This window comes from Lacerta agilis, chromosome 2 (assembly GCF_009819535.1).
Source record: "Lacerta agilis isolate rLacAgi1 chromosome 2, rLacAgi1.pri, whole genome shotgun sequence".
In the NCBI taxonomy this organism is placed as follows: domain Eukaryota; kingdom Metazoa; phylum Chordata; class Lepidosauria; order Squamata; family Lacertidae; genus Lacerta; species Lacerta agilis.
The window spans coordinates 120037408-120109126 of NC_046313.1; the positions used below are offsets into that span (position 1 = coordinate 120037408).

At 46.5% G+C, this 71719-nt stretch overlaps 2 protein-coding genes across 2 annotated transcripts; both read right to left on the bottom strand.

The window, feature by feature from the left end:
• Positions 1-8708: 8708 nt before the first annotated feature.
• On the bottom strand, positions 8709-47741 carry LOC117042608 (zinc finger protein 208-like). The gene is made up of 3 exons (XM_033142146.1): positions 47161-47741; positions 33222-34535; positions 8709-10567 (listed from the first exon to the last, which is right to left on the bottom strand). Exons 1-3 carry the CDS (start codon positions 47739-47741, stop codon positions 9274-9276), a joined length of 3189 nt encoding a protein of 1062 aa, XP_032998037.1. The 3' UTR covers positions 8709-9273.
• Positions 17322-17907, bottom strand: LOC117042281 (activated RNA polymerase II transcriptional coactivator p15-like). The gene has a single exon (XM_033141815.1). The coding sequence runs from the start codon at positions 17898-17900 to the stop codon at positions 17526-17528; it is 375 nt and encodes a 124-aa protein (XP_032997706.1). The 5' UTR covers positions 17901-17907; the 3' UTR covers positions 17322-17525.
• Positions 47742-71719: the final 23978 nt, after the last annotated feature.

Sequence of the window (71719 nt, forward strand, 5' to 3'; positions counted from 1 at the left end):
CCACCCACAGGAGGAAGAGCGTCACCGGATGCTCTGTGTACTGTTGTACTTTGTAATGTGATACTTTCTTTTTCTGTTGTCCGGAGAACGGAGAGAAGGGAGAAGCCACCAACATGGCTTGCGTCTCTCCAGGAATGTAGATTTATGCCTTGTAAAATAAAGCTTCTAGATTAGAAAGAAGCCGGACTCTGTTGTCTGTAATATGCTGGCATACACAACCCCGCTGCGTGAGAGAAGATAAGAGAAGATAACTCTGCTGAATAGCACAGGAGACGGCAGCAAGGAGAACGTACAGGAGAGGTACGTGCGCTGAAGGAAGCGTGCCGGGCTCCAAGGTGTACTAAGGTTGGTTTGAAGTGTTTCCAACAATCAAAACACTTCAGGTTATGGATCCAAGCTTTTCCCGATTCTGGACTGATTCTGGAGCAGTTCCAAGGATCCAGAACGTGTGTGCCAAGCTGAGAAGTGTCTCCCTGGCTTGGACTGTGATGGAGCATCCAGGGAAGTTTGCTTTGCCAGCAGGAGCATTCAGCAGTCTGCTGAATGGCTCAGGAGCCTAAAACCTGCTGCTAGAGGTTGGAAGGCAGCAGGGAAGCCCAGATTGAGGTGTGCCCAAGCAGTGTACCCTCTCTGGTGAAACCCCCATCTGTGGAGCCGGGTGAGAAGCTACAGATTCGTAAGTACGCTACCCCTGGGCAAGATGGAGGGAGTCATAGCATTCCCAGCAAGGAGGAGGGAAGCTTTTGTTTGCAAGCACCCCCAGCCTCACAGTTTCAATGCAGAGGGCTGTTCCCTGAGAGCGTTGATGTTCTGGCCAACGCCTGTGAGGAGGAAGGTCTGGCCAGTGCTTGTGAAGCCTGAAAGAAGACCCTAGCCCAGTTTCCTGGGGCTGAGGGACTGGCTGAAGTGGCTTTGGAAAGCTCGCCCCCAGCTCGGCTTATGGCTGTTGAGAAGCAACAGTGCCATGGAAAGCAGGAGGGGGGCCAGATCGCCGTGGGCTTTGCTCCCAGAAAGGGAGGGGCTGTTTCCAAGTCTGAAGCCAGTGTAAAGGCATTGACTGTGGATCTGTGTTTTGGCACGTAGCCTGCACCTGGTCTTTTGTTGACGTGCATGGCTGAAGATAAGGGCAAGGCCATTTCTCACAGCCATCAGGTCACGTGCCCAGCTGAGTGAGAAGGACGGAGCCGAGATAAGCCCTACTGTTGTGATGCAGTCACCGAGGCAACGCTGAGAGAGGCCAACCCTGGTGGGCTGCGTGTGATGGTTGCCGTCGTCATCATCGTTCCTCCTGGTGGACTTGTGAGGAACTGCAGCTCTTTTTCTACAGAGCAGTTTGAAGTACTGACTGTTGGAGGCAAGAAAAGGCTTGACTTTTTGCTAACAGTCAAGGGACAGATCCAAAGGACAGAACTGGCGTTTTCTGTGGCTGTTGACATAACTCTGTATTGGTTGTTTATGTCAAACCTTCTGTCCAATGTTTTTGCTGTTTGCCTTGTGCTTATCACCTGTTCTGATTGCAGGGGCCAGAAGATGCTTCTACGCGTGAAAGGCAGCCAGGACGGGCTGTTTGCTGTTAAGAAGTCTCAATCCAGAACAGGGGGAGGTGGCACTGATGGAATGCTTGCTCAGTGCACCAATGTGCCCGTGCACCACTTATGTTTGTGTCAGTGGTACCAAAGGCTGGCAAGTCGCCACTGGGACAGTGTGCTGAAGCAGCCTGAGTTCTCTGAAGGGTGCAAGTTAAGGGCATGTAACAGCTTTCTTGATTGCAGGGTTTGCAAGGTCGAGGAGTCGACATCCTGCTACCCCACATCTGAAAGGGAAACCACGCGTCCCTTTTCCCTGGTTCATGTGGCTGTTTCTGAAGGGATGCCAGAAGCTAACCTGGGGGGAGCGTGTTGTTCTGAGTGTTTGGCTGATGTTTTCTCTCACCACATGTGGTCTGCGTTGCTCAAGGAGGCAACTGAGGCAGCACCACTGGTTGCAGTGGAACAGCAGGTTTCTACTGGAGTAGGCTGTTCCCAGGTCCTCAGTGAGAGGGGGAGTAAGCACAGTGTGACTAACCTGCTTTCTTCACAGGTATGTGGTCTTGCAGAGAGGCAGCAAAGGATGCTGCATGCTGCCACTGAAGACATGCTCTTGGATGCAGAGCTTCCACAAGGGTTCTGGGTGGAACTGGGTGGTACCAAGGTTCCGAAAGTGTTTTTCTGTGGGTATGAACCCAGCTTGCGTAGCTGGAGGTTAGTTAACCCAGATAGTGACCAGACCCAGGTTCTAGTCAGCAGGAGTGCTGAATTCTTTGAGCAGAATGGATTGGAACACATCCCTAGAAGCCCTGATGTTCTGGATGGTCCTGTCAGTGATGGACAGGCAGATACGCCACCTGCTGGTGGCGGTGATGGTCCAGGTGGATCAGCCCCAAGAGGGGGTATTGCTGTGGTTTTGGCAACTGCTGGTGGCTCGGGCCGAGTTCCCGGTCATCACCAGGGTGCAGCGCAGCTAGTGGTGACTCCAAGGCAGCAGCCTGGGAGTGCACCCGCATCTCCTATGTCACGGACTAGGAGGCAGGCCACGCATGGTGACTCTTTGTGTGGCAACTCTTCTCCAGGAGAGCCTGACGCAGGTCTCGTCCTGGTGCAAGAGGGGGGTTCTTTGGCAGTGAAGCAGGAGCCCAAAGGCGCGCCAATGTCATCCTTAAGTGGTTCAGTTAGGATGCACAGGCGCAGCAAGTCTGTAGGTGAGATGCCTGACGTCAAGGACGTGCAGGTGGAATCCAGTGCAACTGGAACAGAGGGAGAATCTGAAGTGGTATCACAGCAGTCTGCACGATCCACTGAAGGGATTCTGCCCGAAAGGTTCACGGCCACTAGCGTGAGTGCTTGTTTGGTTCAGTGTGAACCGGAAAGCCTTGTGAAGGTTCAATGGGTATCTCAAGGTGAGGCCCAGAAATGGCAGGATGCCATGGTAGAGCAGGTAAGCTCAATGAGGTCTTTGGGTGTGTGCACAACCGCGACGCTGTCAGAAGGTCGTTGGGCGTGCAGACTCAAGACGGCAGCAACTGGCGAGTTGCAGTGCGAGGCTAGGTCAGTAGCCAGAGGTTTCACTCAGGAGGAGGGGGTCCATTGTTACGAGGTACTGGACGCGCTCTCTCTCATAAGCGAAACCACGCGCATGCTGTTAGCGGTCGCAACTCAAAGCAGCTTTGAGGCAAGCCACTTTGGTTTGGATGCCTGTTTGGATTCCGACCTGGATGAGGAGAGGTACGAGGTACCTCCGCCAGGGTTCGAGGACAACAGACCAAATCAAGTGTGGAGTTTGCACGAGGCAATCACTGGCTTGAAGGAGTCAGCCAGAGATTGGTCCTCAGGCGTGCAAGAAGCTTTGAGAAAGCTAGGTGTCAGCCAGAGTTGTGCTGATAGCTGCCTGTTTCTGGCAGGAGTAAGTCCAGAGCAGGAGCTAGTTCTGCAGTCCGGTGCGGACATGCTTTACCTGGCGGAGTCCAGGGGACAGGTGCAACGGTTCGCAGAGGAGCTTGGTCAGTCTTTCCAGCTCAGGAACCTAAGCCCTGTTGGTGTTTACCTAGGTGTGCAGGTAGACAGAGCCGAAGACGGTAGTGTCTTGCTCAATCAGACTGGCAAGGTAGTGCAGTTGTTGAAGAAGTTCAGAGTGTCTGAAAGTGCTAATGTCAGAACACCCATGGAGACGTGTCTAGGTGAGGACAGTCAGACCGGGGAACGCTCTGAGTTCGAGAGCCCCGAGGTGTTTAGGTCAGCTCCTGGGAGGCTGTTGTTTCCTTCACGGTTGAGCAAAACTGACATAGCAGTTGCTGTGAATCTGTTCAGCAAGGTGGCTGCAAATCCCAGCGTGCATGCCTGGAATGGCATGGTGAGAGTGCTCCAGAGTTTGCAGGAGACTAAGGAGTTTTGCCTGCAGTTGTCAGCTACCGGTGAGCCCCAGCTCACGCGCTGGTGCGACGGCGGTTGGGCAAATTCCAAGGACAGGAAATCTGTGTCTGAAATGGTTGTACAGTGTGGAGGAGCTTTAGGCGGGCTGAAGTCCCGGTGCCAGAGCCTCATTGCTCGTTCTCGTGCAGAAGCCAGGTACAGTGCGTTGTCAGTGCTTTGCAGGGAACTGGAGTTCTATAGGTGTTTGGTCCAGGAGATCTGCGTTCAGAGTTGCCTGCCCGTGATGGTTTGGGAGGACAACCAACTCTGTTTTGTTGGTGGCAGAGTCTGGACAAGTCAAGGCCAGACCCAAACACCTAGACGTTCTCTTTCGAGACGTGTGCGTTCAGACCGGCTTGGAGAAGCTGAAGTACTGTCCTGGTCAGGTGAACCAGAGGGTTGGGTTCACGAAGCCCCTGAGCTTCCAACGTCATGGGGAGTTCTGTGAGGGTTTTGTGTGAGGTAAGCTGCAAGCTTACAACGCCCCTGTGTGCGGGACAAGAGGGGGTGTAGAGGTTTGGAGCTTTTAGAGTTAACAAGCTCAACCAGATTGTCCCACCCACAGGAGGAAGAGCGTCACCGGATGCTCTGTGTACTGTTGTACTTTGTAATGTGATACTTTCTTTTTCTGTTGTCCGGAGAACGGAGAGAAGGGAGAAGCCACCAACATGGCTTGCGTCTCTCCAGGAATGTAGATTTATGCCTTGTAAAATAAAGCTTCTAGATTAGAAAGAAGCCGGACTCTGTTGTCTGTAATATGCTGGCATACACAACCCCGCTGCGTGAGAGAAGATAAGAGAAGATAACTCTGCTGAATAGCACAGGAGACGGCAGCAAGGAGAACGTACAGGAGAGGTACGTGCGCTGAAGGAAGCGTGCCGGGCTCCAAGGTGTACTAAGGTTGGTTTGAAGTGTTTCCAACAATCAAAACACTTCAGTACTAAGGCCTTATACCGAGCTGAATTTACACACAGGGGACCATCGGCTGTGGTGAGGACTGCAGGGCCTGCTCCCTCAAAGGCTTTTCCCAGCTGGCCTAGGGGGCGGGGCCCAGACCCTCACACTCTCAGCCATAAAAAGGACCCTCTAGTGCCTAGAGAGTGGGTCTGGAAAATGTCCTAAGCTGTTGGTGGCATTTCAATTCTTTTCTCCTCTTTTCCTTTTTGCTTGTTGGGTTTGGATATTTCGTTGGGGATTAATTTTAGTATAACTGTTCTGTTTTTGGTTTTGGTTTTACTGGTTGTTGTATAGTTTGTGTTTTGTTTTAAGGGGTGGGATCAGGACTGCCTGGGAGTGGGCCCCAGCCAACAGAATGGCTGGGGCAAGTTCCACGGGGGGGGGGGGGATGCACTGGGACACCCAATCTCAGTGATCACGGGCAGGAGGAGGAGTCACGCTAAGACCAGACCACGTCAATACCGAGGAGGCAGGCTTAGTCGTTGTTTGAGGACTATCCCAGCCTCCGGGTCTGGCCCTGACCGGACAGATACTGGAATCAACAAGGGATACCCACAAGTGTTGCTGTGTAATTCCTGGTCAATGATGAACAAAACCACTGCTATCCACGACCTGATTGTGGATGGAGGATTTGACCTGGCATGTGTGACAGAGACTTGGTTGGATGAAGCAGATGGGCCTGTCCTTACCGCTGCTTGTCCACCAGGTTTCTCTTATGCACAGCAACCCAGGCCATCTGGGCAGGGAGGCGGGATTGGCGTGATTTTTAGGAAGTCATTAGTTGGGTGTCCAGGCGTCCTATTGGGAAGACCAAGTTTTCTGAGTGATATTCTGGAAGTTGGATAATAGGGGCAGTACAGGATTCCTTTTGGTGTACCGACCTCCCCGCTGCACCAAGGATTCCCTGGCTGAGCTGCTTCAGGCCGTGGCAGATGTTCTCCTGGAGACACCTAGCTTGGTTGTCTTAGGGGACTTTAACATCCATGCTGACATGACCTTAAAAGGGGCCGCTCGGGACTTTGTGGAAAACATGGCCTCCATGGGGCTGTCCCTGAATAAGTTCAGCCCAAATCATAGCCACAGACATGCTTTAGACCTGGTGTTTACCTCTATGGATGTTGGTGATCTGACACTGAGTAAAAGCGAAACAAAAGAAGTGCCATGGTCAGATCACATCCTGGTGCAACTGGACTTCTCCGCAACCCTTCCCCTCTGCTGAGAGGTAGGACCAATTCGGATGGTCCGCCCCCGCTACTTAATGGATCCAATTGGCTTACAGAGAGTGGTAGGGGATGTTTTATCTCATGTTGATGGCCTTTCAGCTGGTTCCCTGGTGGCCCGCTGGAATGTGGAGTTAACCAGGGCTATTGACTCTCTGGCTCCGAATTGCCCTCTCCAACTGCATGGAGCCCAGACAGCCCAATGGCTTCCCCCGGAGCTGAGGGCAATGAAACAGTCGCTGAGACAGCTAGAGCGCCGGTGGCGGAAAACTTGTTCTGAATCAGACCGGACATGGGCTAGAGCTCAACTTCGAGCCTACCAAGTGGCGATGGCGATGGCAAAGAGGACCTTCTTCACCGTTTCTATTGCATCTGCAGAAAACAGCAGCAGGAGACTCTTACAGGTGGTTCACAATCTGTCAGAACCACCATCATCATCGGGGCCTGATAGGGACCCCAAGATCTCCTGCAATGCTTTTGCAAAGTTTTTTGCAGATAAAATCGCTCAGATTCAGAAAGAGGTAGACTCCACAGGGTCAATTCCAATCTGTTACCTCCGAGGATGTGGACAGGCTGCTTGGATGAGTGAAACCAACCACCTGGGCTGGGCGATGGGCAAGAGGCAGTCATTAAACTGCTTCTTAAAAAAAACATCTTTAGAACCGGCCAATATGGAAAACTATCGCCCAGTCTCAAATCTACCATTCTTGGGCAAGGTGATTGAGCGGATGGTTGCTGAACTACTCCAAGCTCTCCTGGAGGATGCAGACCATTTGGATCCCTTCCAATTGCAATTCAGGCCTCATCATGGGACTGAAACTGCCTTGGTCGCGCTGGTCGGTAATCTCTGGCGGGCTAGGGACAAAGGTGAGAGCTGTTTCCATAACATTCTTCTGAACCGTCTAGATGAGTTGGGAGCTGGGGGCACTGTTATACAGTGGTTGCACTCCTTCCTCCTGGGCCGTGTTAAGAAAGTGGAGATCATCAGGGGGTTTGGGCTAGGTGTTCATCAGTATGTGGATGATACCCAGCTCTACCTCTCTTTTAAATCAGAACCAGTGAAGGCAGTGAAGGTCCTGTGTGAGTGCCTGGAGGCGATTGGAGGATGGCTGGTAGCAAAGAGATTGAGGCTGAATCCTGACAAGACAGTACTGTTTTTGGGAGACAGGGGGCGGGGTGGGTGTGGGGGACTCCCTGGTCCTGAGTGGGGTAACTGTGCCCCTGAAGGACCAGGTGTGCAGCCTGGGAGTCATTTTTTTAAAAATAAGAATTTATTGGATTTTAATAATAAACATACACAAATACAAATACAAACACTACAAAAACTACAAAACAAAATAAACACAAACAAAACACTTATTTATCCATCCTTATCCTCTTTATAATCCTAAGTTTGGGACTTCCTCGCGTCCTCACTTCTGCGTTCATTTCTAATCTTCTTTAGTAACTTTGTAACATTGTAGAATCTACTTTCTTACACCTAAACTTAATCTTACAATTATAATCAACATATCTTGAATCTTATTCTTATCAAACAAAACATCGAATTCCACATCTCAACTTCTTTTATCCTCTCTTAACTAAACTTAGTTATACTGTAGCCTATATTTCTTCTGATTCCAATTTCAAATATTACATATTAAAATATTATCAAATATTAAAGTATTATCAAATATTAAAAAAACCACATCTTATCATTTACCTAAATGTTTCTTCCTATCTCATACACCGTTTTCCCTCTGGTTTCGGAGTTCCGTGGTCAGCCTTTATAATATCCCCTTTAAGTATTCCTACTTTACCCCACCCCCTCCTGTCCATCACAACCCTTCCCATTACCTTTCCCATCCCCCACAAGTCCCCCCCCCAAAAAATCCACCGTTTCCAGCTTCTTCATCTGTTATTTCCTTCATGTTCTGTTTTAAGCTTGGAGGCAGTTGGAGGATGGATGGTGGTTAATGGATTGCGGTTGAATCCTGACAAGACAGAAGTACTATTCTTGGGGGACAGGGTGCGAGCGGGTGTGGGGGATCCCCTGGTCCTGAATGGGGTAACTGAGCCCCTGAAGGACCAGGTGCGCAGCCTGGGAGTCATTTTGGACTCACAGCTGTCCATGGAGGTGCAGATTAACTCTGTGTCCAGGGTGGCTGTTTACCAGCTCCACCTGGTACGCAGGCTGAGACCCTACCTGCCCGCAGACTGTCTTGCCAGAGTGCATGCTCTAGTTTTCTCCCGCTTGGACTACTGCAATGTGCGCTATGTGGGGCTACCTTTGAAGGTAACCCGGAAACTGCAATTAATCCAGAATGTGGCAGCTAGACTGGTGACTGGGAGTGGCCACTGGGACCACATAACACCGGTCTTGAAAGACCTACATTGGCTCCCAGTACGTTACCGAGCACAAATCAAAGTGTTGGTGTTGACCTTTAAAGCCCTAAATGGCTTCGGTCCAGTATACCTGAAGGAGCGTCTCCACCCCCATCGTTCAGCCCGGACACTGAGATCCAATGCCAAGGGCCTTCTGGTGGTTCCCTCACTGCAAGAAGCTATGTTACAGGGAACCAGGCAGAGGGCTTTCTCGGTAGTGGCGCCCGCCCTGTGGAACGCCCTCCCATCATAGTTCGAGATAAACAACTACCTGACATTAGGAAAACTACCTGTTGACTTGGATAGTAAGTCTGTTGCTGCAAAGGGTGAGAGACTCACCAGGTATGCTCAGGAGTTTGCTAACAGGAGTTTCGCTGTCCATCCTCATTCAGAAGCAGCACTCCAGACTCACACACTCCCCCTATCTAACAGTACACTAAATATTATATTATACTTGCTATTGTGAAATGTTACCTTCATTACTTTAAATACATGTCTAGACAATGTTACCTACAAACAACCAAAGCTCACATACACAGCATGTATTGAAGATCGATTTCCCGTTTATGATGCGAGAGAAACTGTCAACTCGGAGAGGTTCTACACTCGAAAAAGCATTCCATAATAACCAAAGCAGATTCCACATTCCTTCTATTTAAAAAGTTTCTCTTCTTTCAGTTAATTGAAAGCCTGTAGATTTTCCACTCTTACATATCTTACCCATCAAAGTCTTTTGACGGTTTGTAAGATTTCCCCTACAACTGAATATCTATTCACTTCCCAAGCACTTATATGGTTTCTCCCGTGCATGTTTGTTGATGATTTGTAAGAACTCCACTTGCACTGAAACTACTTCCACACTCCATACATTTAAATGGTTTCTCCCCTGTGTGAGTCCGTTGATGAATTCTAAGGTGTCCACTTTGACTGTAGCTCTTTCCACACTCCATACATTTAAATGGCTTCTCCCCTGTGTGAGTCTGTTGATGAATTCTAAGGGTTCCACTGTTAGTGAAGCCCTTTCCACACTCCATGCATTTAAATGGCTTCTCCCCTGTGTGAGTCCGTTGATGAATTCTAAGGGTTCCACTGTTAGTGAAGCCCTTTCCACACTCCATGCATTTAAATGGCTTCTCCCCTGTGTGAGTCCGTTGATGAATTCTAAGGGTTCCACTGTTAGTGAAGCCCTTTCCACACTCCATGCATTTAAATGGTTTCTCCCCTGTGTGAGTCCGTTGATGAATTCTAAGGGTTCCACTGTTAGTGAAGCCCTTTCCACACTCCATGCATTTAAATGGCTTCTCCCCTGTGTGAGTCCTTTGATGAATTCTAAGGTTTCCACTGTTAGTGAAGCCCTTTCCACACTCCATGCATTTAAATGGTTTCTCCCCTGTGTGAGTCCGTTGATGAATTCTAAGGTTTCCACTGTTAGTGAAGCCCTTTCCACACTCCATGCATTTAAATGGCTTCTCCCCTGTGTGAGTCCGTTGATGAATTCTAAGGTTTCCACTGTTAGTGAAGCCCTTTCCACACTCCATGCATTTAAATGGTTTCTCCCCTGTGTGAGTCCGTTGATGAATTCTAAGGTTTCCACTGTTAGTGAAGCCCTTTCCACACTCCATGCATTTAAATGGCTTCTCCCCTGTGTGAGTCCGTTGATGAATTCTAAGTTTTCCACTTGCACTGAAACTACTTCCACACTCCATACATTTAAATGGTTTCTCCCCCTTGTGAATCCGTTGATGAATTCTAAGGTGTACACTTTGACTGTAGCTCTTTACACACTCCATACATTTAAATGGCTTCTCCCCTGTGTGAGTCTGTTGATGAATTCTAAGTGTTCCACTATGAGTGAAGCCCTTTCCACACTCCATGCATTTAAATGGTTTCTCCCCTGTGTGAGTCCGTTGATGAATTCTAAGGTGTCCGCTTTGACTGTAGCTCTTTCCACACTCCATACATTTAAATGGCTTCTCCCCTGTGTGAGTCCGTTGATGAATTCTAAGATTTCCACTCTCAGTAAATCTCTTTCCACACTCCATGCATTTAAATGGTTTCTCCCCTGTGTGAGTCCGTTGATGAATTCTAAGGTGTCCACTTTGACAGTAGCTCTTTCCACACTCCATACATTTAAAAGGTTTCTCCCCCATGTGAGTCTGTTGATGAATTCTAAGATTTCCACTCTCAGTAAATCTCTTTCCACACTCCATGCATTTAAATGGTTTCTCTCCTGTGTGTGACTGATGTTGTTTTAGTGTTCCACTAGTAGTGAAGCTCTTTCCACACTCCATACATCTAAATGGTTTTTTCATGGCTTCTTCGTTATTCCCATTGAAACGGCCCCCCAGAATTCTGACTGCCTTCTCCATTGTCTGCTTTGGAGGGCGAAGGGGGGAGGAAATCCTATTTGCTTTCTAGGAAGAGAACAAAGGAATATTACAAACATTAATCAGCACCTGTTCTTATTTTAACGTCTCATACATTCTCTCCTATCCTCCATATGTTCCAAATTTTGGGGAAAGGCAAATGAAATAATGTTAAATAATTGTAATGCATCATCAGCCTTTCATAACCCTTAAAGGGAGCTGCTCTGTGTTTATGAACCTGCCCACTATTCATCAGGGTCCTAAGTTAAATGAATACAATTTTGTTGATTGCCAGTAACATTTGATAGCACTTATAGAAGCAAGAAAAGTCTTGGAAGCTACAGTGGTACCTCTGCTTACAAACTAAATTCGTTCCAGAGGTCTGTCCTTAACCTGAAACCATTCTTAATCTGAGGTACCACTTTAGATAATGGAGCCTCCCACCGCCACACAATTTCTGATCTCATCTTGACGTAAAGTTCTTAAACCAAGGTACTACTTCCGGGTTAGCAGAGTTTGTAACCGGAAGTGTTTGTAACCCGAGGTGTTTGTAACCCAAGGTACCACTGTATTGAATATCCTAAGCCTACTAGCTCAAGTAAAGAGGATTTAGCCAAGATTAGAGCATGGAAGCTGAAGAATAGTAAAGCCAGAATCATTATTTTATATGGGCTCCATGATTGACTTGAAGAGATGATGTGTCTCAAATCTTAAAAGATTTAGAGCACCTATATGGAGACATGATCCCAATACGAATCCAAGGCAGACCTTTTAACATCACAGTAATCCAAGTTTATACATCAACTACCAGTGCTGAAGAAACTGAAATTGACCAATTCTATGAAGACTTACAACACTTTCTAGAAATGACACCAAAGAAGGATGTTCTTCTCATTATAGGGGATTGGAATGCTAAAGTAGGGAGTCAAGTGATAAAAGGAACAACTGGCAAGTTTGGCCTTGGAGTTTAAAACGAGGCAGGGCAAAGGCTAATAGAGTTCTGTGAAGAGAACAAGCTGGTCATCACAAACACTCTTTTCCAACAACACAAGAGATGACTCTACACATGGACATTACCAGATGGGCGGCATCAAAATCAGATTGATTATATTCTCTGCAGCCAAAGATGGAGAAGCTCTATACAGTCAGCAAAAACAAGACCTGGAGCTGACTGTGGCTCAGACCATCAGCTTCTTATAGTAAAATTCCAGCTTAAACTGAAGAAAGTAGGAAAAACCACTGGGCCAGTAAGATACAATCTAAATAAAATCCCTTGTGGAAGTGAGGAACAGGTTTAAGGATTTAGATTTGGTGGATAGAGTGCCTGAAGAACTATGGACGGAGGCTTGTAACGTTAAACAGGATGCAGCAACAAAAACCATCCCAATGAAAAGGAAATGCAAGAAAGCAAAGTGGCTGTCCAATGAGGCCTTACAAATAGCGGGGGGAGAGAAGGCAAGCAAAATGCAAGGGAGATAGTGAAAGATACAGGAAATTGAATGCAGATTTCCAAAAAAAAAAAAAGCAAGGAGGGACAAGAGGGCCTTCTTAAACGAGTGATGCAAAGAAATAGAGGGAAACAACAGAATGGAAAAACCAGAGATCTGTTCAAGAAAATTGGAGATATGAAACCAACATTTTGTCCAAAGATTACCATAATAAAGGACAAAAGTGGGAAGAACCTAACAGAAACAGAAGACATCAAAAAGGGGTGGCAAGAATACACAGAGGAATTATACCAGAAATATATGTAGGTCTTGTACACCCTAGGTAGTGTGTTTGCTGACCTTGAGCCAGACATCCTGGAGAGTGAAGTCAAATGGGCCTTAGAAAGCACTGCTAATAACAAGGCCGGTTGAAGTGATGATATTCCAGCTGAATTATTTAAAATTTTAAAGGATGATGCTGTTAAGGTGCTACACTCAATATGCCAGCAACTTTGGAAAACTCAGCAATGGCCAGAGGACTGGAGAAGATCAGTCTACATCCTGTTTAGGGCTTTAAAGGTCAGCACCAACACTTTGAATTGTGCTCAAGACCGGTGTTATGTGGTCTCGGAGGCCACTCCCAGTCACCAGTGTAGCTACCGCATTCTGCATTAGTTGTAATTTCCGGGTCACCTTCAAAGGTAGCCCCACATAGAGTGCACTGCAGTAATCCAAGCGAGAGATAACTAGAGCATGCACCACTCTGGCGAGACAGTCCGCTGGCAGGTAGAGTCTCAGCCAGCGTACCAGATGGAGCTGGTAGACAGCTGCCCTGGACACAGAATTAACCTGCGCCTCCATGGCCAGCTGTGAGTCCAGAATGACTCCCAGGCTGCGCACCTGGTCCTTCAGGGGCACAGTTACCCCATTCAGTACCAGGGAGACCTCCACACCTGCCCGCCTCCTGTCCCCCAAAAACAATACTTCTGTCTTGTCAGGACCTGAAGGAGCATCTCCACCCCCACCGTTCAGCTCAGACACTGAGGTCCAGCACCAATGGCCTTCTGGCGGTTCCCTCACTGCGAGAAGCAAAGCTACAGGGAACCAGGCAGAGGGCCTTCTCGGTAGTGGCGCCTGCCCTGTGGAACGCCCTCCCATCAGGGGTCAGAGATATAACCAACTACCTTTCATTTAGAAAATACCTGAAGGCAGCCCTGTTTAGGGAAGTTTTTAATCTGTTACTTTGTATTGTATTTTAATATTTGTTGGAAGCCGCCCAGAGTGGCCAGGGAGACCCAGCCAGATGATCGGGGTACAAATAATAAATTATTATTATTATTATTATTATTATTATTCAACCTCAATCTGTTAGCCGCCATCCATCCTCCAACCGCCTCCAGACACTCACACAGGACCTTCACAGCCTTCACTAGTTCTGATTTAAAAGAGAGGTAGAGCTGGGTATCATCCGCTTACTGATGAACACCCAGCCAAAACCCCCTGATGATCTCTCCCAGCGGCTGCATATAGATGTTGAAAAGCATGGGGGAGAGGACAGAACCCTGAGGCACCCCACAAGTGAGAGCCCAGGGGTCTGAACACTCATCCCCCACCACCACTTTCTGAAGAGGGGCAGAAGAGGAAGAGAAGAAAATGGGTCAGTCATTTCTTCTAAATCAAGAAAAAAGATTTATGACCTTATCCACAATGTGCAAATGCAAGATGCACACCCAGTTGCAACGCCCATGGCTATTGACTTCTTGAAGAATCAGCAGGATTTGAAACCATTGCCTGACAACATAGAATACAGGTCAGCAATTGGTAGACTTTTGTATATTGTTACCACTTGTAGACCTGACTTAGCTAATGCTGTAGGACTTAGCTAATTAGTAGGAATAATAATAATAATAATAATAATAATAATAATAATAATAATAATAATAATAATAATAATTTATTTGTACCCCGCGCATCTGACTGGGTCCCCCCAGCCACTCTGGGCAGCCTCCAACAGATATTAAAATACATTTAAAATATCACAGGTTAAAAATTTCCCTAAACAGGGCTGCCCCCTCTGAATAGGACTGGTACGGTATTTGAAGGGCACAATGAATTGTAGATTGAGGTTGCCAGCTGTTAGTAATCCTGAAAGGTTTGGGTATACTGATGCAGATTGGGCCGGATGTACCACTGACTACAAATCCACAGGGGGACATGTATTTATGTTTGGGGAGGGATTCAATAAATAAATAACAAGAACAATTGTAATAATAAATACACAGGCTGGGGGGGGGGGAAACCCCACCCATCTCCATAGCAATCTTCCCAATCCCTTAAATCCCACAGACATGAGATCTGATATAGTGGCAATAAAGGAAACCAGGTGGAACGGAGAGAAGGAGTTGGGCGCAGGTATCTCTGGGCAGGAACCCTTTCGATGCTTCTCCACAGAAACACAGGCATGTGGGAGAGACTGTAGCTGCCAAGACAGAAGCCTGAAAGGGCGGAAGTAATAAAGTGGGCTCCCTCCCTTTCCTCTTTCCCCCCAATGCTTGGACTCCCTATAACAGCCCCCAGCATCTGATGCAGCAGCTGATCTGGGACTTCTGGCAGGGCAAGGACTGAGATCCAGATAATGGGTGGATCGGGCCTCCTGTTCAAGGGTCTCTCCCTGGTCGACTTGAAGTCAAGGCAGGCAGCCCCCAAGTCTCTCCCTCTTTCTCCAAGATGGCTTCAATCCCTCCCCCAGGGATGCTTCCCTCCCTCCTTCCCTCCCTGCGCCCCCCACCTTCCTCTGCTCTCCACCCCCGAGTTTCCCCTTTGCCCCCCTGGCCGGCTCACCCTTCCTGCCAAATCTCTCCCAAAGGATCCCCCCCTCTCCCTCCTGAAGAGCAGGGAGGGGGGAGAGGAGGGAGACTGGGGGGGGTCTCTATCCAGCCCCTCTCGCCCCCTTTAACCCTTCCATGGACTCCCTCTCTCTACACAAAAGGGACCCAGGAGCGCCCCAGGAATTCCTGCCAGGGGGAACCCGGGACTGGGAACTGGGGCTTGGGTTCAAGTCTCAGCCCTTCCACAGAAAGAAGGGGAGGGGGGAGCACTCCACTACTTCCTCTCACCCTCCCCAAATCCTGCCCTCCCTTCCCAGCTTCCCTGCAAATTCAGGGGGAGGAAAAGCGCATCCTTTTTAACCTCCCCAAAACCCCAAATCTCCCCCTATATATATATATATCTCTCTCTCACCTTTTCCCCTCCTCCTCCTCTGCAGTCCTGCTCCTCTTCCGGAAATGTGGATGGAGGCCCCTCCCCCTCCAACCCCCCTTCCGGCCTCTCTAGGAAGCGGAGCTCACTGACCCAGGGGGAGGAATGAGTGACGCCTCCCTCCTCCTCCCGAACCAGCTCCGTTATCCTGTTTCTTTCCCGAGAAGGTCCCGGGTTCGATCCCCGGAGGCGGCAGGGATCAGTAAGGAAATGGCTCCCACGGGGGGAGACTTGGGACTTGAGAGGGGGCAGCCCCGATCCCTGAAGCGTGAGCCCCATCTCTGGCATCCTGACACCTGAGCGCCAGACAGGTAGCAATAGCAAACCCAGATCAAGGCAAAAGGGTGTGATGAACTTGGCTGGGAAAGAGAGAGGGACATGTCAATATCTCTTTTGCATACTTGATGGGGGTGAGCTGGGGGTCAAGGGAAGGGGGGGGGCAAGCCCTGATGCTCAGGTTGCTGCACCCAGACCCTCCCAATGGGTGATGTTTGCATGACGTAATTTTAGGGGTGCTGTGGGTATCTTTGTGAAAGTCTTCAGTTGGTCTTCTGTTTCAGTGTATCTGAAGAAGAGTGCATGCACACAAAAGCTTATACCAAGAACAAACTTAGTTGGTCTCTAAGGTGCTACTGGACAATTTTTTAATGTGTGTGTATGTATGTGTGTATATATATATATATATATATGTTGTTGTTCAGTCGTTCAGTCGTGTCCGACTCTTCGTGACCCCATGGACCAGAGCACGCCAGGCACCCCTATCATTCACTGCCTCCCGCAGTTTGGCCAAACTCATGCCAGTCACTTCGAGAACACTGTCCAACCATCTCATCCTCTGTCGTCCCCTTCTCCTTGTGCCCTCCATCTTTCCCAACATCAGGGTCTTTTCTAGGGAGTCTTCTCTTCTCAATATATATATGCGTCAGACCAACACAGCTACCTACCTGGATTTGTAAGACTGATTAGAGAGGGAGCCATCCTGCAGGGTCTCCACCCTCATTTTCGGAAGAGAAGAGGAGGAAGAGGAGTCACCTAATTGGGAGGTTTGGGGAGGGAGAGAGGAGGGTGCTTCTCCTCCCCTCGCAAAACAGGGCAGATGGGGTGAGGGGGGCTGGGGAGTGAGAGGAAGGTAGAGAAGGGATCCCCGTTCCTTCTGCAGATCAGAAGAGTGGGAGAAGGGCTGATGGGGGGGGGACTCCTCCCAATGTTTGCCTTGCAAGATCCTCTTTGAAGCTCAGAGATGGAGGCAGCCTTCAGGGAGGGGGGAGCCAAAGACATTTGCTGCCTGAGAGGAACCAAAGAAGAGGGCTCCCCCCCCCCAAAGCAGCCTTACTGGGACACTGAGCAGTCACCTGGGGACAACTATCTTCTCCCCTCCAAAAAGGAAAGGTGTGATCTTAGACGTAGCTTCTCCAACATTGTTTTATGGATTGGGGCACATACAGCAGCAGGCTGGACTCTGTGACTTTTGTGTTATGGGGGGAAATGGGGTTTGGTTTTGACAGCTCCCCAATTCCATCCAGTTAGAAGAACAATTCCCTGGAGTCTAGCCCTGCGAATGCTGGATGGATCAGAAAACGCGAGACCGCAGCCAAGCAATGAGGAAGCAAGTCAGTGGCCAGAAGGCCTGATCATTTATTTGTTGCAACAAACCTCTTAATCTCTAAGCAGAGCAAAAAGGAAAATGCTCAGAACAAAGATTACATGAGTGTTTTTTTTTAAAAAAAATAATTTTTATTACTTTTTTTAAACTGAATGTATTTTATTTTACACCATGATGTGAGAACATAACACCTGTTTAATAATAGTATACACATTTGTAACTTCACCCAGAATACTTTTAATGCACATTACAAAAAGCGCTCATCTTACAAATGGTTTTGCAATCCAAATATCCAATAGCTTGGAAAACAAATAGTTTAGAAAATGAATGCCAATGTAAAAAGTCCACTTAAACCTATAACAGTAGAGTTTCTTCATGGCTCATCTTTACAGTTTTCTTACTGCTTCATCAGTAACAGTAATCTGTTCCTTCAACTGGCTCCCCTGTTCTGGATTTAGAGAGATACCTTTTCTGCCTGGTTTCACTTCACCTTCTTGATCCATCCAGTATTCTCTAGTATCAATTAGGACTATACCTTTAGAATCACCAACACTTACATATCTCATTTTACCAATCTGAAACGTATTCTCATCTCTGTTGCTACTTTGAACTGCTTGTTTTTTCCTTTTCACCTTTTTGTCAACCTCACTGTCAGAATCACTGGCGGATGAGCTTGGAGACACAAGTTCTTTTGATTTCGGCATTGTTCCACTCAAGATTGTTAAGGAGCTACCCCCACACATCCAAGAACAGATCCTCATGAACACACCAGCAGAACCTCGACCAGGAACTTTCTATCTTCTACCTAAAATACACAAACCAGGAAATCCAGGACTCCCCATCATCTCAGGTATCGGCACCATTACAGTGGGGGTTTCCGGTTATATGGACTGTGTTCTGAAACCATATGCCATCAGTGCTCCCAGCTACGTACGTGGCAACACAGATTTTCTGAGAAAAATACAATCTTCCTAACAATACTATTCTAGTCACTATGGATGTGGAATCTCTGTATACCAACATCCCACACAACAATGGTTTACAAGCTATAAGGAACACCATTTTGGATAAAACCACAGCGGACTTTGCTACCAAACTCTGTCATTTTGTCCTTACTCACAACAACTTCAAACACCACCTTATACCGTAAACCAACTGACCGACAAACCTATCTACATGCTTCTAGCTACCATCCCAAACATACCAAACAATCCATTGCATATAGCCAGGCCCTACATTACAGCCGCATCTGTTCCAACTCCACAGAGACTCTCACCTAAGAGATCTACAGCAAACCTTTTTAGAACTAAAATATCCACCTGATGAAGTTAAACAACAGATCAACAGAGCCAGACTGATACACAGAGATAACTTGCTGCTAGCAGACCCAAAAAAGAAAACAACAGAACACCACTAGTAATCACATACAGCTCCCAAGTTAAAACAGTACAACACATCATCAGAGATCTACAACCTCTCCTAGACAATGACAGTTCTCTTTCTCAAGCTCTGGAAGACCCTTCATCGCCTACAGACAGCCACCCAACTTCAAACAACTCCTCACCCACAATAATACAACAACAGGACTCAACATGGACACTGGTACCAGAGCCTGCAATAAACCCAGATGCCAACTTTGTTGCCACATAAACCCGGACAACACCATTACTGGCCCTAACATCATCAAACATACCATCTCAGGACTATTTAATTGCTCATCTTCCAACATTGTGTATGCAATCAAATGCCAACAGTGCCCTTCAGCTCTCTATATTGGACAAACAGGCCAAACCCTAGGGCAAAGGATAAATGGACATAAATCTGATATCGGGAATCACAAGACAGAGAAACCAGTAGGAGAACACTTCAATCTCCCAGGACATTCTATAAAAGATCTCAAAGTAGCTGTCTTAATACAAAGAAATTTCAGAAATAGACTGGAAAGAGAAGTGGCTGAATTGCAACTAATCACCAAACTTAAAACCATGGAGAAACCTGGTCTGAACAAAGACATTGGATTCTTATCTCATTATACATGACAAAGCTATCTTTAGCCATCTCACCCCTTGCCTTTCCCTGAAAGACTAATTGCAGCCGTCAAGAGTCCCCAACAGGTTTTCCACACCTATCAGCAGATCACCCATTCCCACCATCCTTCTGAGTAATACCCCTCCCCACTCCCTCACTATATTTAAGGGTCTGGTGACTTCCGTTTCAGTGTATCTGAAGAAGTGTGCATGCACACGAAAGCTCATACCAAGAACAAATTCAGTTGGTCTCTAAGGTGCTACTGGAAGGATTTTTTTTAATTTTTTATTTTCTTTTGACTATGGCAGACCAACACGGCTACCTCTCTGTAACCATTACAATAAAATCCTCATTATTGTATTCTAATAATTTCTTTTGTAATTTTTTGAAAAATACAGTTTGATTCCCATTTGGTGCATATACCCCAATTAATAATAAATTCCTTTTATCTTTATTCAGTTCTATTCCTAATATTCTTCCTTCCTCAACTTTAAATAATAATTTAGCTTCTAATTTGGGATTTATATAAATGACTATTCCCCTTCTTTGACTTTGAGGTGTAACGGAAATTACCGGGTCGAGAAGGCTCAGCTCCCGGTCCTACGGAGGAAGCCCGTGGTTCGCTGCGGAGGCAATGGAGACCAGCCGGAGATTGGAGCAAAAGCAAAGGAGTTTATTGCGCAACAAGGTTCAGGAGGATCCGAACCCCGAACAAAGGGTGTCCTGGACTTTTAAAAGTTCCCGCGATAGCCCAGAATACATAGCGAAATACATCACAGAAACGTCAGAGATGGGAGGGGAGAGAGGAGGTTACAGTAAAATTTACATAGGGGAAAAACAAGTTTTGCATATCAGGAAGGATGGCAGGAACCGGTGAATGGATCCAGGGTGGGTGCAATACACATTGAAGGTTTCTTCTGCGTCGGGACAATAGAAAGCTCCTAGGAGGATGTCTGCTGCCATGGTAGCTGATGGATGGGTGCTTGACTGGATTATCGGGAGGGGGGATCTCCTCCTGCGGACGTGACTCGCTGCTTAGGGGATTATGAAAGCCACTGAGTGGAGAGTCCAAAAATTATGCAGTATCGAAATAATATACTTCCGATGATCGGAGGATGGCGGGGACCGAGGGGTTAGGAAGGTTATTTTACAAGGAGCAAATAGACACCCGAACCAGGCAAATCGGACACTGCGTTCAGGAGTTGTGGATTTTTACAATAATAAATATTTCGAGCTGTCAAAATTGGGCCACCCAGCGTCTAAATTGTCCATTTGATACATTGTTGCAAGTTATAATTAATAGTTTCCTCAACTGGTTACATTTTGGTTTCGATTCCATTGTTCTCCCAGCAGGGAGCCTGTCAAAACCCACTTAGTGTTCAGTCAAGCGTGAAGGTGATGATTGAATCATAGTAGCTGACCTGAACGTTCCATTTTGCAGGCTGAGCTGAATGCATGCTCCTGATTGGTGGGTTTCCCGTTCATTGAGAAAATGGAGACCAGCGGAGCGCTGTTTGACAGAAGCGCTTATCCAGGGGCTTTTTCGGAACGCAGATTGGGATTTTGGGGAACCCTTCATCACGAGGGTTTTATGTGGTGCTTGTGTGACATGTAAAGTGTAGGGAGATGGACATAAAAAGGGGAAAGAATGCCCGCTCATCGTCGGGCTTTTAGCGAGTTCACGAGTCCCGCACTCGCTACCGGGGAGGCATAGCAGTGGGGGAAGGTGATGGCGGGTAAATTTCCCTATCAGTCCCGCACTTGGAGATAAGATTTGTAATCTGGTTCGCAGAACCACAAATCCTTTTCTCCACACCTACACCTCCGTGACTTGGTACTCACCTTCCCCCAGGTGTCTTAACTGGACGTATTCAGGGAAGGTGGGTTGGCCATGATAGTAAGCCCGGAGGGGAAACATGGAGGAGGAAGGTGGATTTAAGGGACAGCGGGTCAAAGAACAGCATGGAGTCCAGCAACGAGAGATACAACAAAGCACTAACATGCACAACACTATTACTATGATGACCAGAAAAATACCCTTTAAAAGTTGTTTTGCCCACCCCAGGTTGGGCAACCAGCTCCAAAGATCAAAGTCTGATATTCCTTCATGTTGAATATCGTGCAAAGTGGAGGTCAGGCGGTGGATGTTGTTCAAATGTCCTGTAATGTTCAGGGTTTGATCTGTCACATATGTGCAACACTCGGAGCCAATCAGAGCACAAGTCCCGCCCTCCGCTGATAATAAAAAGTCCGTAGCAATTCGGTTTTGAATTCCAAGTTGTCTCACCTGTGAGAGTTCGGTGGTCAGCGAATCCGTGATTTGCTCAGCCTCCCGCATGAATTTGAGGAGGACATCGGTGAGCCTCAGGATATCAACGTGGTTTGAACCGGCGCCGTATGCTGGGAATAGGGCTCTTCCCCAGGTCTCTCCATTTGCAGCCACATCAGACAGGTCGGAGAGGGCCTGCTCCTCCCGCTTGTTTCGCAGTCTCCCAGTAGGTAGGTCTTGGGTGACGCGTACCCCTGGGACTATGTACCCTAGGTAGCAGGAGCCAGACATGTGGGGGCTTACCCATCGGTAGGCACGGTGGGCACAGATCCACCACAGTCCGGCTAGGTCAGTCCCGAGTCTGCCAGAGGCGAAGCTGTGGAGGAAGGCGATGTTGGGGCGCGAGGTCTGGTCCACTGGATTGGCACCTACTGCCAGCGCCCAGGCTGATGGAAGGTCAGTGGCCAAATGTGATTTTGATTGGGTACTAACAGTCACTTGTCCATTCTCGTGGATTTCCAGAGAGGTGTCGCAGGAACTAGTCCCCACTGAGGCACCATCTCCAGAGAAAACACGGCAGAGGGGTCCGTGGGTAGGACCAGTGAGATACAGATACTGGTGGGTGAGGTTTAAGGCAGTGAGGTTCCACGAAGCCACGTTTCCTAGGCGGAGCTGTTCCAGAGTGACTGCAAAAGGAACCAGGGGAAGTCCTTGTCGGAGGTGGCTTGGGGCATGGGCACAAATCCAACAGTTCGGGTATTCTGTCTCCTTGGCCACCTTGCCAAGGAGTTGGATGAAGGAGTTTTGATCCCATGATGAGAGGAAGTCTGGCTCAGGGATGGAAGAGTCTGCAGCCAGGCGACGTGGAGCAGTTCCAACAGGGTGAAGGGGGTCAGTGGTGTTCAGCAGGGAGGCTGTCTTGGCAATTCCTCCACATCGCAGGGGTCCGGTGTGATCCCAAACTGGTGGGTCTGAGGGCAGGATGGGGTGATACCAGCCCTCCAGGTAGTCAGAGCCCCTCCAGTCCTCAGTGGGACCCAGGTCCCATAAGCAACAGAAACGTCTCAGGCAGATACCTTGGATCAGGGGTCTGGAAGGCGGTGGTGCCAGGCGGGTACATTGAAACCCAAAAATGAGGTTTTGCGTGGGGAAAGAAGAAGTGTCAGTAAAAGTGTGGGAGCCCCCACCTTGCTGCACTTCAGTCCAATTAGGGCTCTTGGATACCTCTCCATGGCTAAAGAGGAGGTATGAGCCATTGACACAGGTAAGGCGATACCTCCCTTGATCTAGGATGACGGAGGCTGAGCCCAGCCTCCTATAGTCCTTGGAGCGTACAAACAGTTCCCACTGCTGTGTCCCATTCATCTTGGGGACCAGTGAGTGGCGTAACAGAGTCCTGCTTTCGGGAAGGCAAAAGTCAAAATCCCCAATCCGGTCCGGATTTTGCTTTCCACCCTGTTCCAAAAGGTGGAAGTCCAGGTATTGGTAGTCAGTCATTATTCCAGGGCAGTGTTCAGAGGTCCAAGCGAGGGGCCTGCCCAGGAAAGGGAAAAGGAAGAGTATCGTGATGGGGTTCATTTTTTTTTTTTAGGAAAAGCTGTCGAAGTAAGCTGTCCAAGGCAAGCTGTCAAATGACAGCCAGTTCGAAAACACACGGGGAGCTGTCAAATAGCTGTCAGAGGCTTTCAGTAGCGGCAATTCTGAAAAGGCAGAAAACTGTCAAACAGCTGTCAAAAGCTGTCAATGGGGTAAGTCCGAAAACACGGAGAGCTGTCAAACAGCTGTCAAAAGCTGTCAATGGCGGCAAGTCCGAAAACACGGAGAACTGTCAAACAGCTGTCAAAAGCTGTCAATGGCGGCAAGTCCGAAAACACGGAGAACTGTCAAACAGCTGTCAAAAGCTGTCAATGGCGGCAAGTCCGAAAACACGGAGAACTGTCAAACAGCTGTCAAAAGCTGTCAATGGCGGCAAGTCCGAAAACACGGAGAACTGTCAAACAGCTGTCAAAAGCTGTCAATGGCGGCAAGTCCGAAAACACGGAGAACTGTCAAACAGCTGTCAAAAGCTGTCAATGGCGGCAAGTCCGAAAACACGGAGAGCTGTCAAACAGCTGTCAAAAGCTGTCAATAGCGGCAAGTCCGAAAACACAGGCGGGAACGATGTCTGGAGACTTGGGAACGGTGACACAGGGACTGGGGCGCGATGGACAGGAACTGGGGTGCGATGCTGGGGTGCGTTGATCTATCAATTGCGTTTCAAGCGCAGTCGGATGCCGTCTGGTACGAGCTCTGATGTCCACTCGGTGGCGTCGGGGTCCGGTCCGGTCTGTAGAGCCCGATCCAGTGGCTCCGAAGCAGGTCCGGTCTGTAGAGCCCGATCCTGTGGCTCCGAATCAGGTCCGGTCTGTAGAGCCCGATCCTGTGGCTCCGAATCAGGTCCGGTCTGTAGTTCTTCGGGATCTTGGTCGTCGATGTAGGAGTCTGGAGCAGAAGGGGGTTTATCAAATGTATAGTCCTCCCCCCCACTCTCAAAATTGTCCGGAGGGGGTTGGGTTAGCTTGCATCGAGTATGATGTAGCCAGGAGTTCTTCTCCCCAATTTTAACAGCAGTGGGTGAGACGAGGAGCACTTGAAAGGGGCCCTCCCAGGTGGGTTGCAGGGGCACTTTTGGGTATACCTTGGTGAGGATCCAATCCCCAGGTTGGAAGGAGTGTACTGCCATATCAGCTGGTAAGTTCTGGCCCTCTACAGCCGCGTACTGGTGGAGGCGGCGTAATTGTTGTTGGAATTGAATCACATAAGTGGTAAGTTCCGCTTCCCCCAGGTCAAGTTCAGAGAGGGGAAACTGTGTATTGTACACAGGGGGGGGTCTACCAAACAATAGTTCGAAAGGAGAGAGCTTTAAGGGTCCTGTAGGGGCACTCCTTATGTTGTGGAGCACTAAGGGCAGCGCATTTACCCATTTGAGTCCAGTACTGTTGCATACCTTTCCAAGCTGTACCTTTACCTCCTGGTTCATGCGCTCCACCTGTCCTGATGACGCTGGATGGTAAGGAGTATGTAGCTCCCACTTGATTCCCAAAGCCTTGGCAATCTGTTGGACTACTTCTGCAGTGAAGTGGGTCCCCCTGTCGCTGTCCAGCCTGCGTGGGACCCCAAACCTCGGGATGATCTCCTGCAAAAGGGCCCTTGCCACGACTGTAGCGGTGGCTCTTCTAGCCGGATACCCTTCTACCCAAGAGGAAAATTGATCTACTACGATGAGGGCATACTTGTACCCCTGGCATGGGGGTAGTTCGATAAAATCGAGCTGCAGACTCTCAAAAGGGACAAAAGCCCATGGTCTAGCCCCTGGTGGACGTTTTGGTTCCCTCTTGGGGTTGAAGGACTGACATGTGAGGCAATTTTTGGTTGCTGCAGTAGCAGCCATGGCAGTTCCCGGGGCATACCAGCACCTTTGGACGTAGTCTATGAGCCTGGTCTTTCCCCAATGGGTTTGTTGATGTAGGATCCTGACAAATTTAGGGGTCCAAGCCTTAGGAATAACGATTCTTCCATCAGGCAGGGACCATACCCCATTGGTTAGCTTTGCCCCGATGGATGCCCACATGTCCCGTTCCTGTTCCCCTGCACCATCGTACATTAGGCTGAAATCAATTTCGGCAGGCAGTTGAATACATTGGAACTGGGTGCTTCCGCTTATGGGCTGAAGGGCAGCTGTCTGGGCGGCCTGATCAGCCCGTCTGTTTCCTTTTGAGACGGGATCCCTTCCTTTAGTGTGTGCCTTGCAATGGACCACGGCTATAGCTTTTGGTAAGTGGATAGCATTTAGGAGTCTCTCCACTAAGGCAGCATGGGAGATTTGGGAGCCTGAGGCGGTGAGAAAGCCTCGCTGAAGCCAAATTTGTCCGGTGGTATGGACTAGACCAAAGCAGTACTTGCTGTCGGTGTAGATTGTCACTCGCTGTCCCTCTGCTAGCTCGCAAGCCCTGATGAGTGCAATTAACTCAGCAGCTTGAGCACTATACTGGGGGTTTACTGGCTCTGCCTCCACCACTTCGAAATCAGACACCACAGAGTACCCCGTCTTCCGTTCCCCTTCTACGATCTTTGAGCTCCCATCGGTATATAGGATGAGGTCTGGGTTTTGCAGGGGTAGATGGTCCAAGTCCTCACGGGGTTTCTCTGCCTGTCTGACTATTTGGGTACAATCGTGATGCGGGGTGCCATCCTCGGGTAGTGGGAGAAGGGTAGCTGGATTTAAAGAGTTAACCCTTTTTATGGTTACATTCGACGGGGCTAAAAGGAGAGCTTCGTACCGGTTTTGGCGGGGATTTGAGAAATGGTGAGTTCCTTTGAGAGTCAGCAGGGTGGCTACTGCATGTGGGACGTGCACAACGATTTCATGTCCTAGTACTGTATCTTGTGCCTTCTGGAGTAAAATGGCAGCAGCAGCAATTGCCCTTAGACAGCTAATGGATCCCTTTGCTGTGGTGTCTAATTGGAGACTGTAATAAGCTACAGGTCTTTGTCGGTCCCGGAATGATTGGGTTAGGACCCCAGAAGCTACTCCCTCTTGCTCATGGACGAATAGGTTAAAGGGTAACCGATAATCGGGTAACCCTAGAGCGGGGGCGGAGCGGAGCTCTCTTTTCAGCCGTTCAAATTGGGCAAAGGCTTCCTCTGACCATTGCAGTTTATCTGGGTGGTCTTGGCGTGTCATTGCAGAGAGAGGCTTGGTAATTTGGCTGTATCCTACGATGAAATCTCTGCAGAACCCACACATTCCTAGAAACCCCCTCAACTGTCTCTTAGTCTGGGGTAAGGGTATTTTGGCGACAGCTTCCACGCGATCGGTAGCCAGGCTTCTGGTTCCAATCCCAAGGATGTGCCCAAGGTACTTGACTTCCTGTTTGCAGAATTGAAGTTTCTTGGGGGACACCTTATGCCCTTTAAAGGCTAGCTGTGTAAGGAGGTATTTAGTGTCTCTCCTGCACGCCTCCTCACTATTAGAACAAATGAGTATATCATCTACATATAACAAGTAGGAGGAGCCTGCAGGGAGATTGACATCCTGGAGGTCACGGTGCAAGGTTGCTGAAAAGATGGCCGGTGATTCCACATATCCTTGGGGTAATCTGGTCCAGGTTAATTGGCCAGGTCCCCAAGTAAATGCGAAAAGGAATTGGCTCTCCGGGGCAACAGGTATACTGAAGAATGCAGAACACAAGTCAGCTACACTGTACCATGTGGTATCTGGTGGAACTGCATTTAGGAGGGAGTTTGGATTTCCCACCACCGGATGCCGGGGTATTACAAATTGGTTTATTAACCGAAGGTCCTGTACAAAGCGGTAGCGCACAGGGGCTCCTTCACCTCCCGGTTTTTTAATGGGGAGTATCGGAGAATTGCAAGGGGAGGCACAGGGGACCAATATTCCTTGTTCCAAAAAGTCCTGTATCATAGGTGTCAGTCCTTCAATGGCTTCTGGGGGTATGGGGTATTGTTTTGCGCACGGGTATGGTTGGTCAGCCTTGAAGGAGATTCGCACTGGGGTTGCTGATTTTAAAAGCCCCACAGAGGTAGACTCGGTCCCCCACAACCAGGGTGGCATTTCCTGCTCCAATTCCAAAGGAAGGTCGGGGAATTGGCGCTCCTCTCTAGCCTCTTGCAAGATCCCCTGGAAAGATGCCACTGACTCATCTGGCATATGTAAGTAGATGCCATCAGGGGAACAGGTAATGGTGGCATTTAGTTTGCACAGGAGGTCTCGCCCCAACAGGTTAACCGGGCTAGAGGTAAGGAGGAAAGTATGTTCGGCCAATAAGGGTCCCAAAGTAACCTTTGCTGGTTGTGACAGAGGGCAGGTGCGGGGTATCCCATCCAAACCCATTACTTTCCTAGTCTCTTCTCCGGGTCTGAGGTGGCTACTGGTTAAAGTTGAATAAGTAGCCCCGGTGTCCAAGAGACAGGTGTAGGGGTGTCCGTCTATCTCAATAGTACAGACGGGATCTTCTGGAGATAGAGCTAACACGGGACAGATGGCTTGGGCTTGGGTGAGATCCCCTGTTGATTGTCAATATGGGTTAGCTGGGTTCCTTCTAGCTTCGGAAGCAAGGGTTTGAGCAGATTGGGGTGTCGGTTGGACTGGCAGAGGAGCACTGAAGGGTGCTGATGGTTGTGATCCAGTAGTTGGCTGGACCGTTGGGCCCTGGGCACTTTGCGGAGGCCAGTTTCCTGGTGGAGGGGGTTGCACCATCTGTTGGTTGATGTACCCTTGGTGCCTAGGTGGGTGCTGAGGAAAGGCTGCATAGGGCGGATTTCCTTCAGGGGCTGGGCGAGTGGTGGCTTCAACCCAAGGGCTCCCCGGGTACAAATATGGGCAATTTCGTTTTATGTGCCCTGGCTGGGAGCATAGATAGCAAAGGCCAGTAGAGGGGCCCCAAGGTCGTGGCATTGCTGGATTCGTGGTTGGCCCCCCTCCTCTTCCTCTTCCTCTTACTCGCCCTCTTGTCGGGAATCCTGGGGTTGGGAAGTAAGGGGGTTCCATGCTGAGAGCAAGTACTGCCTCATCCTCAGCCTTGGTGTCTTTCTTTTTCTTTTCGTCCCGATTATTAAAGACGGACTTGGCGATGGACAGTATCTCGCTAAAAGTTTTCCCATCGTAGCCAACCAGGAGATTTAAGGCTTTTCTTATATCTGGCGTTGCCTGGTCTTTGAAAAAACCTTTTACTATTATATCATGGTGCGGATTTTCGGGGTCTATTCCGCCCCAGGTTTTAATAGCCGCCACCAGCCTAGAATAATAGTCCGACGGGTGTTCATTGGGACCCTGGATCACAGTCTGAACTTTAGTCCAGTTTATGGAGCGCTGCCCTGAAGCTTTAATGCCGTCTAAGATGGCCTTTTTAAACAGGTTCAGACACCAGACGCCATTAGGGGTATTGAAGTCCCAAGCAGGGTTGGGTTCAATACGGAGATCCCTAGGTGTCAGGGCCTCCACCCCTTGGGGTCTTCCTTCTTGGTAGTTTTCCTGATTTAGGGCTTCTTCGGCCTTACTGAGGATGTCAGCCTTCTCAGCTTCATTAAATAGGGCATTTAAGAGTACGTGGACATCCGTCCAAGAAGGGTGATGGGAAGAGAAGATGGTAGCAATTTGCCGGTGGCACTTGTCGGGGTCATCTCTCAAAGAGGGCATCACGTTTGCCCAGTTTACTAAATCTGCAGTCCGAAAGGGCTGGTGAGTGTAAATCATCCGTGGGGCCCCATCCGGAGTTGCAGGAGGGATGGGAAAGGCACGTAGGGGCATCTGGTAGGAGGCCGCCTGGTGATTGATTCCCCCACTCCCTTTAGCCTTTCCTTTTACTGGCTGCCGGGAAGCAGATGGCGAGAAAGCACCCTGGATGCGGATGGCAAAGTCCTTAGCAGTCTGCACCATAGAGCGGGTGGTCATGCCCTCCACGTTTTCAAGAAGATTGGAGTGGGGCGACAAAGTATAGGTAGCGTGGTCACTGACTGGCGTTAAGACCGGGTCAGGTTCCATTTGGTCGTTGGATACTGTGGCTATCTCTTCCTGGTCCATGGGTTGGACTATTAGCTGCCCGCCTTGAGCTCCTGCCTGATTGTTCGGGTCTGCATCATTTTCGGGTCCCGGGAGATTATTTTGCCCAGGGACATCATTCTGTGCAGGGGGAGCTGTGGGGGCTTGTCTGGGTCTATTATAGTATAGCACCATGGCCTGATCCATAGAGTCATCGTCCGATGGATCCTCATAAGGGGGCGGTGCAGGACCTCCCTTGGGTTTCCTAGAGGCTTTCTTAGGTGGTTTTATTATAGGCATCTGGAGAGCCGGGGAATCCTTCAGAGTAGTGAGGATTTGATATACGACCTCAAAAGCCTTTAGGTAGTCCAGTTGACGGGGTCTTTCCTCTAGTAAGTGCTTCTTTAGAGCATTTAAACGATCCTGGTTGAAGGATCCCTCCGGTGGCCAGCGGAGTTCAGGTGTCATTTTATCAGTAAAAGATGGCCAGGTGTTTCCGCAGAGTTCTTGCAACTTCTGCCTGGATAATATTTCTGAGCCCGGAATCTCTTTCCAGTGATCTAGTACAAACTCGAGGGGGGAGTCGGGTTCCGGCTGGGCAAAAGAAGGCTTGCAAGAAGCCTTCCTCCCAGCGGAAGTACGACTGGGCTTCGAAGCCTTGGCGCCCATTGTTCCTGGGTTTTAAGAGGAACCTGGGGTTTTGGAAAGAGGGATGGGAGAGATATCTCAGTAAAACGGGAATTTCACAAAGGGGAGTGGGACAGAAGGGTTTTCTAACAGCAAATAATACACAACGTCGCAATAAGCTAGCCTGGTCCCTTGCGTTCACTAGATCGGCTAGCGGGGCGGCTGACCAGGGGGATCTACACTAAACTACCTCTTTCCTTTCCTCTTTTTTTTTTTTCTGGAGCTCCCTTCCTCTTCCTTTCTCTTCCGTGTTCCTCTTTTCACTATTCCTTCTCACTATTCCTATTTCTCATTTCCCATTTCCACCCGTGCAAAAGTAACCCCACGCCTGGCAACCTCCTACCTATCATCAACAGCTAAGGAAGGGAGCCCTACTGGACGCCTGCCACTGCAGTGCCAGATCGGGCAGCCCTTTAGATAGAGTTTAAACGGTCCGGAAAAACCTCCCTTGCGTTCGGAAGCGGGCTCACGCACGACCAGCGTGTTTTACATGGCCCGACCGGGGCGGCTGAGGTCTGGGATAGTGCAGAGAAGTCCTTTGCCCCTTGGCAGCTGGCAAAGTAGAAAAAGAGCCCAGTCCCTTGCGTTCGTTAGACCAGCTAACGGGGCGGCTGACTGGGTATTGTAGGAAAAGAGATAGAGCTCAGAACTCCCCTTTTCGAGTCGAGCAGTGGTCCACTGGACAGACCAAGAAACAGTCAAGAAGTGATAGGTAAGAAAGCAGAGTTGCGGTTGCCAGGATTTCCTCCCCCCTTCCCACATGCACCAGTGCACTGGATTTATACTTACGCGTCTTCCACTGCGATCCGCTGGATCGTTGAAGACGAAGCCGGCTGAGCTTTGCCTTTGCTCCCCGGATGGCTCCCCTTGGGACCTGCAATTACCGCCCGGAGGATGGCCGGAGGTCCGATGGGGTCTCCACGGGAGAAGAGGGTCCCGATGCCGGCTGAAGACTCGATGGGGTCCCCGGCCACCACGGGAGAACGCAGATCCCGGGTTTCGGCACCAAGACTGTAACGGAAATTACCGGGTCGAGAAGGCTCAGCTCCCGGTCCTACGGAGGAAGCCCGTGGTTCGCTGCGGAGGCAATGGAGACCAGCCGGAGATTGGAGCAAAAGCAAAGGAGTTTATTGCGCAACAAGGTTCAGGAGGATCCGAACCCCGAACAAAGGGTGTCCTGGACTTTTAAAAGTTCCCGCGATAGCCCAGAATACATAGCGAAATACATCACAGAAACGTCAGAGATGGGAGGGGAGAGAGGAGGTTACAGTAAAATTTACATAGGGGAAAAACAAGTTTTGCATATCAGGAAGGATGGCAGGAACCGGTGAATGGATCCAGGGTGGGTGCAATACACATTGAAGGTTTCTTCTGCGTCGGGACAATAGAAAGCTCCTAGGAGGATGTCTGCTGCCATGGTAGCTGATGGATGGGTGCTTGACTGGATTATCGGGAGGGGGGATCTCCTCCTGCGGACGTGACTCGCTGCTTAGGGGATTATGAAAGCCACTGAGTGGAGAGTCCAAAAATTATGCAGTATCGAAATAATATACTTCCGATGATCGGAGGATGGCGGGGACCGAGGGGTTAGGAAGGTTATTTTACAAGGAGCAAATAGACACCCGAACCAGGCAAATCGGACACTGCGTTCAGGAGTTGTGGATTTTTACAATAATAAATATTTCGAGCTGTCAAAATTGGGCCACCCAGCGTCTAAATTGTCCATTTGATACATTGTTGCAAGTTATAATTAATAGTTTCCTCAACTGGTTACATTTTGGTTTCGATTCCATTGTTCTCCCAGCAGGGAGCCTGTCAAAACCCACTTAGTGTTCAGTCAAGCGTGAAGGTGATGATTGAATCATAGTAGCTGACCTGAACGTTCCATTTTGCAGGCTGAGCTGAATGCATGCTCCTGATTGGTGGGTTTCCCGTTCATTGAGAAAATGGAGACCAGCGGAGCGCTGTTTGACAGAAGCGCTTATCCAGGGGCTTTTTCGGAACGCAGATTGGGATTTTGGGGAACCCTTCATCACGAGGGTTTTATGTGGTGCTTGTGTGACATGTAAAGTGTAGGGAGATGGACATAAAAAGGGGAAAGAATGCCCGCTCATCGTCGGGCTTTTAGCGAGTTCACGAGTCCCGCACTCGCTACCGGGGAGGCATAGCAGTGGGGGAAGGTGATGGCGGGTAAATTTCCCTATCAGAGGCTATAAATTCCCCGCCCAATATTTTAATACTTTTTAATGTTTATTCGCAATATGTGTTTCTTGTGGGAATATCACATCCCAATTTTTCTTCTTGAATTTATGTTCCGTCCTATTTATTTTATTTTGTTTTGACTATGGCAGACCAACACGGCTACCTACCTGTAACTGCCTTCCTCTCCGCTTGCCTTTTTTTAATCCCCCATTTTTATTTCTTTTGTAAGATTTTAACAAAAAGATAACATGATGATACAGATATAAAAAAGAAAAAGGAAAAAGAAGAAAGGGAGAAAACAACAATTTTTTCTTACATATACATAAACATAACTTTTCGTTTACATTATTGGGTGACTTCCCTCAGTCCCCCCATCTGAATTTCATTTCCTTCATATTCTCTAGCAGTTTCTATAAACTAACCTCTTAACCAATATACTTCTAAAACATATAATTAACCTATCACAAAAGAATATAGCAAAAACCTATAAGTACTTCCTTAGTGGACACTAAATATTACAATATTTATTCAAATATTTATGGCAAGTTCCATAAAGTCCATCATCTTCATTTGCCATTCATCTATTGTTGGTAATTCTTGGCTCTTCCAGTTCTTAGCAAGTAGTAGTCTCACAGCAGTTGTGGCATACAGAAAGAATGTTAAGTCTCTTTTGGGTATTTCTTCTCCAACTATTCCCTGTAAAAAGGCTTCTGGTTTCTTTAAAAAGTGTCTTTCAGCACTAACAGGAGTTTCGCTGTGGTTAGTGGCTCGACTCCCTCTACCAAACACCAAAACCAGCTAACTTTCAGTCCATCCTCATTCAGAAGCAACACTCCAGACTCACACACTCCCCCACCCTATCTAACAGTACACTAAATATTATACTATGCTTACTATTGTGAAATGTTACCTTCATTACTTTCAATACATTTCTAGACAATGTTAAATACAAAAAACAAAAGCTCACATACACTGCATGCATTTAAGATTGATTTCCTGTTAATGATGTGAGAGAAACTGTCAACTCGGAGAGAAGGAGGTTCTACACTCTAAAAAGCGTTCCATAAGAATCAAAGCAGATTCGACATTCCTTCAGAGTCTTTTGACAGTTTGTAAGATTGCAACTACAACTGAACATCAATATACTTCCCTAGCACTTATATGGTTTCTCCCCTGCATGAGTTTGTTGATGTTTTGTAAGAACTCCACTTGCACTAAAACTCCTTCCACACTCCATACATTTACATGGTTTTCCCCGTGTGAGTCTGTTGATGTTTTCTAAGATTTCCAGACTCAATGAAGCCCTTTCCACACCTCATGCATTTAAACGGTTTCTCCCCTGTGTGAGTCCGTTGATGAATTCTAAGGTGTCCATTCTGACTGAAGCTCTTGCCACACTCCATACATTTAAATGGTTTCTCCCCCATGTGAGTCCGTTGATGAATTCTAAGTGTTCCACCCTCAGTGAAGCTCTTTCCACACTCCACACATTTAAATGGTTTTTCTCCTGTGTGACTCCGTTGATGAATTCTAAGGTGTCCACTCTGACTGTAGCTCTTTCCACACTCCATACATTTAAATGGTTTCTCCCCCATGTGAGTCCGTTGATGAATTCTAAGTGTTCCACTATTAGTGAAGCTCTTTCCACACTCCATGCATTTAAATGGTTTCTCCCCCATGTGAGTCCGTTGATGAATTCTAAGGTATCCACTCTCAATGAAGCTCTTTCCACATTCCATGCATTTAAATGGTTTCTCCCCCGTGTGAGTCCGTTGATGAATTCTAAGTCTTCCACTCTCAGTGAATCTCTTTCCACATTCCATGCATTTAAATTTTTTCTCCCCTGTGTGACTCCGTTGATGAATTCCAACGTCACCACTCCGACTGAAGCACTTTCCGCACTCCATACATTTAAATGGTTTCTCCCCCATGTGAGTCCTTTGATGAGTTCTAAGTGTTCCACTATTCGTGAAGCCCTTTCCACACTGCATGCATTTAAACGGTTTTTCCCCTGTGTGAATCCGTTGATGGTTTCTAAGGTGTCCATTCTGACTGAAGCTCTTTCCACACTCCATGCATTTAAATGGTTTCTCTCCCGTGTGTGTCCGTTGATGTAGTCTTAGTGTTCCACTAGTAGTGAAGGTCTTTCCACACTCCATGCATTTAAATGGTTTCTCTCCTGTGTGACTCCGTTGATGAATTCTAACCTCTCCACTCCGACTGAAGCACTTTCCACACTCCATGCATTGAAATAGTTTCTCCCCTGTGTGTGTCCGTTGATGTAGTCTTAGTGTTCCATTAGTAGTGAAGCTCTTTCCACATTCCATGCATTTAAATGGTTTTTCTCCTGTGTGACTCCGTTGATGAATTCTAAGGTGTCCACTCTGACTGTAGCTCTTTCCACACTCCATACATTTAAATGGTTTCTCCCCCGTGTGAGTCCGTTGATGAATTCTAAGTGTTCCACTATTAGTGAAGCCCTTTCCACACTCCATGCATTTAAATGGTTTCTCCCCTGTGTGAGTCCGTTGATGAATTCTAAGGTGTCCACTCTCAGTGAAGCTCTTTCCACACTCCATGCATTTAAATGGTTTCTCCCCCGTGTGAGTCCGTTGATGAATTCTAAGTCTTCCACTCTGACTGAAGCTCTTTCCACACTCCATACATTTAAATGGTTTTTTAATGGCCTCTTCGTTATTCCTATTGAAATGGCCCGCCAGAATTTTGACTGCCTTCTCCATTGTCTGCTTTGGAGGGCGAAGGGGAGAGGAAATACTATTTGTTTTCTAGAAAGAGAACAAAGGGATATTACACACATTAATCAGCACCTGTTCTTATTTTAATGTCTCATACATTCTCTCCTATCCTCCATATGTTCCAAATTTTTGGGAAAGGCAAATGAAATAATGTTAAATAATTGTAATGCATCATCAGCCTTTCATAACCCTTAAAGGGAGCTGCTCTGTGTTTATGAACCTGCCCACTATTCATCAGGGTCCTAAGTGAAATGAATACAATTTTGTTGATTGGAGGTAACATTTGATAGCGCTTCTGGAAGCAAGAGAAGACTTGGAAGCTACAGTGGTACCTCTGCTTACAAACTTAATTCGTTCCAGAGGTCCGTCCTTAACCTGAAACCATTTTAATCTGAGGTACCACTTTAGATAATGGAGCCTCCTACCGCCGCATGATTTCTGATCTCATCTTGACGTAAAGTTCTTAACCCAAGGTAATACTTCCGGGTTAGCAGAGTTTGTAACCCGAATTGTTTGTAACCCGAGGTGTTTGCAACCCGAGGTACCACTGTATTGAAAATTCTAAGCCTACTGGCTCAAGTAAAGAGGATTTAGCCAAGATTAGAGCATGGAAGCTGAAGAATAGTAAAGCCAGAATCATCATTTTGGACGGGCTCTATGATGAGCAGTTATCCATGATTGACTGGAAGAGATGATGTGTCTCGTTTCTTAAAGGATTTAGAGCACATGTATGGAGACATGATCTCGATACGAATCCAAGGCAGACCTTTTAACATCACAGTAATCCAAGTTTATGCACCAACTACTGGTGGTGAAGAAACTGAAACTGACCAATTCTATGAAGACTTACAACACCTTATAGAAATGACACCAAAGAAGGATGTTCTCTCATTATAGGGGATTGGAATGCTAAAGTAGGGGGTCAAGAGCAGGGTGGATAAAAATCAATGATTTTAAAAAAATAAAATAAAATGAATCAGATTTTTAAAAATTTAAATTGGATTTTTAAAATTTAAATCAGATTTTTAAAAATAAAATGTTTTGGGGAAAATATATTACCATCCAAAGGTTATTTAATCATGAAATAAAGATTAGTTTTTAATTGTGTAGAATAAGGCTGTATATGTTTAATTTTTTGGGTAAATAAATTCCATTAATCCATTCACAATGTCATTTATGCTCTTCTAGAGGTTTTTGTATGATTATTGGGCAGTTTCTCTGCCTACAAGATACTATCACAGATGCTTGGTTTACTTTTGCAGTTCTCAAAACTGAATTTGACTCAGAAGAGATCACATTCCTCTTCTTCACAGCAAAAATGTTATAACATGAACAGAGTTGAGAAAAAGACCTTAATCCTATTGTTCTACAAACCTATGAATACAGAATCAACCCCTTCAGTGTTAAGTTTCAAGAAGTTCAGTGAATAGAATAGAAACAATGTTTTTCTGATTGTTTGGAGTGGAATGGATCAAATAAATCTATTTAAATTGTTATTATTAAGGTAACGATTATTTTTCTCCTTCCTAAGTACAACAGAAAGGTTGTCCAAATATGAATGATTAACCTATTGAACTGGGGATAAAAAAACTAATATGAAAAGTTGTTATTCTAAAAATCTTCATCTACTTGCATATTAAAGTTATACCAGCAAGAATTAGTCTTTATGTAGAAAACTGATTTAAATCAAGCCTTACTGACTAGTGATTTAAATCGTGATTTAAATCAGTTTGATTTAAATCAAATCCACCCTGGTCAAGAGACAAAAGGAACAACTGGCAAGTTTGTCCTTCGAGTTCAAAACGAAGCAGGGCAAAGTCTAATAGAGTTCTGTCAAGAGAACAAGCTGGTCATCACAAACACTCTTTTCCAACAACACAAGAGACGACCCCAGGGGTGCCTCTTGGCTTCCCGCCCCCAGCAGCCAAGGGGCTAAGAACGCCCCTGGTCATAGCAGATTCCTGGGCAGGAGGGAGAAGTCAAGGCAGGCAGCCCCCAGGTCTCTCTCTCTTTCTCCAAGATGGCTTCCCTTCCTCCCCCAGGGGTGCTTCCCTCCCTCCGCCCCCCAACTTCTCTGTCCTCTGCCCCCGAGTTTCCCTTTTGCCCAGAGGCCCCCCTGGCTGGCTCACCCTTCTTGCCAAATCTCTCCCCATGGTGCCCCCCTCTCCCTCCGGAGGGGCCTCCCCAGATGAGCAGGGAGGGGGGAGAGGAGGGAGACCGGGGGGGGGGTCTCTATCCAGCCTCCCCCGCCTCCTTTAACCCTTCCATGGACCTCCCATCTCTAGACAAAAGGGAACCAGGAGCGCCCCACGAATTCCTGCCAGGGGGAACCTGTCAAAAGGGAGTGGGGGTCAGTGGTGCTGGAAGGGGGGGGTCTCTGTCTTGGCTCCTCTCCCTCCCTCCCTTTAACCCTTCCATGGACTCCCTCCCTCCGTTTCCCCACCCAGGCGCCCCACGACCCCAGGGATTCCTGCCAGGGGGAAACCGGGCGAATGGGGGGGGCCCTCAGCTCAACCCCCAGGCCTGCTTGGGGATGGGGGGGGGTCCTCATTTCCCTTCCCAAGGGGGTGCAGGGCAGCTGAGCATCTCTCGGCCCCCCAGGAAAGAGAGACGGGAGTCTGGTGATGCTGCTGCCCAGGAGACCTTGCAAGGGAAACCCTGCACGTGTCGGGTCCCCACTTCCCACCTGGGTCGCATGGATCAGGGCCCCTGTCGGTGGGCGCCAGGGAGGGGGCTTCCTTGGGGGGGGGTCTCTTTGCCCTCCCCTCCCCCTCTCATCCCCACCCCCCTTTTCCCAGTCTCCCTCTCGGTCCTCCACCTACCTCGCCCCAGATTACTCCTCTTTCCTTATGTGCCACAGAAAGGGGTGTTTTTTCGGGGGGGTTTCCTCCCCCGACGCCCCTCCCCCCTCTTCCCAATCTCCCCTTTTGGCGGCACATTGAGCAGCGACACTTCCGGTTCCTTTTGGGATGCGTGTTCCCCTAGAGCTACGGTGATAGAGGTGCCCCTTCCTGTGTCGGGATGGGAAGAGGACGGGACGGCGCTGCCTTGGGGGCTCCAGGGAGACATGGCCCCCCTCCTTCCTCCTCCCCCCCCCAGCAGGGGGTCGAGATGGCTGCGGGAGGGGCATCAGATCTGCGGGGGGGGGTGATCTGGGTGTGTGGGGAGAGAAGGGCGTGGCTTTCCCTCCCCCTCAATCTATGAACAGGGAGGTTGGGAGGGGAGGGGAGAGGATGGATGGATGACAAGAAGGGAAGGGCTGCCCCTCCCCCTGTGGATCAGGAGAGTGGGGGAGGGGCTGACCCAGGGAAGCCAAGGGGGGGTCCCTCTCCCCCCCCCGCCCAGTTTTTCCTTGCAAGATCCTCCGTGAAGCCTCTGGGTGGTGGGAAGAGACACGTGTCTGCCTGAGACAGAAGGGGCGCTGCTTCTTTTCCTCTGCCCCCTCCCTCCCCACAGGCTCCCCCCTCGCCCTTCTCTCCCTCCGGAGAAGAGCAGAGAGAGGGGTCTCTATCCACGTCCCTCTCGCGTGGGGGGCGATGAGGAGGAGTATAAAGAGAGGGGAGGGGGCGAGGCTGTGCCATCGGGGGGGGGGGTCTCCTTCTCCCTGCCAAGCTCTGAATGTGAGACCCCCATAAGGAACCCTCCCCCAGAAAAACGGAAGGACAACAGAGCCTACCTCGCAGGGGTGTTGCAACGGGGGGGGGGAAATGGGGCTGGTCATAGGAGCCAAATCCCAGGGGCGGAGGGATCTGTCCCCACTATAAAATATTTGAGGGATTCGCCTCCAAAGTGTGTAATAGGAATTTCTCCCAGTTAAAGGGGATTTGTCGTTCAAATGGTGTGCGCGTCACGTGATCGATCATGTAGGGTGGGGCTTACCTGCCCCCCCACCCAATATTTTATTTGCCTTGCGCCCCCCCCCCCCATAGCTGTCAACTTTTCCCTTTTCAAGCGAGGAATCCTATTCGGACTAAGGGAATTTCCCATTAAAAAGGGGAGAAATTGACAGCTATGACCCCCCCCCCCCGTCGTCGTCAAGGCCGCCTTCCTGGCGCAAAGGGCCCTTGGGATAACAGGGTTTTTGCTCAGGAAAGGATGGAGCAGAGAAATGATTGGGAAGATCTAAAAATATAATATATATATATAATCCTTTTCGCTGTTCCTTCTTCCTCGGTCTGAGGCAGGAGGTGAGAGGGTGGATGCCCTTCCACCATGACAGAAATGCAATGGGGTTGTGAGGGAGAGACCCCCCCTTGCCACCCCTTTCTCCAAGAGCCCTCCTTTCTGCTCCCCTCACAAGAGGGTCCCTGTTGTGTCTCTGAGGGAGAAGAGAGGAAGAGCCCCTCCCCCCCCCCGCTGCTTCTTTCCCTCTGTGGATCTGAGGGAAACGACTTTTCCCCTCGCCTGAGTTTTAGGAGGCAGATTCCTGGCCAGTGCTGTCAAGTATCCTGTATTGGCCGGGATTCTCCCGTTTTTAATCGCGTTTCCCGCTGCTGTCGCGGATGACGCAAAAACCCGTATATTCCCGGGTTGTGTGAGAATGAAAGTGGATGGGGTGCTTTCGGGCAGCGCCACGAGAAACGTGCTTGTTTTGCTCCTCTCCGGCCATGCGCCTTGCAGGCCTGCCGAGCTACGTGCTGGCCGCCCGCCCATGGGGCAGTGCACGGCGCGCTGGCCGGGCCCGTAGGCGTTCCCGGCCGGCAGAGCCGGCCCCTTGTCTGGGCAGAGGCAGTGAAATAGAGACGGGGCTGGCCCGGCAGAGTGACCTCAGCCAGGTAGAGCGAGCTTGGGAGCCTCATGCGCGCTGCTGTCGGGCGGGAGTGAGAGAGGCGAGGCTCCATTCCGTCCGTCTTGCCGCCCAGCTCGGCTTCCAGTTACAGCGCCAGGCGTGTGTGCGCGCAGCTTCTTTCACCCTCAGCGAGCGAGCGCGCGGGGGGAGAAAGAGGAGAGGAGCGCGGAGGGGGGCAGCTCCAAACCCGGCCCATAGCAACCTTCGCCACAGACGCCGGCTCCCGAGGCACGTCGCCTTCGCTGGTCTGCCAGCCTCCGCCTTCGAGGGCGCCCTCGCCTTCTATCCTCAGCAAGTCCTGGAGGAGGAGGCAGCAGCTCCTGCAAACATTCGCCTGGGACAGGAGAAAACTCTTTCCTGCCGTTCCAGCCGTTCCAGACTACTACGCGCAGAAAAAAAGAAAAGAAACAGAAAACCTTCCTGCTGCTTTTGTCTCTTATTGGGCCTCCGCTGTCCAATCGGTGTCCCCGAGTTCTCCCAAGGAGCCCGGCTCGCTCGTCGCTCAGGCTGCAGCAGCAGCACCTAACTGGAGCTGCCCCTAGACCCCGTGGTGCAGGGGGTATGGAGGAGACTTGCTCCGGGAGGCTATGGGGGAGATTCCCCTCGGGCCGACTCCGTAGCCAGACTCCCTGCCTTCTCTACATAAGGGTTCCCCCACCCCCTGGCCACGCTCCTCTCCTTCCTCCCTCCACCCCGCTATTTCGAGGGGGGTGGGGCGGGGAGGATGAACGTTGGCGGGTTGGCGGTGCCTCTCGGCTTAGGAGAGGGCAGGCGCGGGAGAATCAATGAGGGCAAGAGAGGGGCGCTGCCAGATAGTGTGCTACTAACAACAGCAGCGGGGGGAGGAGCCCGCGCGACCCTTCCTGCCAGATAGTGAGGCGGCTTCGCCCCGCCCCTCCTCTTTCGTCACTCTGGCCAGGCTCCGCCCACTTTTGATTCTGGCTCCGCCCACCACTGCCATGTGACTGTTATAGGTGATCCCTTGTTTTCAAATCCAAAAGTTGACAGCTATGTTCCTGGCAGACCAGGCTGCAATACTCCCTGGGCTCCCTGCTTGATCAATGGCGTTGCTGGGGGGGGGGGGGCGCCAAGGGAGCAGAGCGCCCCCATTGCCACCTCCTGCCATAAAGGAGATGGGGTGACAGGCTGGCTGCGCTGCAGGAATAACCCTAACTCTAACCTTGCCTGAGCATGGCTTTCATCTCCCCTGATTTCTCTTCATCATATCTCTTGCTTTTGGACCTTCTGTCTCTTTAGAAAGGCTGTATAAAAAAAAACTTCTCAGCACTGCTTGCATTCAAGGGGGGGCGGAGGGGGTGGGGGGCCCCGGGCAGCGCCCCTGCTGGGGGTGACACATGGGGGCGGCCCCGCCCACTGGACTTTTTTAAAAACTTGTTTTAATTTTTTTAAAAATTCTTTTTAGGCAATTTTCGGCACTGCCGGGGTGGAGCCGCAGGGGCGGCCAACAAGGAGGGGTGTCACCCCCACCTCACTGGCCACCCCTGCAGCTCCGCCCCAGCAGCGCCAAAAATAGCCCCCCCTTCCAGCGGCGCAGCTCGGCATGGAGGCAAGGGGCGGGCCAGCGAGGTGGGGTGCCCCCCCTCCTTGCTGGCCCGCCCCTTGCCTCTTGGCCGAGCTCCACTGGTGGCTGGCTTGCGGAGCCGGGGCAGGGAGAGGGGCGGGCCAGCGAGGAGGGACACCCCTCCTCGCTGGGCCGCCCCTCTCCCTGCCCCGACTTGCGCTCTGCCTAGGGAGCCCGGGCAGCGGATTCGGGAGTCTTTGCAGCCCGCAAAGACTCCCGAATTCGCCGCCCAGCACCCCTTCGTGCAGTGGCTGCTCACGCAGGCACGAGCAGCCGCGGCACGAAGGGGTGTCGCCGCTGGGCAGAGGCTTCGGGAGTCTCTCAAATCCGCCGCCCAGCACCCCTCGGGCGGGGCGTGCATCATGACGCCATGACGCACGCACCACGATGCCCCACCCCCAGGGGTGCCTCTTGGCTTCCCACCCCCGGCAGCCAAGGGGCTAAGAACGCCCCTGCTTGCATTGCCTGTCCGATTTCTTTTCTTTTTAATAAATATTTTTATTCATTTTATTAAGATAAAAAACATACAATAGAAATACAGACAATCACAAAACATAAATCTCTTATAAATCTTAACATTGTTTCTCAAACATCTTAGGGTGACTTCCTCCGATCTCTCCTTTCTGGGTTTCATTTCAACAATTCTTTTAACGGTTTCATATATTGATCATCTAAATCTTATCATTTTTAATTACTCATTACTTCTTTATATAAGATTCAATCCCGAATCATTTATTCAATTCATACTATCCTTATTTACAACCGAAAACCTACTACTACCTCCCTAGGATTTAAATATATATATATTTCAAATAACTTTAAATTTTTTTTCCAGTCTTCCTGCTGATAGGGAAAGGAAGGGAGGGGGGAGCCCCGCTAATCTGAGCTCCTTCCAATTAAAACCATCGGAACGGACAAATGCCCTCAAGGGTGCCCCCTGTAACAAACTGCCCAACCCCCTCCTTGAGTCCATCACCCTGTTGCACAAGCAGCACACAGATTTCCCCTTTAACAGTCCCCTAAAGGCTCCGTGTATGAAGCCTCTTGCCTCCACTTTCTTAGTGAACCGCTCCAGCCATATTTTTCAATGAAGAGAATTTTAACCAATGAGAGAATTGCCTTTTTGGAACGTTCAGCTACAGCTCTTTGCACGCTTCATTTATCCCCCTAACAAGGTGTTGACAGCTGAACAATGGAATCGAAACTTCTTATCTGTATAATCCAATCAGGCTTGCTACATTGGACAACCGGGCGCTCAAATTTGTTACTTCCAGTAGGTCTAGACAGCTAATGAATTACCCACCATTACAGAAGATTCGGAATCTTTATAAATTCATATGAAATCCATGCTTCCATGGATTTTCTCTGTTCCAGTGTCATTCAGCTCCAGAAAGCAGGGGCTTTCAGGTAAACCAAACCCCGCCGTTATTTCTCAAGCGTGAGGACACGTACACATATGCACCCACTCGGAAGCACCCCGATGGGCAATCCATGGAGATTCCTCAGTAATCAAAAGACAAATGTCTTCCTCTGGTTCTGCCACTTGCCAGACTTCGCTGATTGCTGTTCTATTGTCCCACTCTGGTGGATACTCAAGATGGTCCCCTCCAGCATTTTGCACCTATTCACATGTTCCCCAGGATCATTACCTTATGTTAATCTTGTTTACCCCTATGTTAATCATGTATGTGCCCTCCCCTTACTGCCTATCTAAATGGACATAAATCTGATATCAGGAATCACAAGACAGAGAAACCAGTAGGAGAACACTTCCAGGACATTCTATAAAAGATCTCAAAGTAGCTGTCTTAATACAAAGAAATTTCAGAAATAGACTGGAAAGAGAAGTGGCTGAATTGCAACTAATCACCAAACTTAAAACCATGGAGAAACCTGGTCTGAACAAAGACATTGGATTCTTATCTCATTATACATAACAAAGCTATCTTTAGCCATCTCACCCCTTGCCTTTCCCTGCAAGACTAATTGCAGCCGTTAAGAGCCGTCAACAGGTTTTCCACACCTATCAGCTGATCACCCATTCCCACCATCCTTCTGAGTAATACCCCTCCCCACTCCCTCACTATATTTAAGGATCTGGTGACTTCTGTTTCAGTGTATCTGAAGAGGTGTGCATGCACACGAAAGCTCATACCAAGAACAAACTCAGTTGGTCTCTAAGGTGCTACTGGAAAGAATTTTCTATTTTGTTTCCTATTTTGTTTTGCCTATCTTCTGACGTTTTGCCCATGTGATAGTGATGTAGTGATGTTTTCCGAGGTGTATCTTGGGATGTAGTGGGAAGTTTTAAAACAGCATGTCACACTGTTTTGGGTGTTGAGTTTTTCTGGAACCTTATTGCACAATAAACTTTGTGCTTTTCTTTGCTCTGTGGCTGCTGGACTCCCTTTAATCCTCAAAGTCTGCGGGCATCGGCCCGACGAGCCAGGTGGCTGAGTAGTCTCACACTTGGATTTAAATTTCCGTTACACCTGCACCGCTTCTTCCCTTTGATCTCGCAGTCAGCTCGGCCAGCTCCATAAAGTCAATCATTTTCATCTGCCATTCTTCCACCGTCGGTATCTCCTGATTCTTCCAGTTCTTTGCAATTCATATTCTTGCTGCTGTTGTGGCATACAAAAAGTCAGTCTTCTCTTTTGGGATGATTTCCTCCCCTATAATTCCCAAAAGAAAGGCCTCTGGTTTCTTTAAGAAGGTGTCTTTTACCACCTTTTTCATTTCATTATAAATCTTTTCCCATAAGTCCTTTATTTTGGGGCACATCCACCACATATGGAAAAAGGTTTCTCTCTTATCTTTAAATTTCCAGCATTTGTTATCTGATGTATGATACATTTTGGCAAGTTTTACTGGAGTTAAATACCATCTATACAACATTTTCATCACATTGTCCAATAATTCATAGAATAGAATAGAACAGGGGTGGCCAACTCCCAAGAGACTGCAATCTACTCACAGAGTTGAAAACTGGCAGTGACCTACTCCCGTTTTTGGGGTTCAGGTCAAAGTTGTTGAGTTTTTTCAGGGAGGAGGTAAAATGTTGAGCTTTTTTTAGGGGAACTACAGTTGTTCAGTTTCTTTGGGGAGAGCCAATGATCTACCAGTGATCTACCGCAGACGTCCAGTGATCTACCGGTAGATCACAATCTACCTGTTGGACATGCCTGGAATAGAATATGTGAGGTTTGGAGCTTTCAGGGTTAAATAAGCTCAACAGTTCACCCCTCCCACAGGGAGGATGGTGTCACAACATCCGGGTTCTGCTGTGTGCGAAGCCTATGTGATTTATGTGACGCAGTTTATTTTCTGTTCTGCTTTCACTTTTGAAAGGGCAAGATGTGTCCTGTCAGTCCGGGAGTGTCTTTGAATTTATGCTTGTAATTAAAGCTTGCTTGCTTAAAAACAAGCTGGACTCTGTGGAATTTATTGCTGGCAGGCTCTGAGGCACAAGGCACACATACCGCTGCGCAGGAGACATTTGAGAAACGCTACAAAAGCACTGGAGAAGCAAGATACACAGCAGAAGTGTTGCTGGACACCACTCCAAGTGCTATACTGGTTTTGAGGCTTTTCCAGTTAAAACCAAAAGCCCCAACAGAGTAGAATAGAATAGAATATAATTTTATTGGCCAAGTACCAATCGTACTTGGAATTTTGCCTCGACTACATTGCAATGTAAAAGAAAACCATGCCTCATACATTTATTGTTCCCCTCACAATTCCGTCTCCAGTCTGGATTTTTCTAACTGAAAACCTGGGTTCTTACGATCCGCTTTAAACATTTCATTGATCTGATGGTATTGTAGCCAATCGTCCGATTTCTTTTCATTTGCTGTGTATAATCCCACCAACAGGACTTTTCTTCCTTCCTGTCCATGTCACTTCCAAACCAAGAACGCTTCCCTCATTTTCCTTAAATATCTACTTTGGGTCTAGTTTGGGGCTGGCATGAAGAACCACCACTCTTTTTTCATTTTATCTGAAGGTATAAATTCTTGCCTCAAAGCTTTATTTGTGGCTTAGGGCCTTTGTATCTACGGGACCGTCTCTCTTGGAATGCCCCACAGAGGACATAAAAAAATTCCTTCCAGTAGCACCTTAGAGACCAACTAAGTTTGTCATTGCTGTGAGCTTTCGTGTGCATGCACACTTTTTCAGATGAAGAGATGGAGAAAGAGGAGAGAGAAAAGCCCCAGCCCCTCATAAAACTAGAACTCATGGGATCCAATGAAGTAAGAATGGTGGAAGATTTAGGAGAGCGAAAAGAAGGGTCTCCCCCCTCCTCAGCATCCAGCCAGTCCATGATGGCAACAGCAACAATAACAATAAGATAAATACATCAATAACACACATTGTGGTCTCCTGGCAGGAGGACTTCCTAGGAGCGTGTCCAGTTGCAAAGGTGGAGGGAGGATTTCCACCCTCAGGGCCCAGAGTGGCTTCTGCCTTGGGGCAGCTGCTGGATTTGGAGGAAGTTGACCCTTAGCACTCTCGGTTGGGGACCTGCCTGAACCTCCTTCCACATTATACTCATCCATATTGTTTTTCCCCTGTGTCCTTTTGGGGACAGCATTCTACACACACCTGTGTCAATGTGCCACCCCCTCAGCACATTGCTTTGAAATGCTCTGGAACGGCCCCTTCTTCCCTGTGCCCCCTTCCCTCCTCATGCAAGACATGCAGCTGGGAACAGAGCCTTTCCTGGTTGTGCCACTAAACACCCCTTTTATTTATTCTGCCACCAAATATATCTATGCATAATATATGCACAATGTGCCACTAAATACCCCTTTTATTTATTCTGCCACCAAATATATCTATGCACAATATATCTATCAATCCAAAGAATAGATGAGTGTTTCAAGATTACCTTGGGCATATAAGTAGGTCCTTTCAGTCTTTCTGTGTCTTCATGCTTCCATTATTGCAAATATAAAAGTGGGAGTTATGCTGCTGTTGCTACAATATTAATCTAACTCTGCTTCGAAAGCAACACCCCCAAGTCTCAGCTCCATCCCCAGATACAAACATTCCCAACTCCCTCCACCAAACACCAAAAGCAGCTCACTCTCAGTCCATCCTCACTCAGTACCAGCACTAGTGGATCAGATGCGGACACAGAACACAGAGTGAGATCTGGACAGACATATCGTTCTTTTTCCGGACGACGTGCCCCACATCACTGCATCTACTCAATATGATAATAATTTAGTGGTGAACCTATCTAAGAGAATATTAACATCAGATGAACTAAGAGTATTAAATTTGGGTTTAGGTTTTCTCCCCTCCCCCAAGTATTCAACATTTCAGACCAGAATAGATTTATTTAAAAATCCTCACTCAGCAGCAACACTCCAGACTCACGCACTCCCCTCCCTATCTAACAGTACATTAAATATTAACATTATGCTTACTATTGTGAAATGTTACCTTCGTTACTTTAAATACATAACTAGACAATCTTACATACAAACAACAAAGGCTCACATAGGCTGCATGCATTTAAGATTGATTTCCTGTCAACTCAGAGAGAAACAGGTTCTGCACTCTAAAAGGTTCCCCCCCTATGGAAGTCGGTAGATGTTTCGGAAAAGAATTCTACAATATCCAAAGTAGATTCCACATTCCTTCTGTTAAACCATTTCTCTTCTTTGAGTAAACTGATGACCTGTAGAGATGTTGGGTTTTATTTTTGCTCAAGCAGTACTAGCATGTGTTGCTATGATTTTGGACATCATGTGAGAGTCTGAGAAGCGTGAGAAAGGAAGTCTGTTTTATCTTTCCCTCTGTGTGTTGATTGTTGGAAGTCAGTTTCATTTCTGACTATGTGGAACTCTGTATATAAAGACTGTAATAAAGTATCTTTAGCACTACAAAGGAGTCTTTCTTCTTGCTTAAATATGTAGCAAGACTAGTGTCCTTCCCACAGGAGAGGAGAGTCACTTACTACCGGCTGCTCTGGTCTGATGGAGTTTGCCAGTCAGAGCGAAACCCAAAAGACGCTCTGGAGTCCTGGGAAGTTCGCAGCCTCCCCAGATCATTTCCCTAACAAGAGTATCCACTCTAACAGCTCTTACCCCTCAGAGTCTGTTGATGGTTGTAAGACTTCCACTACAACTGAACCTCTATCCACTTCCCTAGTACTTCTATGGTTTCTCTCCCGTGTGAGTCCGCTGATGTTTTCTTAGTGTTCCACTCTCACTGAAACTCTTTCCACACTCAATGCATTGAAATGGTTTCTCACCCGTGTGAGTCCGTTGATGTTTTCTAAGGCTTCCACTAGTAGTGAAACTCTTCCCACACTCCATACATTTAAATGGTTTCTCCCCTGTGTGAGTCCGTTGATGTGTTCTAAGGCTTCCAGTCTGGCTGAAGCTCTTTCCACACTCCATACATTTAAATGTTTTCTCCCCTGTGTGAATCAGATGATGGTTTGTAAGGTTTCCACTCCAACTGAAGCTCTTTCCACAGTCCATACATTTAAATGGTTTCTCCCCTGTGTGAGTCCGTTGATGATTTCTAAGATTTCCACTGTGAGTGAAGCTATTTCCACATTCCATACATTTAAATGGTTTCTCTCCTGTGTGAATATGATGATGGTTTTTAAGGAGTCCACTCCGACTGAAGCTCTTTCCACACTCCATACATTTAAATGGTTTCTCTCCTGTGTGAATATGATGATGGTTTTTAAGGAGTCCACTCCGACTAAAGCTCTTTCCACACACCATGCATTTAAATGGTTTCTCACCTGTGTGAGTCCGTTGATGAATTCTAAGTTGTCCCCTATCAGTGAAGCTCTTTCCACACTCCATGCATTTAAATGGTTTCTCCCCTGTGTGAGTCCGTTCATGTTTTCTAAGTGTTCCACTGTTAATGAAGCTCTTCCCACACTCCATGCATTTAAACGATTTCTCCCCTGTGTGAGTCTGTTGGTGAATTCTAAGGGTTCCATTGTGGCTGAAGCTCTTTCCACACACCATGCATTTAAATGGTTTCTCCCCCGTGTGAGTCCGTTGATGAATTCTATATTTTCCACTGTCACTGAAGCTCTTTCCACACACAATGCATTTAAATGGTTTCTCCCCTGTGTGAGTCCGTTGATGAATTCTACATTTTCCACTGTCACTGAAGCTCTTCCCACACTCCAGGCATTTAAATGGTTTCTCTCCTGTGTGTGTCCTTTGATGTTTTCTAAGTTTTCCACTATTAATGAATCTCTTTCCACACTCTGTACATTTAAATGGTTTCTCCCCTGTGTGAGTCCGTTGATGTGTTCTAAGACTTCCACTCTGACTGAAGCTCTTTCCACACTCCATGCATTTAAATGGTTTCTCCTCCATGTGAGTCCGTTGATGAATTCTAAGGATTCCACTATCAGTGAACCTCTTTCCACATTCCATGCATTTAAATGGTTTCTCCCCCGTGTGAGTTCGTTGATGAATTGTAAGACTTCCACTCTGACTGAAGCTCTTTCCACAATCCATACATTTAAAAGGTTTTTCCCCTGTGTGAGTCCGTTGGTGAATTCTAAGGGTTCCATTGTGGCTGAAGCTCTTTCCACACACCATGCATTTAAATGCTTTCTCACCTGTGTGAATCCACTGATGGTTTCTAAGGTGTCCACTCTCAATGAAACTCTTTCCACACTCGATACATTTAAATGGTTTCTCTCCTGTGTGAGTCCATTTATGTTTTCTAAGTGTTCCTCTGTGACAGAAACTCTTTCCACAGTCCATGCATTTAAATGGTTTCTCCCCAGTGTGAATTTGATGGTGTGAATACAGGTTTTCACGCCGAGTGAAGCTCTTTCCACACTCCATACATTTAAATGGCTCCTCCCCTGTGTGAGTCCATTGATGTTTTCTTAGTGCTGCACTATAAATGAAGCTCTTCCCACACTCCATACATTTAAGTGGTTTTCCCCCCGTGTGACTTCGATGATGTATTCTAAGAGTTCCTCTATCAATGAATCTCTTTCCACACTCCATGCATCTAAATGGTTTGTCTCCCATGTGATTCCCTTGATGTCTTCTTAGGGTGCCACTCTGACTGAAGCTCTTTCCGCACTCCATACATTTAAATGGTTTCTCTCCCCAGTGTGGGTCCGTTGATGACTTCTTAGATTTCCTTTGTAAGTGAAACTCTTTCCACACTCCATGCATTTAAATGGTTTCACTCCTGTGTGAGTCCGTTGATGTCTTCTTAGCGTTCCTTTGTAAGTGAAACTCTTTCCACACTCCATGCATTTAAATGGTTTCTGTCCTGTGGGAGTCCGTTGATGTTTTCTTAGTGTTCCTCTGTCACTGAAGCTCTTTCCACACTCCATACTTTCAAACTGTTTCTTCTCTCTCTTTTCACACTCCTTGCATTTAAACTATTTCTTTGTTATTGAATATGGCCCCACAGAGTTCCTTCTCTATTGTCTGCTTTGGAGGGCGAAGGGGTAGAAAATTCTATTTGTTTTCTAGGAAGAGAAGAAAGGATTATTACACACTTCAATTAGCACTTACTCTTACATCTCGCACATTATCTCCTGTCCTCCATATGTTCCAAGTTTTAGGAAATGCAAATGAAATAATGTCAAATAATTGTAATGCATCATCAGCCTTTCATAATTCATAATCATTGCTAATAAAGCAGCATTATCTCAGAACATCCTCTGCACTATACTCCTCCACCCTTTGGACCACATTTCATCCCCTTCAACCTCTAGATGTTTATTAACCACCTGCACTGTCCCTTTTGCCTCAGGGGGTCCATACTGACCATTTTGGGAGACTCATATATAAGACTAGTGACAAGGCTCTGTGCTTGTCGTCAGCTGAAGGAGTGTTCAGGTAGGAGAATATTCTTTGGGTTGGACCTCCATCTCTCAGTTTTGCATTATTGAATGGAGAGAGCCTGAGATGCAGAAGGAAAGCAGCTGGAGCCTGACTGCTGGGAAGGCCAGATTCAAACTCCCACCCCAATTACTACTGATAATAATTATATGCCACCAGGTCTCGCACCTGCCTCCCGAAAGTGACCTATCTCAGTGGAGATTCCCAGTCCAAGCCTCTCTCACTGTTCTTCCTCTTTCGCTCCTACTGGAAATTATTGATTAAATTTGTATATTTCTCTTAAGATTGCCGGAAGAAATATCAACAACCTCAGATATGCTGATGACACAACCTTGATGGCAGAAAGTGAGGAGGAATTAAAGAACCTTTTAATGAGGGTGAAAGAGGAGAGCGCAAAATATGGTCTGAAGCTCAACATCAAAAAAACTAAGATCATGGCCCCTGGTCCCATCACCTCCTGGCAAATAGAAGGGGAAGAAATGGAGGCAGTGAGAGATTTTACTTTCTTGGGCTCCATGGTCACTGCAGATGGTGACAGCAGTCACGAAATTAGAAGACGGCTGCTTCTTGGGAGGAAAGCAAAGACAAACCTAGACAGCATCTTAAAAAACAAAGACATCACCTTGCCGACAAAGTTCTGTATAGTGAAAGCTATGGTTTTCCCAGTAGTAATGTATGGAAGTGGGAGCTGGACCATAAAGAAGACTGATCGCCGAAGAATTGATGCTTTTGAATTATGGTGCTGGAGGAGACTCTTGAGAGTCCCATGGACTGCAAAAAGATCAATCTTATCCATCCTTAAAGAAATCAGCCCTGAGTGCTCACTGGAAGGGCAGATCCTGAAGTTATGGCTCCAGTACTTTGGCCACCTCATGAGAAGAGAAGACTCCCTAGAAAAGACCCTGATGTTGGGAAAGATGGAGGGCACAAGGAGAAGGGGGCGACAGAGGATGAGATGGTTGGACAGTGTTCTCGAAGCGACTGGCATGGGTTTGGCCAAGCTGCGGGAGGCAGTGAAGGATAGGCGTGCCTGGCGTGCTCTGGTCCATGGGGTCACGAAGAGTCGGACACGACTGAACAACAAATATTTCTCTTCATCTGAAGATCACAATATAAAAATACGTGTGACATTGAAAAAAGCAAATATTAAAGGTGAAGAAAAGAAGTGAAACCAGTAAATTTTCCATCGTAGTGTAAAGAAGAAACCAATCTTCAAATCAGTTTCATATTCCCTGGCTGTTTTTGTCAGCCACAATTGTGTATTAAACTCTTAGCCACACTTTCTTCTGGAATGTCAACTGGACCTCTTTGGAACAGGAGCCAAAATACTTTGGGATTTCATCCAGACACACCTTTTGTGTGGGGAGCAGCGGAGGAAGGCAGGGCGAGGGGAGGGGACGCTCTGGTGCTGCAGTTTGGCGGACCTACTGTACGTTCCTAAGCAAGCAACTTTGGGGGGTGAACAATTTCCTTAAAAAGCTTTCCCCCAGGTGCCGGCAGGGGTTTCTACGCTGCTGAGTGTAGACACCTTGGATTTATACTGTTAGAGTTTCAAGAACCCTTAAGATCCAGGTCCACCAACTCCCAAGTAACACTGAGCCCTAGAGGAACCTTCTATGCTGAGTTGAGGCATCTCTGGCCCTCCAGGTGTGGCCGGACTCAAAGTACCACCTGCCCAAGCAAGGACGGCATATTGCCAGGGATGGTGGGAGTCTTATCTGGTGGGACACCCTTTCCCCTTCTACCCCCCTCCTCTGAAAACGCTGAATATCTGTATTTCATTTCCTCCTTCCTCCATGATCGCCAAGATCTTCCTGACGCAGTCCAACCAACTGCACACATTCCTGCCCCACTGACTTCCGGAGGCTGCTGTCTTGTGTCTTGGACACTGGCAATGGGGCAGCACCTTCTCCTGGATGAGAGGACAGAGGGTTAAATCAGGGCTGGCCAAATGGCGCTCAGCTCAGTCCCCTCCTTGCCCCTCTCTGCATCCGCTGCCTCAGTCTCCCTCACGGTGGACCAGGCCCTGAGAACAGCCTTCTCTCTGCCCCCAAAACACAGGAAACAGGACAAAGAAGACCTTGGAGTGTCACCGTGGAACATAACAACAAGAACAATAAAAATAGGTTGTAAGTCACTTTGGGCTGCCCTGTGCAAGAGAAAGAGATTAATAATGATAATAATAATAATAATTTATTATTTATACCCCGCCCATCTGGCTGGGTTTCCCAGACACTCTAGGCGGCTTCCAACACAGCATTAAAATACATAATCTATTAAATATTAAAAGCCTCCTTAACAGGGCTTAATAGATTGAATAAATAAATAAATAAATAAATAACAATAACAACAATTAAAATTGCACCTCCAGGGGTGCTTCCCTCCCTCCCTCCGCCCCCCACCTTCCTCTGCCCCCCACCCCCGAGTTTCCCCTTTGTCCCCCTTCTTGCCCAATCTCTCCCCATGGCGCCCCCCTCTCCCTCCAGAAGAGCAGCGAGGGGGGGAGAGGAGGGAGACGGGGGGGGGGTCCCAATCCAGGCCTCTCTCTCGCCCCCTTTAAACCCTTCCATGGACTCCCTCCTCTCTCTAGATTGCCTGGATCGGGGCCTCTGCAGGAAGTGAGTTGCTGTTGTTGTGTTGTTGGGGGGTGTGTGTCTCTGCCCCCTTTCTCTCCCCCCCCCCCTGCATCTTTACCTCTTTCTTCTCCTCTCTCTCTCTCTCTCTCCCTCCGCTTCCCTCTATTCACAGCCTGGCGGATCTCCGAGGGAGGGGCTCCTTCCCCCCCCCTTCGGCTCGGGAATTTCCGACGTGCTTCGGGTTCCTTTCCGAAGGCGTGTGCCCATAGAGCTATGATCTAAGAGCAGCCCTGTGGGAATGAGGGTGGGAGGCGGGCGAGAGTTGCCAAGCTGGGCCAGCTTCACCCAGGGAGGGGCGTCTCCTTCCCTGCCGGCAGCTGAAACCGGGAACTGGGCAGGACGCCAGGCCACTTTGCAGGGACGCCCTCAGCAGCTGGTAAGTGGAAATAATAATAATAATAATAATAATAATAATAATAATAATAATAATAATAATAATAATAATAATAATATAAAATGCTATCAATGTAGCTGGGCAGCTTTCTTATTGTTGTTCAGTCGTGTCCGCCTCTTCGTGACCCATGGACCAGAGCATGGACGAGACCAGAGGGAAGAAGCGGGTGCAGGAGGATTGGAAGAAATTTAGAGACTATTTGAATCACCACGTAAAGATTGTTGCTTGAGAATGGAATCAGAGGACATATAAGGTTACAGTTAATAATTAGATAGCATTAAGATAGGAGATAAGAATTAGGTAATAGAATTTTTAATGTGAAATAAGATTGTTGTTGTTGTTCAGTCGTTCCGTCGTGTCCGACTCTTCGTGACCCCATGGACCAGAGCAGGCCAGGCACGCCTATCCTCCACTGCCTCCCGCAGTTTGGCCAAACTCCTGCCAGTCGCTTCGAGAACACTGTCCAACCATCTCACCCTCTGCCGTCCCCTTCTCCTTGTGCCCTCCATCTTTCCCAACATCAGGGTCTTTTCTAGGGATTCTTCTCTTCTCATGAGGTGGCCAAAGTACTGGAGCCTCAACTTCAGGATCTGTCCTTCTAGTGAGCACTCAGGGCCGATTTCCTTGAGAATGGATAGGTTTGATCTTCTTGCAGTCCATGGGACTCTCAAGAGTCTCCTCCAGCACCATAATTCAAAAGCATCAATTCTTTGGCGATCAGCCTTCTTTATGGTCCAGCTCTCACTTCCATATATTACTACTGGGAAAATGATAGCTTTAACTATACGGACCTTTGTCGGCAAGGTGATGTCTTTGCTTTTGAAGATGCTGTCTAGGTTTGTCATTGCTTTTCTCCCAAGAAGCAGGCGTCTTCTAATTTCGTGACCTTTACCTTTCCTCTATATATCAACCCTGAATGCATCTCTATAGCATCCTTCACCCCTATTTCTGGGTTGTTGTACATGAACATCACCATCATTGATCAACCATGCAGTGGGAAAAGGAGCTGAAACGGGAAGCCCGAGAGAGGGGAGCCTCCCAGGTGGGACCGAGGGTGGATGGGCACAAGGGAGAGTCCTGTGTCTGGCCTGGGAGGGACATAGGGGGCTGGGGGAAGTGGTCTCCCCTTTTCAGGAAGAACTCGGAGGAGGAGCAGATTCCTCTCCAGGAGGGAGAAGCCAAGGCAGACCCTCCACACATCCCCCCCCTGCCAGAGCCCAGGATGGAGAGGACACCCCCAAAAGGCCACGTCTCTCTCTCGGTCTCCCCGCTGGGGAAAATGGGGGGATCCGTCACGAGGGGAGCCAGACCTGCCTGTGTTCGCCTGGGAAGCAGAAGCCCAACTGGTGCCACTGCCTGAGCTGCATTGCAGGATCCTGGGGCGAGGAGTAACCCCCCAATCCTGATAAAAAGCCCTGTAACACCAGAAAAGAATAAAAGAGATGAAGGGGGGGGAATGTAACATTCGTGCCCCAGAGGACTTTTTTGGGGAGAGGGGTCGTCTCTTTCCCTGCCGCCTCCGGGGATCGAACCCGCGACCTTCTCAGGAAAGAGACAGGATAACGGAGCTGGTTTGGGAGGAGGAGGGAGGCGTCACTCATTCCTCCCGCTGGGTCAGTGAGCTCCGCTTCCTAGAGAGGCAGGAAGAGGGTTGGAGGGGGAGGGGCCTCCATCCATAATCCCGGAAGAGGAGAAGGTCTACAGAGGAGGAGGACGAGGAAGACAAAGAGGTGCAAAATATATCTATATATATTGGGGGGTCGGTCGGAGAGAAGGATGCGCTTTTCTTCCCCCTGAATCTGCAGGGAAGCTGGGAAGGGAGGGGAGGATTTGGGGCGGGGGGGGTGAAAGGAAGTAGGGGAGTGCTCCCCCCTCCCCCTCCTTCTGTGGGAGGACGGAGACTTGAACCCAGGCCCCAGTTTCCCAGTCCCGGGTTCCCCATGGCAGGAATCCCTGGTTCCCTTTTGTGTAGAGAGAGGGAGGCCATGGAAGGGTTAAAGGGGGCGAGATGAGGCTGGATAGAGACCCCCCCCGTCTCCCTCCTCTCCCCCCTCCCTGCTCTTCAGGAGGGAGAGGGGGGCGCCATGGGGAGAGATTTGGCAGGAAGGGTGAGCCGGCCAGGGGGGGCATAGGGGAAACTCGGGGTGTGAGGGCAGAGGAAGGTGGGGGGGCGGAGGGAGGGAGGGAAGCATCCCTGGGGGAGAAAGGGAAGCCATCTTGGGGGCTGCCTGCCTTGACTTCTCCCTCCTGCCCAGGAATCTGCCATGACTTCAAGTGGACCAGGGACAGATCCCTGAACAGGAGGCCCGATCCAGCCACCCTCTCCTGCCTTGAAGCTCAGTCCTTGCCCTCCCATAATCCCCAGATCAGCTCCTGCATCAGATGCAGAATGCCGCGGCGAGGCTCCTTACCGGTCCTTTGCCGCGGGACCCACATTCATCCAGTGCTTTACCAGCTGCACTGGCTCCCAGTGGAGTACAGGATCAGGTTTAAGGTGCTGGTTTTGACCTTTAAAGCCCTATGCGGTTTGGGACCCTCGTATTTAAGGGACCGCCTCTCCTGGTATGTCCCATGTAGGACCTTAAGGTCCTCAGTGATAATCTTTTGGAGGTCCCGAGCAACAAAGACGTTAGGTTGGCCTCAACTAGGGCCAGGGCCTTCTCAATATTGGCCCCGACTTGGTGGAACAGCCTATCACGGGAGACCAGGGCCCTGCGGGATTTGCCATCTTTCCGCAGGGCCTGCAAGACGGAGCTGTTCCACCTGGCCTTTGGGTTGGTTTCTGTTTAATATTTATGCTTCATCTTTTATTGGTGGGTTATTTTGAAATTGAGACCTGCAGTTTTAATTGAATTTTAAAATTTGTATTTTAATCTGTTATTTTAAATTGATCGTTTTTATGTTTTTTGTTGTGATTTTAATTGATGTTAGCCGCCCTGAGCCCGGTTCTCTGGCTGGGAAGGGCGGGGTATAAATAAAATTATATTATTATTATTATTATTATTATTATTATTATTATTATGCTGGGGGCTGTTATAGGGAGTCCAAGCATTGGGGGGAAAGAGGAAAGGGAGGGAGCCCACTCCATTATTTCCGCCCTTTGAGGCAGCTACAGTCTCACCCACATGCCTGTGTTTCTGTGGAGAAGCATCGAAAGGGTTCCTGCCCAGAGATACCTGCGCCCAACTCCTTCTCTCCATTCCACCTGGTTTCCATTATTGCCACTATATCAGATCTCTTGAATCTGTGGGATTTAAGGGATTGGGAAGATTGCTATGGAAATGGGTGGGTTCCCGTGTTCCCCCCCTCAAGAGCCTGCATGATTATTGTTTCAATTTCACAATTGTTGTTATTGTTATTTATTGAACCTATTAGTTTTTTCCTCTTGCCCAGGGCAGCCAAAGTGACTTACAACCTATTATCATTATCATTCCAAGGTCTTCTGTGTCCTCTTTCCTGTGTTTTGGGGGCAGAGAGAAGGCTGTTCTCATGGGCCTGCTCCACCGTGAGGGAGACTGAGGCAGCGGATGCAGAGAGGGGCAAGGAGGGGACTGAGGTGAGTGTCATTTGGCCAGCCCTGATTTAACCCTCTATCCTCTCATCCAGGGGAAGGTGCTGCCCCATTGCCAGTGTCCAAGACACAAGACAGCAGCCTGGGGAAGTCAGTGGGGCAGGGTGATTTGGGAATGTGTGCAGTTGGTTGGACTGCGTCAGGAAGATGTTGGAGATCACGGAAGAAGGAGGAAAATAAATAAAGATATTCAGCGTTTCAGAGGAGGGGGGTAGAAGGGGAAAGTGTGTCCCACCAGATAAGACTCCCATCATCCCTGGCCATATGCCATCCTTGCTTGGGCAGGTGGCACTTTGTGTCCAACCACACCTGGAGGGCCAGGGATGCCTCACCTCAGCATAGAAGGTTCCCCTAGGGCAGCGGTGTCCAAACTTTTTTCAAAGAGGGCCAGATTTTGTTGACCTTTTTAGGGTTGCTGTGAATTTTTATTTATTTTTAATTTTATTACAGTTCATTAATATACATTATACAGTACAGTACACAGTTTATCAATCCCACCACCATTTCCCATTTTTTCTTCTCTTACTAAATCTCCCATCACTCCTAGTTGTTCTTTTCTCTCTCTGTCTCCCTTCCCTCCGTCTCAACTCAATTTCCTTCCAGTAATTAAAGCCACATTATTCTTTGCAATCCGTAATCTCCCCCAATTTCTATTATTTCTGTTATTTATGTTTTCTTTCTCCATTAGCTCCTTCTAGCACCCACTTCACGTTTTAATCTAAGCCTAACAGCATGTCTTTTTTTGAGCAGTGTTTTACCATGTAGTCATCATAGCATTTCCATTCTTGTTTTAATTTTTGATTTGAGTGGTTTCTTATTACAGCAGTTAATTTGTCTGTGCTCCCCCCCCACTTTTTTAAAAGACACCTGGCGAGAAGGGGAAGATGCTCCGGTTTGTCCCTTCTCCCTGGCTGCCTTTAAAAAAAGTGGATGGAGAGCACAGGGTCTCACCCCCCCCCCCGCCGCTGCAAGCCGCTCGGAAAAACGGAGTGCGCTGGCGGTGGCTTTGGAGGAGGAAGAGCAGCCCGGGCTGCTCTCCCTCGCCCCCCCCATGCCGCCACCGAAGCTGCCGCCAGCGCACTCCGCTTTTTCTAGCGGAGCCCGCTGGTGGCGACAGAGTAGAGAGCAGCCCGGGCTTTTTAGGTGGGGAAAAGTGCATCTTATGGAGCAAAAATTACGGTACCTCTTTTCCCATGTAATTCCTGTAATTTCCTTCTTCCTTATTTCTAATACTAATATTTCTAGTGTCAATATAAAAAGTAGAGGTGAGAGGGGACACCCCTGTCTTGTGCCCTTCTCTAATGGGAAGCCTTGTGTCCTATCACTAATTATTAAACTAGCACACTGCTTCTCATTTACCCCTCTACAATAATTTTCTCCCAATGATGCCATCTCCAATATCTTCTGCATAAATCTTCTTGATAGACTGTCAAATCAATTAGTACAAATGCCGCTCTTTTAATTGGTCTTAATTCCAGATATTCCAATAGATTGATCACTAGCCTCATATTTGATTTTATATACCTATTTGGAAGAAATTTTTCCTTCTTTCCTTATGTTATTCATTAATATTTTAATGGTATCATTAAAGCATCTTCTAATTTTTTATAATGAATTGCGGGTAATCCATCCGGACCTGGCACTTTCCCCAATGTCAACTTAATAATTGCCTGATGTACTTCCATTATTGTAATTGGTGCATTTAATTGTTTCTTTTTTCTTCACTTATGTTTGGGACTTGTTATCTTTTAGGTTTTCCATTATTTCCTCTTCTGTTTCTGATCTTCTACCATACAATTTAGTAAAATAATTAAAAAGCCTTTATTTTTTCCCCTCTATCTAATACCTTCCCTTTATATATGACCTTATTTATTTGTCTCTCCTTCTGTATTTTCTTTATCTGCCAGGCCAGAAGTTTACCTGGTCTAGTACCTAATTCAAAAGATTTTTGTTTCATCCACCTTATTTTGTTTTCCATTTCATCACTCATTAATGTAGATATTTGAGATTACAATAATTTAATTTTTTGATTCAATGATACCTCCTTTGGTAATTTTGCCAATAGTTTTTCATTATTTGCCATTTCTTGCTGTATTTGATTTAATTTTGTTGTTGTTCAGTCGTGTCCGACTCTTTGTGACCCCATGGACCAGAGCACGCCAGGCACGCCTATCCTCCACTGCCTCTCGCAGTTTGGCCAACTCATGTTACTAGCTTCGAGAACACTGTCCAACCACCTCATCCTCTGTCGTCCCCTTCTCCTTGTGCCCTCCATCGTTCCCAACATCAGGGTCTTTTCTAGGGAGTCTTCTCTTCTCATGAGGGGGCCAAAGTACTGGAGCCTCAGCTTCAGGATCTGCCCTTCCAGTGAGCTCTCAGGGCTGATTTCTTTAAAGATGGATAAGTTTGATCTTTTTGCAGTCCATGGGTCTCTCAAGAGTCTCCTCCAGCACCATATTTCATAATTGATTTAATTTAGCTTCTCTAATTCTTTTTTGTATTATATTTTGTTTATATAAATACTCCTTATAAAAGCCTTCCCTGTGTCCCATACCACTCTCATATCAGTTTCTTATGTCATATCAATTTCAAAAAATTCCTCCATTAATTTTTGAGCTTTTTCTTCTATTTTATCATCATTTAACAATCTCTCATTCAATCTCCAACTCTTATTTCTCTTTTTATTATCTCTCATTTCAAGCATCATTGGATTATGATCCAAGATTGATTTGGGCATTATATCTATTTTGTTATTTTTGGTATTAAGTTATTTGAGGCCCATCCTGCCTCCCAAATGTTTGCATCTGAATAAAATGTGTATTGTCTTACTCTCTCATTTCTTCCCCTCTACACATCTTTTAAATTTAGATCTTCTATTAATTGGGAAAATGTTGTGGGTAATCTCCCTGCTTTAGATTTTGTTGTCCTTTCAGATCTGTCCCATTCTGGTGATATCACCCCGTTCAGATCTCCAATTACAATCATAACAAAATAAAAAAAAATCCTTCCAGTAGCACCTTAGAGACCAACTGAGTTTGTTCTTGGTATGAGCTTTTGTGTGCATGCACACTTCTTCAGATACACTGAAACAGAAGTCACCAGACCCTTATATATAGTGAGAGGGTGGGGAGGGGTATTACTCAGAAGGGTGGTGGGTAACCATTACAATCATATCCTCATTATTGTATTTTAATAATTTCTTTTGTAATTTTTTTGAAAAATACAGCTTGATTCCCATTTGGCGCATATACCCCAATTAGTAATAAATTCTTTTTATCTTTATTCAGTTGTATTCCTAATATTCTTCCTTCCTCTGAAGGGGTTAATTAGCTAACCTGTATATATTTGCCTGAATGTATTGTTAGTCCAGAAGTATAAAAGAACTCTTTAAGCTTTTCTTTATGAAACCTCTCTGTAAAGCTGTGAACTTTGATCTGCATTGCACTTCTTTCTGGCAAGCTATGACTAAGAGTCTGGAGATAACAGTAGAAGGTCGACCTTGCACAGAGAGGAACTGTCTAGGTCAGAGATAGGATGGCCTTGCTGAAGTGCACATGAACCAACTCAGGGCTAAATGTCTCTTTGCCTTATATGTACAACAGGAAATGTACAACAGGAAATGTTCCTTAAATGGACAAGGATGTACAAGAGGCAGATTCCTGGGGTGAGGAGAGCCAGAGAACTGTCTATAAGAACTGTCTGAAAATTGACTAGTTTTGTACTTGCTTGGATGTCTGAACTCTGCAAGTGCCTCTGCATGCAGAAAATAAATCTTTCTCTCTCTGAAGCCAGCAGCCTCAGGTGTCTTTTCTGCTTCCGTGTTTTCTCACCGTGGCGCAACCGTGGGAACCCGTAGGGGCAAATAGGCTCCACCTCATCTTTAAATAATAATTTAGCTTCTAATTTGGGATTTATATAAATGACTATTCCCCCCCTTTTTACTTTGTCTGAGGCTATAAATTCCTCGCCCAATCTTTAAATACTCCTTTAATGTTTTTTTCGCTATATGTGTTTCTTGTTGGGAATATCACATCCCAATTTTTTTCTTGAATATATGTTCCGTCCTATTTCTTTTCTTATCATTCAATCCATTGATATTCCAAGAAATTATATTTAGATTCATCAATTTTATTAACTAGATAAAATTAAGAAGCAAAAAAAAAAAAAATACTTGTAGGTACTTCTAACAGATTTGTAGAATTTTTATATCTTAGGTTTTGATTTACGTCGCTTCTCGTCTCTACCTCGTTCCCTTCTGTTGTGATGTCTCTTCTTTCTTCTACCTCTCCCTGTTCCTTTTCTCTCTCCTGATTCCCCTCACCCTCAGTTCTTTTCTATATGTTCTTCTGAATTCTCCCATTTCGTCTGTGTGTTCTTATATTCCTTCTTCTAACCACTTGAACATAATTCCTTTCGCTTTCAATAATCTGTTCAATATCTTGTATTTCTATTCTTAAGAACTCGTTTCGGCACTTCCTTATAATTAATACATTGTGTCCATCTATTGTCATTCTTTTTGTAGGATCTGGTCTTTCAACCACCTTGAATTAAGAAAAACAACGCAGTCTCCTAGTCCCCTAAGTTATCTTTTAGCATCTGGTTTCATTCTAAAAAAATTATCTATATCCAATATCAGATCTTCTTCTCTCACTTGTAACCACTTGAATATTTCCTGTATCAATTTGTTCATGATGTCCTACTTCTGGAATGCCTCTGAATCTCAAAATCAGCTCCCTTTGATACATCTCCAAATTTTTAATTTTTTTTTGGAAATTCTATCCAGTTTTTCTAGATTTCTAGAAGAAGGTTTTCTTCTTCTTTTCCAAATTCACTATAAATATTATACATCCATCAATAGTCCCTTTAAATTCTTCTTATTAATTTACTTCCACCAACTGGAGCTTATATTCCCCCTAATTTCTTAAGTGTGCACGTGAAGAAGAAAGACCAAGACTGGCATCCAAAGGCACAGACCACCAGGTGGACCAGGCAAGGCTCCGGGGGGTGTTCACGGGGGGACCATCCCGAGGAGGCAATGCCAGCTCTGCTAAAACAACAAAGAAAAGAGGATTGGAGAAGATCAGTCTACATCCCAATCCCAAAGAAGGGCAGTGCCAAAGAATGTTCCAACTACCGCACAATTGCACTCATTTCACACGCTAGCAAGGTTATGCTTAAAATTCTACAAGGCAGGCTTAAGCAGTATGTGGACCGAGAACTCCCAGAAGTGCAAGCTGGATTTCGAAGGGGCAGAGGAACCAGAGACCAAATTGCAAACATGCGCTGGATTATGGAGAAAGCCAGAGAGTTCCAGAAAAACATCTACTTCTGCTTCATTGATTATGCAAAAGCATTTGACTGTGTCGACCACAGCAAACTATGGCAAGTTCTTAAAGAAATGGGAGTGCCGGATCACCTCATTTGCCTCCTGAGAAATCTCTATGTGGGACAAGAAGCTACAGTTAGAACTGGATATGGAACAACTGATTGGTTCAAAATTGGGAAAGGAGTACGACAAGGCTGTATATTGTCTCCCTGCTTATTTAACTTATATGCAGAATACATCATGCGAAAGGCTGGATTGGATGAATCCCAACTGGAATTAAGATTGCCGGAAAAAAATATCAACAACCTCAGATATGCTGATGATACTACCTTGATGGCAGAAAGTGAGGAAGAATTGAAGAACCTTTTAATGAGGGTGAAAGAAGAGAGCGCAAAATATGGTCTGAAGCTCAACATCAAAAAAACTAAGATCATGGCCACTGGTCCCATCACCTCCTGGCAAATAGAAGGGGAAGAAATGGAGGGCAGTGAGAGATTTCACTTTCTTGGGTTCCATGATCACTGCAGATGGTGACAGCAGTCACGAAATCAGAAGACGCCTGCTCTTGGGAGAAAAGCAATGACAAACCTAGGACAGCATCTTAAAAGCAAAGACATCACCTTGCCGACAAAGGTCCGTATAGTTAAAGCTATGGTTTTCCCAGTAGTTAATGTACGGAAGTGAGAGCTGGACCATAAAGAAGGCTGATCGCCGTAGAATTGATGCTTTTGAATTATGGTGCGGAGGAGACTCTTGAGAGTCCGTGGACTGCAAGAAGATCAAACCTATCCATTCTCAAAGAAATCAGCCCTGAGTACTCACTCGAAGGACAGATCCTGAAGGTTGAGGCTCCAGTACTTTGGCCACCTCATGAGAAGAGAAGAATCCCTAGAAAAGACCCTGATGTTTGGGAAAGATGGATGGGCACAAGGAGAAGGGGACGACAGAGGATGAGATGGTTGGACAGTGTTCTTGAAGCTAACTAACAATGAGTTTGGCCAAACTGCGAGAGGCAGTGAAGGATAGGCGTGCCTGGCGTACTCTGGTCCATGGGGTCACGAAGAGTCGGACACGACTGAACGACTGAACAACAACAACAATTCTTAATTTTTGTCTAATACTATATAATACTATTTCTATAACTATATTCAATAGATGTACCACAGTTGTAAAAAGCTTGCAATTTCTTTTGCTGGGGGCACTCCCGGAAAGCACGACATCCGGGATCTGACAGTGACTAAGACGGTCAATGTACTTTTGAGCTCTGCACTGTACAATACTTGCACAATAAAAACGTGTAAATATACGGACCGGAGTCCAGCCTCGTTACTCGGGAGAAACCACCACAGAAACATTACAGATATGAAAGTCTCTATCGTTGATTCTCTATGGTTCTTGAGTTCCGTTTTTGGCCACAAAGAAAGAGGAAGATGACTCAACACGTAACGTTTGCCTTTTTCCTGATACTCCCTCCTCCTTTGTTCTAAACCCCTTATCTAGAATCCTTTATTTTCTTAAAACCTTCTAACTGAAATTACCTTCATCTTAATTCACTCCCTTTCTCTCAATTGCACTTCATTTTCATCTCCTCCCCCCTCTTCATCTCCTCTCTTTCTATTCTTTACAGATTTTAACAGGTTTTCCCCAACTTTCTCCGATGTTCTATTCTTCCAATCTACAGTCTCTCCGTCTTTTTCCTCTGTCCCTCTGTGCGTTCCTACATCTTCTGATTCTCCCCTTTTTCTCCTCTGTCGTCTTGTTTTCCTCGTCTCTCCACGTCCCGTCATCTACCGACTGGCAGGTGCGAGAACCTTGGCGGCATTATAATTATTATCAGTAGTAATTGGGGGTGGGATTCTAGCAGTCAGGCTCCAGCTGCTTTCCTTCTGCATCTCCAGCTCTCTCCTTGCAATAATGCAAGGCTGAGAGATGGAGGTCCAACCGAAAGAATATTCTGCTACCTGAGCACTCCTTCAGCCAACCACAAGCACCAAGCTTGTCACTAGACTTATATATGGGTCTCCCAAAATGGTCAGTATGCACCTCCTGAAGCCAAAGGGACTGTGCAGGTGATTAATAAACATCTAAAGGTCGAAGGGGACATAACGTGGCCCAACGGATGGAGGATTGTTGTGCAGAGGATGAAAACTTAATTATGAACTAGGGACCCCTGATGAATAGTGGGCAGGTTCATGGACATAGAGCAGCTCCCTTTCCTGTGAGAAACCTCTTTATATAAAAAGTAAACCCCACAGTTCAACCATATTCTAAGATAATGCTTCTGAAATCCATTACTATATTTGACATTATTTCATTTGTATTTCCCAAAACCTGGGCACATATGGAGGACAGGTGAGAATGCACAAGAAGTTAAAATAAAAGCAGGTGCTAATTGATGTGTGTAATATTCCTTTGTTCTCTTCCTAGAAAACAAATAGGATGTCCTCTCCCACCTCCCCGTCGAAAGCAGACAATGGAGAAGGCAGTCAGAATTCTGGTGGGCTAAGTCCAATGAGAATGACGAAGAAACCATTTGAATTCATGGAGTATGGAGAGAGAGAGGAGAAACAATTTGAAACTATGGAGTTGTGGAGGAACTTCACTGACAGTGGAACACTAAGAATTCATCAACAGACTGACACTGGGGAGAAACCATTTAAATGCACAGAGTGTGGAAAAAGCTTTGGTTGGAGTTCAAACCTTCGTATACATAAACACACTCACACAGGTGAGAAACCATATAAATGTAAGGAGTGCGGAGAAAGAGCTTCGGTCAGATTGGACACCTTAGAAACCATCAACGGATTCATACAGGGGAAAAACCATATAAATGCATGGAATGTGAAAAGAGTTTCACTGATAGTGGAACATTTAGAAAACATCAACAGACCCACACAGGCGAGAAACCATTTACATGCATGGAATGTGGGAAGTGCTTCAGAGAACGTGGATGCCCTTAGAATTCATCAACTGACTCACACAGGTGAGAAAACCATTTACATGTACAGAGTGTGGAAAGAGTTTCAATAAGAATCAATCCCTGAATCGTCATCATCGAACCCACACTGGGGAAAGACCATTTATATGTATGGAGTGTGGTAAGAGCTTCACTGATAGCGAGGACCTTAGAATCCATCATGGAACTCACACAGGGGAAAAAACCATATAAATGTATGGATTGTGGAAAGAGCTTCAGTGAGAATGGAAGACTAAAAACACATCACCGTACTCACACAGGGGAGAAACCATTTAAATGCATGGAATGTGAAAGAGCTTATTAATGGTAAAGGACTTAGTATCCATCATCAAACTCACACAGAGGAAAAACCATTTGAATGTATGGAATGTGGAAAGAGCTTCAGTGAGAGTGGACACTTAGAAAACATCAACAGACTCACACAGGGGAGAAACCATTTAAATGCATGGAGTGTGGAAAAAGCTTCACTGATTGTGGAACACTTAGAATCCACCTTCGATTTCCACACAGGGGAAAACCATATGAATGTATGGAGTGTGGAAAGAGTTTCACTAATAGGGCAGCAGTAAGAAAGACATCAATGGACACACACAGGGGAGAAACCATTCAAATGCATGGAATGTGGAAAGAGCTTCAATGAGAGTGGAACACTAAGAAAACATCAACGGACTCACACAGGGGGAGAAACCATTTAAATGCATGGAATGTGGAAAGAGCTTCACTTATATTGGAACACTAAGAATTCATCAACGGACTCACACAGGGGGAAAACCATTTAATGCATGGAATGTGGAAGAGCTTCAGTCATGGTGCACAGCTGAATAACACCATCAAACTCACATTGGGAGAAACCCATTTAAATGTAAGAAGTTTGGAAAGCGCTTCACAAATGTTGGAAAGTTAGAAGACATCAACGGACTCACACGGAGAAACCATTTAAATGTATGGAGTGTTGAAAGGGAGTGTTGAAAGTGTGTCTTTCAGAGTGGAACCCTAAATTCACACTCGGAAAACTTAGAAGACACGGAAAGTATGGAGTGTGGAAAGAGCTTCTGTCAGAGTGGAAACCTTAGAATTTCATGAACGGAGTCACACAGGGCATAAACCATTTAAATGTATGGAGTGGAAAGAGCTTCAATAGACGTGGAACCTTAGAATGAATAGAATCCATGAAAGTATTGATTTTATATGAATTTCTAAACATTTGAGGCTTTTTACGGTAGCGCTAAATTCAGAAGCTGTCTAGACTGTTCAAATTATCATTTTGATTGCCTAAGTTTCTTTTTCCCCCATCATAATTTTTTATTAGATTTTCTGCAACATATATAATAACATAGATACATACATTAAATTAATCTTATTCTCATTTCTTTATATACACAATATTCCTATATTTCTATATTTCCAATTTATTTCACAAAAAAGAAAAAACACAACAAACAAACAAACCCAAGCAGAACAAAGCAAAACAAAACACAACAACCACACATCAGCATCCCCCCCTCACTTCCCCTCTTCCTTCCTCTGTTTTATCTGGTAATTCTGTTTAAATCCGTGATTTCGTGCTTCTTATTTCTTTGTCATCCGTCATAATTATTCCCTTGGTCACATCTGTAAACAACCATTTCCAATTTATTTCCTATAACTTCCTTTTTCATATATATTTTAGTTATATCTATTAAAATATTGAATATTTTATTTTTGTTCCATTTATGCGTTCCAATCCACCATATTATTATTTTAATTCATTTTGTCTCTATGATCAAAGGCATGATCTATGATCAAGGTCTTGTCCTTTTTCCATTTTAACTTTCCAATATTTTTATTTATATTTAACCATGAGTTTGGATTCCCCTTCATATTCCATACATCTTACTCAAATATGTCCTAAATTTTGCCCATTCTTTTTCAAATATTTCACAACCTTGTTGCCGAATTCTTGATGTTAATTTAGCTATTTCCATATACTCTTCCATTTTTTGGCGCCACTCCTCCAGAGTTGGCATCTGTTGCTGTTTCCAAACTTGAGCTACTAAAATTCTTGCTCCTGTGGTCGCATAGAGGAATATTTTTACATCATTCTTCTCAATATCCTCTCCCACCATTCCAACAGAAAAGCTTCAGGCAGTTTTTAAAACGTATCTGTAAATCTTTTTTAGTTTGTTATAGATACTCTCCCAATATTGTTTGACTTTGTCACAATGCCACCACATATGTATGAAATTTCCCTCTTTGATTCCACATTTCCAGCATTTCTTATCTCCTGATTTATACATTTTTGACAATTTAGTTGGGGTGAGGTACCACCTGTACATCATCTTATATATGTTTTCTTTTAGCTGTACACATGCCGAAAACTTCACTCCTGTATTCCATAATTTGTACCACTTTGCATATTCAATGTTATGTCCTAAATCAATTGCCCATTTGATCATAGCCCTTTTAATTTCTTTGTCCTTTGTATTCCATTCTAATAGAAAATCACATATTTTTGACAGATTTTTTGTGTTGTAATGGTTGTAATATTGTCTTTGTTCAAACCCTCTTGTTTTCTTATCTTTCATAAATAAACTATAAATCTAACGATATTCCAACCACCTTTGTAATCTGTCTTTAATTTCTTCATATGGTCTCATTGTATTTTTTTTTATAAATTTTTTTATTTTTTCGGTATAAGGAAAAAAGGACAATACACATACACAAATACACATAAAGAAAAACATGATAAACAATTAAACAGAAAAACACAATAAACAAAGAAAAAACTTATACCTACCTAAATAAACACAAACTTACATTAATCCTTATCTCTTTCATGTTTCAATCTTCTTTAACCGGGGACCTCCCCCGCAAACTCGGCTGCATTCAATATCAATATACTATGGTAACTTTGTATCTTTTCCCCATAAACATTAACCAAACTTCTTAAAATCTTTAAAACAATTAGTCACATATATTTCATCACTTATACTACATATTCTAAAATTCTTAAGCAATTAAATCAATCATATCAATACTTCTTATACACAATTTTATCTAACATCAACTAGCTAAAGCCAATTAACCTAGCTAATTCTGCTCAAATATTCAGTTTTACACACTTATTTAAATAGTCTTTAAAATTCTTCCATTCCAGGTACACCTTCTCCCTCTGGTCTCGGATTCTCGCGGTCAGTTCAGCAAGTTCCATAAAGTCCATCAGCTTCATTGCCATTCTTCCACTGTCGGGATCTCTTCACCTTTCCAGTTCCTTGCAAGTAAAATTCTAGCGGCTGTTGTGGCATACATAAAAAACACTCTATCCTGACTGGGTATCTCACCATTAACCATGCTCAAAAGAAAAGCCTCTGGTTTCTTAATAAAGGTAATTTTCATTACCTTCTTGAGTTCGTTAGAAATCTTCTCCCAGAAGACCTTTACCTTTGGACATGTCCACCACATGTGGTGGAAGGTCCCTTCCACAGATTTACATTTCCAACACACATTGCTTGCTGCAAGATATATCTTAGCTATCTTAACTGGTGTCAGGTACCACCTGTATATCATTTTCATGATGTTTTCTCTTAATATACTGCAGGCAGTAAATTTAACACCTTCCTTCCACAACCTCTCCAGTCCTCCATCATTATATTATGTCCCACATCTTTTGCCCAGTCAATCATTACCATACGGTCTCATTGTAAATTCCTTGTTTTTTTCTATTAGTATATCCCTGTATGTGAGCCATTGTTCTGCAGTATTTGATTTTTTAACAGAGAGTGCTTCTTGAGGAGACAGCCAACCCGGAGTTTTCCTTTCAAACCATTCTTTATACTTTGACCAGACTAAATTCAATGATTTTCTTATTGGATGATTTAGAAAATCTTTATGCACTTGGAGTTTATCGTATCACAGGTACGCATGCCAACCATATCTGTTCGTAAAGCCTTCTAAATCTAAAAGCTCTGTGTTCTCTATTCTAAACCATTTCCTTAGCCAAACTAAGCAGGCTGATTTGTAATAGATCTTAGGGTAAAGTAGAGCGAAGCCTCCCCTTTCTTTTTTGTCTGTCAAGATCTTAAATTTGATTCTGGGCTTCTTCCCTTCCCAAACAAATCTAGAAATTACTGTCTGCCATTCTTTAAATTGGCTTTGTCCCATAACAGTCGGAATCATTTGAAAAAGAAAGAGCATTTTAGGTAGTACCGTCATCTTTATGGTGGCAATCCTCCCCCACCAAGATAATTTCATTTTATTCCATATTTCTAAGCTTTGTTTTATCTCTTTCCATATAAAGGCAGTCTGGGTTTATAGAATCATAGAGTTGGAAGGGACTCTGAAGATCATCTAGTCCAACCTCCTGCAATTCAGTTAATACTCGTGTCCCATATGGGGATCAAACCTACAACCTTGGCATTATCAGCACCATGCTCTAACCAACTGAGCTATTCTCTCAGTGGCTAATTATAATAGTTTTTTAATCTTAAATTTGTATACCACCTGTAGTGAAAGACCAAAATCCTTGGTCTAGAGCAAGGATTTCTGGGTAGAGTTGAATCATGGGTATCGTGCTATGCATGGGAAACTGACCTAGAGGTGCCCTTCTAGGGGATGTAAAGGGGGTTGCCTTTGAAGAATTTTACAACCAGGAGATTGCTGGGGGTGTGTAAGTCTTAGCTCCAGAGAGACATCCTGGCTCCTGATAAGAACTAGGATGGGGCCAGCTGGTGTTTGTCAAGTGGATGAGAAATTAGGGAGGTAACGGCCCAGAGACTTGCAGCTGCCTCTCATCCTTGACAGGTGAGAATAATGACCTAAGGGCAGTGATTGGCTAAGGGGATTAGAAGCTAGGTCCTCTATAGGATACTGAATGGAGAATCCCACTTGGCCCAAAAGCTTTATCAACTCTGGGCTTTGTGATGCAAAGGGGCTTACTGCCGGGAGACTGCTGCTGCGGAGAGCTTGAGGAGTTAGAGAGCTCTCTAACTCCTGACTTAGCCAGCCATGGCTTGGAAGAACATCTGAGGACTTTGCCAGCTCGTTCAAATGCTAATGCAGTTAAGTATCAGCCCCTGCCTTAGGGAGAGGGATTAAGTAAGAAAGTGCCTAGTCTAGTCTAGTGAGAATGTTCTTATTTTTATGCATGTGTCTTGTATTCTGGAAATTATGCCTTAGTGTTTTGGTTAACTTTTGAATAAAATGCTTAAAAGAACTTTTGTTCTGGTTTTCCATTCACCCCGGTGTTTGCTTGGCTAATTTCAGGTCTACCGCTTGGTCATTTTACTGTTAAGGGTTAAACATCTGTGGCTCTGTTTGAGCTGGGGAGGCTGTCTGCTGGAACGCAGGAAAAGCGGCCCTCGCGTTTTGTCCTGTGGCGTCAGCCAGGTTCCAAATTTCAGGGGGTGGTGGCAGCGAAAGACCTGCCTTGACCCGGCCGGAGGGCTGGGGAGAGGCAAAAGAAAAGAGGATTTTTTCCTCACCCCGGACGCCGGTGGCTGAGATAGCCGAGAGGTGGGGGTGGGGAAATCCTGCGATCCCTACACCACCCTTCATCCGAAGATCCCAGGGTGGTTCATCAATTCCCTAAGAACATAATAAGTTCAGACCAAAAATCTGAGTAGCTCGGTTATTTCTCACAGTAGCCAACCAGATGCCCATGGCAACCCCAAGCACAATAGCAATAATATAACATTCTATCATACTTTGACCTGGAAGATTTTTTAGCAAACTTTCCTTGCTCCATCCACTTTTCTTTATTCTTATCACATAATTTAATTGTAAGGTAAGCAGAATATGTAGCTTGCTACCAATCTCATATTTTGTGCCAGCAACATTCGCAGTGATTGCTCCGTTTTTTTTCTCTCTGACTTTCCTCCTTATTGTGCTTTGGTAAGGCAGCTCTGAGCTCAAAGTCAGAGAAGAGGTCCCTTGGTTATCTCCTTCATTGGGCAATATCTTTATGTACGGTAATTGTCTTTGTATAAATAAGCATTTTTCGGTGAGAGCCAGATACCCAAATACTATACTTTTTTCACTGCCTTTATACCTGTTTCCTCCTCCAACTGACTTTTGATCTATGTTTACATTTTTCACCATCATTTTTGTCTTGGATCTATTTAGTTTTAGCCCCGCCAATAGACCAAACTCCCCAATTACTTTTAAAGCTTCTATTCATCTTTGCGGATTTTGTAATGTTAGAACTATATCGTCTGTGAACGCCTTAACTTTATGTTCTCTGTACCCCTGTTTAATCCCTATAATACTTTCCGTTCTTCTTATATTCTGGAGAAGTACTTCCAATGTTGTTATAAATAGGAGAGGCGATAATGGGCAGCCCTGCCTTGTACCCTTTGATATTCTTATACTCTTTGTAGATTCATTATTTATAATAATTTTCGCCTTTTGGTTTTTAAATATCTCCTCCACACATCTCATGAAATTTCTCCAAAATCCCATCATTTCCAAGTTCTTTTTCATAAAACACCATGAAACGTCAAACACTTTTTCAGCGTCTATAAAAATTAGGGCTGCTTGCTTGTTTATTTTTATATCTAAATATTCTATTATATCTAAGATGTTATGCATGTTTTCCCTTAACTGTCGCCCAGGTAGAAATCCCTTCTGGTCTGGGTGTATTTGTGGAGCCCAAACCAATTTAAGTCTTTGTGCCAATATGTTTGTAAATATCTTATAGTCGTTGTTTAATAAAGATATTGGCCTATGGCAAGTTCTTAAAGAAATGGGAGTGCCTGATCACCTCATCCGTCTCCTGAGAAATCTTTATGTGGGACAAGAAGCTACAGTTAGAACTGGATATGGAACAACTGATTGGTTCAAAATTGGGAAAGGAGTACGACAAGGCTGTATATTGTCTCCCTGCTTATTTAACCTATATGCAGAATTCATCATGCGAAAGGCTGGACTGGATGAATCCCAAACCGGAATTAAGATTGCCGGAAAAAATATCAACAACCTCAGATATG

Coding starts and splice junctions, on each gene's coding strand:
- LOC117042281 (XM_033141815.1), bottom strand. CDS start 17,900: ATGAGGATCTGTTCTTGGATGTGTGGGGGTAGCTCCTTAACAATCTTG.
- LOC117042608 (XM_033142146.1), bottom strand. CDS start 47,741: ATGGTGTGTGGAAAGAGCTTTAGTCGGAGTGGACTCCTTAAAAACCAT. Junction 34,536..47,160: donor CACACGGGAGAGAAACCATA/GAAGTACTAGGG, acceptor TAAAAAACCATT/TAAATGTATGGAGTGTGGAA. Junction 10,568..33,221: donor AATGGACACCTTAGAATTCA/TCAACGGACTCA, acceptor ACACCTTAGAAT/TCATCAACGGACTCACACAG.